At 32.8% G+C, this 60,948-nt stretch overlaps 3 protein-coding genes across 6 annotated transcripts; 2 read left to right on the forward strand and 1 right to left on the reverse strand.

Moving 5' to 3' along the window:
- Positions 1-30,520: 30,520 nt before the first annotated feature.
- LOC127708929 (uncharacterized) lies at positions 30,521-46,529 on the reverse strand. 4 transcript variants are annotated; one of them, XM_052214119.1, is made up of 10 exons: positions 46,515-46,529; positions 44,777-44,937; positions 36,969-37,189; positions 36,498-36,911; positions 34,996-35,111; positions 34,018-34,218; positions 33,274-33,411; positions 32,264-32,359; positions 31,471-31,699; positions 30,521-30,984 (listed from the first exon to the last, which is right to left on the reverse strand). In XM_052214119.1, the coding sequence occupies exons 4-10, from the start codon at positions 36,628-36,630 to the stop codon at positions 30,851-30,853; spliced, it is 1,047 nt and encodes a 348-aa protein (XP_052070079.1). In that variant the 5' UTR covers positions 36,631-36,911; positions 36,969-37,189; positions 44,777-44,937; positions 46,515-46,529; the 3' UTR covers positions 30,521-30,850. The 4 variants fall into 4 exon arrangements, with proteins under 4 accessions (XP_052070079.1, XP_052070077.1, XP_052070078.1 ...); XM_052214117.1 differs by having other exon boundaries at positions 36,498-37,189; XM_052214118.1 differs by lacking the exons at positions 44,777-44,937; positions 46,515-46,529 and having other exon boundaries at positions 36,498-37,349.
- A 789-nt stretch (positions 46,530-47,318) lies between these two features.
- LOC127708926 (zinc finger protein ZFP2-like) lies at positions 47,319-50,947 on the forward strand. Its single transcript, XM_052214112.1, has 2 exons — positions 47,319-47,424; positions 49,062-50,947. The coding sequence occupies exon 2, from the start codon at positions 49,258-49,260 to the stop codon at positions 50,893-50,895; it is 1,638 nt and encodes a 545-aa protein (XP_052070072.1). The 5' UTR covers positions 47,319-47,424; positions 49,062-49,257; the 3' UTR covers positions 50,896-50,947.
- Positions 50,948-58,105: 7,158 nt separating this feature from the next.
- Positions 58,106-59,098, forward strand: LOC127708356 (zinc finger protein 600-like). The gene has a single exon (XM_052213207.1). It carries the CDS (start codon positions 58,307-58,309, stop codon positions 59,096-59,098), a length of 792 nt encoding a protein of 263 aa, XP_052069167.1. The 5' UTR covers positions 58,106-58,306.
- Positions 59,099-60,948: the final 1,850 nt, after the last annotated feature.

The following is a 60,948-nucleotide window of genomic DNA, read 5'->3' on the forward strand; positions in this document are numbered from 1 at the left end:
TTCTTCAAGTAATTGAAATAGAGAAAACCCCCCCCCCCCAAAAAAAAAAGATAAATGATCACTGCTTAAATACATATGGAATATTTTAATTTGGACAGTTTGCTACAAAAAAATACAAACAAACAAACAAAAACAAAACAAAATAACTGAATGATAAAAGACAGCGTATGCATATAACATATGATAAGATTACCGACCTGGAAAGACCCAATCATTCTGCAATACACAGGTTCTCAGAAATCATACATGCGTCAGTTTATTTTATACCATTTTTTTTTTTAAATATATATTCGTCTTTCGCCGGATAAAACTATGTCTTCCGTTGTCTGAATTATTAATATACTAACAGAGATGTTAAACACAAAACTCCCCGGGAGATAAAATCATAGGTACCATTAAACTATAAACCGATGAGAAAACGACAAAATCATTTTTTTTCTAAATATATATTCGTCCTTCGCCGGATAAAACTATGTCTTCCGTTTTCTGAATTATTAGTATACTAATAGAGATGTTAAACACAAAACTCCACGGGAGATAAAATCATAGATACCATTAAACTATAAACCGATGAAAAAACTATAAAATCATAATCAAAAGGAAAACAGACGAAGAGATAAATAAAAGTCCTAAACGCGCTACACAAAAAGAAAAAGAATGAGCAACATGAGCCCCAACAAAATCCAAGTGTGAACTCCAAAAGGATCAGTAGAACAGGATCCATCTCCCGGTAGGGATAGGGAAGTTATATCCGATGATTAGATTGTCAAGGAATAATGTAAGCCGGTGATTAGGCAAGACTACTGATCATTATTCTCATATCTTATTGGCAGATCTCAGCTCTTTCATCTTGTCGATCAATTTTGCCTGACATGAATTACTTTTTTATTCTATCGTATAACTATATTTTTTCACTTAATACTATCGGAAATGTATTATTTGATGGCTAATTTTATGTGAAAAGTAATTATCATGGGTATAAGAATTAAGCATAGAGACATAAATTAGCAAGGCATTAATCATATCAGTCAGAAAACAGACGAAAACACCACGACAAAAATAAAAGAAAAGAAAAATACCAGTATAAAAACATAACAGACAAAACTAAAGACTGAGCCAAAAGAACTCCATACAAAATCGGAGAATTATCTCAGATGCTCTGGGAGGGTAGGCAAATCCTGCTCAACATTGTATAAGTTTTAACAAGATCAATTAGGATGATGTTGGGATTAAGAACAGCAATAACAGTGTTGTTCCTTTTGTTTTGTATAGTGCGTGTATGGATTTTGAATTGATATAACATCATACAATTGTAGTACTTAGTATGATTTGTATGATTTGCATATCTACAATACTTGAATGTAATTTGTCCGTTATCATTTTTATGCTTTTGTACTCGTCGATAGTCCATGTTGCCGAAACTGCTTCCGTTATCCATGTAGACACTGTGTCAATTTCAACGTGACACAAATGAAATACTCAAGTTCCAAAAAAAAGATAAAATTACAAAAAAATGATATTTTTATGCGCTGAGTACATTTATTTGAATACTTCCATTTTCCAACAGACTAACCTAAAGCACTAATGTATTTGTCATCCGGATGACTAATTTATCAATGTTTATGTGAAAATAGTTAAAATGAACACGTGTGACTTGTGTATACAAATCTTGTTTATGGGAAAACCAGTTTTGATCATAACCCCGGGAAATCTTAGAACATACTTTTATCATATAGACGACATAAATACAAGTATCGTGATATCAATGGATATACAATGTTGTCCTTTGTTTATACCTTACAAAAAAACATACATCAATTATTTCTTTTTAGAACATACTCACCTCTTCTGGTCCAATGAAAAGTCAGTTTTTTCCTTCTAATTTTCATAGTACATGACTTTCCATCACTATAAAATGCTATACATGAATGACTTTTCATTGTAGATTAATTATGAAAGTGAACTCTTAAAAACTGATTTAATGAGTTGTACAATTTCCTAAGGCAACTTCCAAAGGAAAAGAGCAAACAATCATGAGTACTGTTATTTGCCTAATTATTGTAAATGAAATCAGGAGAACATTATAAATGTTATTTAATGGTGAATATATAGACCCCTCAAATAAAAAGAAATGAAAAGGGGGCAAAGGTGTAGGTAAACTACATTTAGTATTTAATCTAATTTTTAAACAAGACCTGAAAACCAACGTTTAAGAATCAATGGCTGTTGATATAAAAGAAAGTTTTTGAAAAAAAACCTCAATATATTCATCAATAAAAAATAAGCATCTGATGTTGAAACGATTGTAAATCAAAATTGATTGATGCAGATTTTTCATTTTCAAAAATTATACAATTTAAGAAAAGAATATTTATATAACATTGTGTTCTTTTTGAAATGAAGGAATTCTAAATATATACGATTAAATTGTACCTGAAGCAGAAGACATCTCCATTTTTGAATAATTGATCCTTTTTTGTTATCACAAAACTATCTCATTGCTCTTTCATTCCATTAATCATGTTAATTAGAATGACCATTTAAATTATTTACATCCCTTTTACTAACCAAGACAATATTTAAAGTGATCTAATATCAAAATTTAATTATTACTATGACAGGCTCATTTTGTTATGTCACTCGAAGGTGTGAATATGTTCTAAATTGGTCAGACAATACTTGGTCATGTTTTATGAAGATTTAAAACCCTCGGCTATGCCTTGGGCTTTAAATCTTCATAAAACATGACCAAGTATTGTCTAACCTATAAGTAAAGAAAAATAACTCACCGAATTATTAAACATGCAATGTCAAAAGACTTCTTTAACAACTATATTATATTACTGGCAGATAAGGGAGATCACACAATGAGCTTAGTCATACTCAAATTTCATTTACTTCAGTTAGGAATGTGTTGTAACAATATTCTTTCACACCAACATATATGGCAAGTTGGACTTTTCACTAATTTGACCTTTTGAAAAAAATATAAGAATTTCAAAAAACTTGAACCTATCACTTCCTCGGAAAAATTAGACTGGATATATAGCAGTTTGACAAACATTAATTTTTATCATTGAGAAGCTTAATATTTCCTTAACAATACAACGTGATAAAAACGTTTAGCTGATTTACAGAGTTATCTCCCTGTAGTGTTAGGTACCACCTTAAAGTGAATCGTGAAATACTTGAATCATAATGCACGAATTATATTTTACAATGCGTATATTCTTCCGCATTTGGATTACTGTTGTTCAGTATGGGGAAACAGAAACAAGTTTTTAGTTGCCAGTTTACTAAAATTGCAAAAAAGGGCAGCCAGAATTTTTTGAAACGAACGCGATATTCGTAAACCATGATCTATTGAACTATTTAAGGATTCTGTAATTATTCCCTTTACTAAGAGAATACTTTACCACTAGTCATTATTAATGTATAAATCAAAACATGAACTGGCACCATTATATTTATTAAATCTTATTGTGCCTTCAAATAGTAAACAATCGTACAATAGTCGACTTTCATCATCAGATAATCAAAAACGGAAGTATACAAATCAAGTGTTTTCTCATTTAGTGGTCCAAAAGTGTGGAATTCACTATCCAGTAAAATTAAAATATTAAAAACTATATCTGCATTCAAATACTCTTACAAGTCATTATTTTTTTTAAAGTGTGAAATTTATAATTTAAGCCACAACGTATACTATATTTTTATTATTATTATTATTATTATTATTATTATTATAATTATTATAATTATTATTATTATTATTATTATTATCATTGTTATTATTATTATTATTTTATTTATTTAAACTGTACGACAAAAGAGATGATTTTAGCTTCTCATTTGTGAACTTTCCATTTCTATGTAGCAACATTTCAGCGGCGCCTACATACGGAGTATATATCTCACAATGTAAACGATATTCCCGGACTTGTATGTATTTCCTATCATGATTTCCTTAATAGACTGTTGCTGCTCACAAGACAGCTTTTACACCAAGAGTTCCAAATAGTTAAGTTGAAATTATCCCTTCGTAAGTTTTACGGACGCCTTCACGAGTTGTAGGTTGACCGTTATGGAATATCCATTTCACAAATGATATCAGGCATGTTTTTTATGTCGTTACTACAATCCCGTTCCCTTTTCACGAATGTGACCTACCGAATTCGACTATTTACCGGGTTTATCATAACATGATCATAACGACGGGTGCCACATGTGGAGCAGGATTTGTTTACCCTTCCGAAGCTAATTCTTTAGTTTTCTATGTTGTGTCTTGTGTACTATTATTTGTCTGTTTTTTTTTTTCTTTTTCTGTTTTAGCCATAACGTTGTCAGTTTATTATTGATCTATCAGTTTGAATATCCCTCTAGTATCTTTCTCCCCTCTTTTAAGATCTTTATATATGTAAAATATTAATCGACAAAAAAAAATTAAAATGAATAAACTGAAAATTTGCTTTCACTTATTTTAATGAGAGATAACAACAGAAATATAAATTTATAATATATAATATCCATACAGATATACATGATAAAAATAGCATTAACATTTGAGACCCCCGAAATGATAGAGTATCATTACACATAACTTACACAAAAATAGTTTTGCATTGTTTTTTTTAAAGATACTTAAAAAATAACACACCAGCATAAAATGAAAAAAAAAGATGTGTCATTGTGGATGTTTCCCGACCTATGTTTTTCTTCCAAAATCTTGTCCAGACATCATGTATAGACGGTCCTACAATTGAAAAAATATGAAATTGCAAACTATGATCATCACCGGCACGATATTACTTTGCACATCGTCATGTGCAGGTTTCCGGTCGTAATAATCAGCAGTGTTGTTGTGCTGGCTCGATCTAACTCTGATATGGAGACTTTATTTATTTGATGAATCTCTTGATAGTGTGAAAATGTAGTGTAGGGTGTGGCAAATCAATACTTATATACGTGAAGACTTTAAGAAGACATTTTATGTAATTATACCTGCCATGCAGTAATCTGTCAATATTATTATATATATATACATGTTTAAATATGAGAAAAATTACGACAGACGTTTTCAATCAGATATAAGCTGTCATGGTTAAACAGGACGAACATCACACTCCTTATTATACTTCGTCTGCATACAAACAATCCATAAATAAGTCTTTGTTGAATTGTTGAAGTTTTGCGTTTGCTTGTTCAACATGTCTAATTTATAAACCATAATGTTTTGCGGCAACATGATAAGTCATTTAACATGTTTAATTATATTTTGTAGGTTTTTGTATCAGATATTTCATGTTTTTGCATTTGGAAAAGTTTGATTTTGTATTGTATACATGTACTTGTAGTCATTTGCTTAGATGCTATAACAGTTTGATTTATCATTGTTGTCATTAGTTTTGCATAGAAACGAAGTGTTATTTTGCATTGCTAGGTAATTTGCCGAAAGACATCGACGTCAAGCAAGAGATTAATATTGCAAGCGGATAACACATAACTATAATAATTTTTACTTCCAGTTCTACTCAAATCATCATGATCATTTTATTGTGTCGTCTGCTAAAAAAGTTACAGTATGCGAGATATTGTCATTACCTATCCGGCAGCGGCGTAAAATTTTTGTTTAAAGTTTTATATTTCGGAAGATGGATGACATGACAGCTTTTTTTCTTGTATGCAGATACCTTATGTTACGAAGTCTCAGTCTATCATTGACCTCATTTTCATGGTTAAACGACTGCTTCACAAAAATCGATTTTAGTTGTCATGTCAATTTATCACTTACAATGTATCATTTCATTTAGTAATAGAATAATCATATTTGGTTTATGGGTTACTTGCAACGTCTACAAATCCGTCAGACAGGGTTTATCTGACCTCTGCCTCATTTCATGATCAAGCTTAAGGTTCAAATTACGTGAGTAGGTCTCAAATACTATAAGCAATATATAATAGGTCAGCTATAATATGTTGTGTATTGAATGACTGGATTGGTACATATCCGTCTTGCATGTTTCATTTGACCTTCACCTCAATTTCATGGTTTATTGATTAATGTTAAGTTTTTGTAATTTGTTTTCTCATGTACTATAATCAACATGTCAACTGTATTTTGTGTATGGAATGATTGTAAGGTGTAAATGTCTGTCTGGCAGTTATCATCTGACTTTGGCCTCATTTTCAAGGTTCATTGTTAAATTTTAAGTTTATGTGTTTTAGTCTGTTTTTTAAGTACATTAAGCAATGGGTCAACTCTTTATGGTGTATGTAATGGTTTTAAGTTGTATTAGTCTGTCTGGCAGGTATCATATGACCTTGACCTCATTTTCATGGTTCATTGGTCAATGTTATTTGGTATGTTTTTCAATCATCATAAATTATAGTTTGTGGATAAATAATTGTAAGGTGTATAATTATGTCTACCTGACAGCATTTATCTGACATGAATTTCTGTGAAGTTTTTTAATCAAATCTATATCTTTAAGACTTTCAACATAAAAGCAATGGTCGGTAGAGCAGGCGAGACATGTCAGCATGTGACTCTTGTTATTTATTACATGGCAGGCAATTAAAATAAAGAATACGAATATTAAAACCAGACAATAAATTATTCTGTCTAAGTAAAAACTGGACTGAAAACAAGAGAAAGTCAAGTAATAAGTAGTTAAGTGACACAGCCGCAGTTTTGTTTTCTGTTTACCAGATTAATGAGAACGTTCTCACAGCTGATACGCAGGAAGGTTGAACCAGAGGCAATTATACACATACCTGTATATGTGTCTTTGGTTGAAACTATATTTTGTATTCGTTTAATTTAAGGAAAGACTGCAATATTTATTTTTTGTGTGAAGAAATCCCATAAAAAATGTTGAGCACACTGAATAACCCACGAAAAAAGGTTGTATATTTTGAACACAAAACATGCAACTGAGACTGTGGAGTACTAGTATGTGGCAAATAGTTTAGTTACCATGGTAACTAAGAGTCATCAAGAGAACACACAAAGGAGATAAATGTGACGACTGCCGTGTATGTGCATGGCAAAATAATAAGTCACCATGTTAATTAACAGAGGCAGGTAACGTGAGAACACTGGTAGAGGATACACATCGCGACTGTGGTGAATTTGGCAAATTGTTTAGACTCCATGGTAATTTACAGAGTCATACGACAATACTGGCATGGGATAAACCTCACGACTGTGGTGATGTTGTTAAGTGATCATGATAACTTGTTAAGTCATACGATAGGTTTAGTTGTAGATCATTTGGTCAAACATGAGCAAATATACTTGAAACAAAGTGGATAAACATTATAAAGACATTGAGTGTGTTTTTGATGGAGGGTTCCTTATTTATTTTTTTAGACAATTGTTCTGTTTTTTTTTTTTTTTTTTCTTTTTTTAATGATTTTTGACCACTATTATTTGAGCACCCATTACTCTCAATTTATTTGTGTTTGTCCGTTATGCTGACTTTATTGCCCATCCTTCTTTATTATGCAAACCCAAAACGAGTATCATTAAGGTGAATAAATAAATAAAGAAGCACAAAAAGACATACTGGCGATAAACCTTTTGTTTAAATGAGAGAAATGAGGTAACCAATGTATTGGAAGTATTGTCATAAAAACCCGCACTGGAGCTAAACCTTGTATACTATGCTATTGGATATGTTTGAAAAGTTCAGTAAAATATTTTTTTTATATAAAGAAACAAGTTCAGGCGATGTAAGTACCCCCGAATTAGCTACTGATAATACTTCTGTAAAACGTATTAATTCAAAATGAAATGGACACTTCCAAACGTGAAAGACATCAATTTAAAAGTAACATAATTTATACCCACAAATAATTCGGTATTTTCTCACAGATTGAAACGTTTTCATCGGCAATTTGAAAATAAAAAGTGAAATTGCATGCCAAAGGATGAAACCGATAACCTCGTTTTCTTCATTGGACGGGTCTACTTTGTTTATGACACCGGTGGTAAAGTTTTATTTTCGTGTGACGTGTTAGCAAGTTTTATTTCACGTGTTTACATGTTTGGCGTCAAAAGCAAATGAGGAGCTGTTTTTGAACACTAAATCTCGGGATCTATAGGCAGCGCTCAAACCAATTGAGTAAAGAAGATCATTCCTTAATTAACTAGTTATACTTCCTTTATATTTCCAGGTCTACACACTCTTCCCCCTTTTCTTTTGAAGGGCTGCGTACCATCCATCTGAGTAATATTAATTCACAGGTCAACTACTGTACAACCTCGAGACTTTCACCCGGAAACCCCCTAGCCAGTTCTCTGTATGCATGTCACCTAGACATGTCTCAGTCATCCTATGACCTGGTCAACCCTGAAAACCATATCAAACTGCGAGACGCTTACATAAACTTGTGTGTACCAGTAGAAATTGCTCACAGCGCCAATGTTAGATTGGACCAGCGGGATTCGAATCCTCAATCTCTGGATCTAATAGCGGTTTAACTAATTGAGCCAAAAAAGATATGTCTTTACTCATCTAGTTAGACCACCTTTATATCTCCAGGTCTACAACACTATGTTCTGACAATCCATGAATGCTACGAACTGGATTCGAACCCTAAATCTCGGGATCTAAAGGCAGCGCTCTAACCAATTGAGCCAAAAAAAAATCTTCCCAAACTAAACTAGTTAGGCTACTTTTATGTCTCCTGGTCTACAACACGCTTACCCTTTTTCTTTTTCCGGGCTGTGAACCATCCATCCGAGCAGCTCACATGTCCACCACAACCCCGAGTCTTCCACTCGGGAACTCTCTTACCAGATCCGTGTATGTCACCTTGACATGTGACGATCATCTTTTGACATGGTCAAACCTCATATCCAACATCTAACTGCCAGGCAATTACATACACTCGTATGTACCAGTGGTAAAGGTTCGTAGCGCCAATGTTGTGAAAATCCATGGATGTTACGAGCGGGTTTAGAACCCTCTATATTGGGATCTTAAGGCATCGCTTTAACTATTGAACCAAAGAAGATCTTCCCTAACTCCATAGTTAGGCTATCTAATATCTTCAGGTCTAAAACAATGGTCACCTCCCTTTGAACAGTCACTTTATAGCAATGATAATTCATGTCAGCACAGAATTGCTGACTAATTGGATGGTGATACCATCGGGGAATGAAAACTTCACCAGCTTCGAACCAGTGGTTGTAAATCAACTCATCATAGATATCAAGATTGACATTTTGTATTTGCGCCAGACGCGCGTTTCGTTTACAAAAGACTCATCAGTGACGCTCGAATGAAAATATTTAAAAAGGTCAAATAAAGAACGAAGTTGAAAAGCATTGAGAACAAACAATTCCTAATAGTTTTGCCAAAATTTTATACAGCTAAGATTATCTATTCCTGAGGTAGAATATAAAAAATTCAACTTTTGTAAACCGTAAATTTTTAATTATGACCAAATATCAATGATAATGCATTTTAACACATGTTGACTGCTGTGCTGTATGTGGTGAAGAGTTGATTTAGTGACAAAGGTAACTGTCATAGACACGTGAGTATTCATACGAATGATTAACTTTACAGATGTGATTTATGTGGAAAAGAGTTTGGCAACAACAGTTATTTTGGACACATGCGAATTCATACTGGTAATCATTTCTGAAGAAATAGTTATTGATCCTGAATTTCCCAATAAGTATTGAAATATTTAATTGTAAGCTTGTGTGATTCTCAAAGCTGTTTTTTATCGTCAAATAAATGATGTTTGTGACAGATATTTGTTTATATGAATGAATAAAAATAGGTGAGGGGTTAACATCAATTATATAGAAACCAAAATGCAAAACAACCCCAATAAAAAATAGAAGGCAATTAATGTTTTGTTCATTTCCTCAGACACCTGTTAAATGTTACTGTTTTCTTTTATCTAACAACATGGACAAGCTTGGTGTTTTGTAAAACATTGATCATGATGGTTTCTTCATTGCAGTTTTACTATTTCTTTAGAACTCGCACTGAATTTTGACCAAAAACCGATATATATTACCCAATAACTATATTTTATTTGGTGTTATACTGCCTTTTATATATAATAAAGATGTTATGGTATATCATTTGAGATATAAGTCATTATTACTAAATGAAAGTACAATTTCACTTCAGGAATTCGACTTTTGTGTCTTGTTATAAGTTTCCTGTAACAATATGTCCGACGTAATATTTAAATGGTACATAAATAAAATTAAAAACATACAAGACTAACAAATGCAAAGGCTCCTGACTTGTGACAGGCACAAGTTGAGGCGGGATTTAGCATATTATTAGGAACAAATACGCTTTAGATCAAAGGTTGGAAAACCCTTAGATAACTTTGAAAAATTCGCACGACACATTTAATAGTAATTTTGATGCAATTTTTCAGACTTTTGAGATTAAAGGTTTTAAACAATATTGTAGGAAACACTTCTAATCCTTGTTACTTTAGGGGCAGGTGTTATTCATCATTAAGGGATACTGTGTAATATATCAGGAATACTTTTTGTGTTTTCGATACGCTATTATCTGATCGTATTTGTCATAAATGTTTTGATATTCTCTCACTGTAAAATGATTTCTTATTGATGTAAATTTAAAACTATTCTCCTCAAAGATCTGTTTTTTGTTTGTGTGCCTGTAGATCAATCATTTATCAGATTATTTGTTAACACATTTCACTAATTTTTGTGTAATGTGCGTAGCATCGTACATCCGCATTAGATGAATAATTTGTCAAAAGTTAATGAAATGTGTCACACATCATTTAATTTGATTGCGTTTCACTTATGTCTTTCACGTCAACATGGTCATGTTTGGTTTCTTCTTAATGATACGATTAATCGGCATTACCCGAAAAAATTAGCTCATGTTGTTAATTGTAATGGATGCATCATGAAACGGAATTCCTGCTGACAAATTTGCATACCAGTTTATGAATTCTCCTGTTCCTTCTTTGACATTGTTTTGAACAGTATGCAGATATTTTGCATCGGCTACATTTTTTAAGATCCTCTCTGCTACGCGCAAAACACTGAACGCAGAACTTGATGCATTTTGGTTTCTTTGCAAACCATGTCTTGTACAAACTAACCAAAGCGTGTATCTTTGCTGCATTGAATGGAAAGTGCTTCATTTTATCTGTTAGAATAACAAAACAAAAATCCTGATAATTCATTAATTGGCATGACATTTTCAAACAACGCAGCGCCATTACTGTTTTCCCATTAGAATTTAAACACCAAGCCAACAGGTTGCAAGCTACATCAACATGTCTGATATTTTGCTCACGATACAAGCTTATCATATTAGAAAAAGCATTCTCACATTCTTGAAATTTCCTTAGGTTTCTTTTTATTACAAATTTTAACAAAAACAAGTAAATACTGCTGTCAACAACAGCCCTTGCGTTCATTCGGCAAATCGTTGCCTCACGTTCGTTTTCATGCAAACAAGTATCGAAATTTCTGATCATTTCATACTGCATGGCGTCGAGGGTAATTGGAACTTCAGATGGTAAAAACCAAATACATGTAGACACATTTGACTGTGAAGTATTATTAATATTTTTTACTGTCGTCGTAATATCACTATTCATATATCTACAAATACACCATGCTGGATTACGTTTTATATATTCCTCGTTTAGTTGGTATAAGTACCATTCACTTTCTTTATACATCCCAACAGCGTATAATAAAGATACGAACTTCAGGTATCCTGTCAAACCACCTTTCATGAAATATGTATAAGCCCCGAATAAAAGGAAACCTCTAGCTTTTAGATATGGATGTTGGATAGCCATTGCCGATATATTACTAGCCAAACATGTGTATGTATGGGGTGTCAGTAAAGATAGAGAACTTTTTGTTTCGTCTACTGTATGTTCAGTAATGTTAGCAAATCGTTGAATATTAGTCAGTGTAAGCCAAACGTACTTTATGAAGATGAAGATGTCTTGTTTTGCTCGATAATAGTAAAGTTCAATTATGTGGCGATTGAATACAAAACATGTATCTCCGATAGTACCTAAGTGAATCATTATTAATGCGTTTTTTAAAAGTTCCTGACTCTGTCTTTGAAGCCATTGAAACCATTGTGCAGATCTTCGTAATTTCATATAGCAACATATATTGTCTGATTTTATGTTACTTAAACTATTAAATCCGACATTCAAAAGTTCCCCTAAAATCTTTTCTGGAATTATTCTACAATCATTTTTTATCTTTCCATCAAACAAATTGTCTCCAGGAATAAAGAAGTTGGGGCAAAACCCACATTTTACCCATATAATCTTTCTGTGTATACACAGTCTGACACAATAAAAAAGACGTTCCCTTTTCCACACATGTTTGCTATTCTCTTCTATAGTATAAAATAAACACGTCTTCCAATGGTATGAAGCAATGTAGTCTAATTTTATAATATCTCGATTTAACATTTTAAGAACCATGTAACATTTATGTTGGACATCTGTAAGACTGAACATAAGTTCTCGTTCTTGAAGAGAAAAAGATATTCTCCATTCTAAATCTATTTCTGATGAAAAAGGATGACCCTTTTTTATAACAAAGAATCCTAATGATTTCAGCTTTACCACCATATCTTCTGTAGGCCATTCATAATGTCCATGTCGGTCAAGCCATTCATCCGCCATTGAAGGCCATGTTTTGCATCTGTAACAAAAAACCAAATCAAAATTTCGTTGTATACATTTTGAAGCGGGTTTATTTCTAGATCTAGAAAACAAAAACATGTCATCGTAATTTGGCGGCAAATTAAACAAAACTACTCTTCCTGATCTATCAAGCGTGTAAATATCTGTTTTAAAAGGGTGAACTATCAAAGGCCAGTGTGAATCTGTGCATGGAATTCCTCTTTAAACAACCTGCAGTTTTAAGTAACCGGATAATGTATAGCATTCCGTAACGATTAACAAAGAAGAATAGTTTTGGTCAGCTTTTTCTATGTCTTCGATGACGAATCCTTTTTCTTCACACTGAAGAATATCAAGGTCATTTTGATGATCTGTAAATAAAATGTAAAAATGTAATGTGTTAATATATATGAAATGTATATTATACTTGTCAAATTTTAAAATCTTGTCAAAGTGATATTTGTCACTACGTCACTTATTTGATGGTCTACTTTACAAATGAGGTAGTATTTACACATTAAACAGTTTTAAACATTCTAAATGATTCACTTTAACTGTTTTGCGTTAAGGTGATTACAAATGACTTGCTTGATTATTCACGAGATTTATAATGGTTGTAGGCACAGCAGATGTATATACCTTTTCGGATCACCGGGACCATCCCTGGTTTTAGGTTTGTATCGCGTCGCTCAGTTTTATAGTGTATTATACGTGTCCTATGTACTGTTGTTCGTATGTTCGTATGTTCGTTGCTTTCAGGTTTTGCCATGACATTGCCAGTTTGTTTTCGTATGATAAAGTTCAATATAACTTTGGCTACTTTTGCATCTCTTTTACATTTACTTAGAAGATTACTTGATATTATTAATTTACTTAGTTTGCTTAAATCTTTAATTATAAATATCATCAACACAGAGCCTATTTCGGCTAACAGAGCAATATCACGAGATGATTGTGGCCTCACTAGTCATTATGTCAAGATGGCTGACCGTATTGATGATTTCAAATAAAACGAATCATCGACTACAGAAAAAAAAAACCATCACCAATATCTTGAATATTGTCTGCGTTGTAGTCCTAATGTTATGCTTTATATGATGTGTTTAATGTTTTAAAACATAATTTCATAATAACTGGTTTTATCCACAATAGCGCTTTGACAATACCTTGGTGACTGTGACAGGCACTGTTGATTAAAACGTAACTTAGCTTTCGAAACTATATCTTATCTAAACGGTAAATATATTGGTTAAAACTTATTAGGCAATACGTGTTTTCATGATGGTCCTGTTATATGTCATCGGTATGCTGTAATGACTTCGGCCACTGTAATATCAACGACGTTACTCCGAGCTACTAAAGACAAACTCGGCCCATTATTACAGATCTGGGACATATACCAAGACCGTTATCAACATATATGATATAACTTTATTTACGTTCAACATTTGTCAAGTTTAAGGTAGTATAGGTGACTTTTCCCGTCTTGGATTATAAATAACAGAAAACCTTAGATCGAAATTATCAAAATTTGATGAGCAATGCTAATAACTAATGTGATGTTGTAATACAACATTGCATAGGCAGTACAGCAGTCGATATTAGAGCATGAAATTACATGATTCTGTACCAAAAGCTTGTCTTCAGGGTATTGTTCTTTCGGTACATAAAATTATTGACTTATTTAGATATAAAAAATCGTGGTTTGAGTGCCAATGAGACAACTCTCCATCCAAGTCACAATTTGTAAAAGTAAACCATTATAGTTCAATGAACGCACAAAAATAAATAGCATTGGCTCACACCGAACAGCAAGCTATAAAGGTTCCTAAAAGTGACTAGTTTAAAACCATTTAAACAGGAAAACGTGTCTGTATTTTATCTCCAATGTAGAAGTGGGTGCAACCACATTGTTTGTCCGTCCTGATATGACAAATATTGTTTTCTTATATGAGAAACTACCTCACAGAAAGACTTAGTATTTGGTAAGCAGCTTAACATGAATGAGTTGTATGAGTCATATGAATATCAAGCACTATCCCTCCTGTTAGGGGTTTAGTATCATACCATCATAAAATATATGAGAAGAACATAACCCGGTTTATGCCAACAACTGGTTTTATAATAAATGTGTTATTTCCGATGCAAAGGCCCTATAAGTTAATCAATATTAGAGCCAAAATATGCCACATGTAATGACCTGACAACAATATCGTAACTATATCTCGTCTTCATAAGTCTGTTTAAAAGTTTGGTTAGCTGTTGAGGTGAATGCCGACATTTGTGTGCTTTGTAATGAATATTACCATAAACGATTGGATGTGAAATAGCTGAAGATACGATATTTTGATCAGGACAGTACATTGATATCTGAATTACTAATTGGGTTTTTTGTACAGTTGAGTTTCTGTCTCATCAACATATTACATATCTTTTATTCATTTCCTATGTGACATACAAAATTAACACAATTGTAAATGTGGATTTGATTTTGTCACATTTAAAGTTATTACTGTTGATCACTTCATTATTATTGAATAAACATTAAAAATCACGTGATATGGCCGATTTTCTTAGAAAGCACTTTTTCAAATTTGCGCAACAGGACTAATTACATCAGTGGATTATCCGCAAATGTGACTACATCTAAAGCGACGTCGCGACATGTAATTGTTCTTCTTAAAACATAGCAAACTGACAACGTTCTGATTAACAACGTCGCAAAAACAACACAAAAAGTTTTTAAACGTTGTTATCTGCCGCTGCTACTGTATTGCACGCCATTAAAGGGGCTATATTTTGTTGAACACATCAATATATTATATTCAAATGTTTCCATACAACTGAGCCTCGTATAAAGCTGGTTTCATCACCATAATTCAAACCCCTGCTGAAACGTGTAATATTTTCTAAAATGCACTAGAAAGTAAGATGTAGACTCGATTACACCACAAAGACAGTTTAAAGAATCTACCATATTTTGTCTGAATAGTGTTAACACTTAATCACTAAACGGTATCCTTCTTTTACATAACATACTAGTAAGTTTATACCTGGTGTATATGTACCTTCACTTTCACTTCCAACAATGTACACCGACAATGGGTTTTGGAAAGTTAAAAGAATCTCACTTAAAATGCATTTTCGTCGACAAATCTTTCTAAATTCGTCGTTAACTCCAGTAAAACAAAGAACGTCGTATAGCCATAAGCTATCATTTTTTTCGTCTGAAAACATTTTTCTTGTTACTGCTAAAAAATGAAAATACATATTAACATGTTTGCTTATATTTCTTAGAGTTACTAATATGACAATGTATGATATTTACATTTCTGGTAACGGTATTCAAGATAATTCAAACATAAAGCTTAACATTATTGATGTATTTGTTTCCAGGTGTTCTGTCGTGCAATCATCTGCTACTTTGACTGCGTAATCATTGGATATAAAAATGGTGCAGGCACAAATGGAATATCAATAATATACATTTACATATAACAATCGAAGAAAAGTCGGTGGTATCTCAGGACAATCTATTTTTTTTTTTTGCTATTTGATAAGGGACCTTCTGTTTTGAATTTCTTTGAGTTCAGTATCTTTTTTTTTGTTTTTACTTTTTGATAAAATAAACTAATCCTAGATACCAGGATCAAACTTTGTATTTCGTCAACAAAAGAGTCATCAGTGACGCTCGAATCCAAAAAAGTTAAAAAGGCCAAATAAAGTACGAAGTTGAAGAGCATTGAGGACCAAAATTCCTAAACGTTTTACCAAATACAGCTAAGGTAATCCATTCCTGAGGTAGAAAGCCTTAGTATTTCAAAAATTCGAAAGTTTTGTAAACAGTTAACTTATAACTATGACCATATCAATGATAATTCATGTCAGCGCAGAAATTCTGACTATTGGGCTGGTGATACCCTCGGGGAATTAAAACTCCACCAGCAGTGGCATCGAACCAGTGGTTGTAAATAAACTCATCATAGATACCAGGATTAAATTTTGTATTTACGCCAGACGCGCGTTTCGTCTACAAAAGACTCATCAGTGACGCTCGAATCCAACAAAGTTAAAAAGGCCAAATAAAGTACAAAGTTGAAGAGCATAGAGGACCAAAAATTCCAAAACGTTTTGCAAAATACAGCTAAGGTAATCTAATCCTGAGGTAGAAAAGCTTTAGTATTTAAAAAATTCGAAAGTTTTGTAAACAGTTAATTTATAAATATGACCATATCACTGATCATTCATGTCAGCACAGAAATACTGACTACTGGGCTGGTGATACCCTCGGGGAATTAATCAAGTTTGAATGAACTTTTGATTAAATCCTTGATTGATTGTTGGTTGATTAATGTCCTGTGACAAGTAGTCCATGCATGTTCAGGACGAGAACAAATGAACAAACAATACAATAGGTCTACTAATGGAGGTCAGCTGCGATTAAGGTCGGGGAAATGTGGAGTTTGATTGGAAAATAAAAAGTAAAATCACAAAAATACTGAACTCCGAGGAAAATTAAAATCGAAAAGTCCCTAATCAAATGGCAAAATCAAAAGCTCAAACACATCAAATGAATGGATAACAACTGTCATATATCTGACACGCTTTAGATATGCAGCATATTAACATTCCATTGTTTATTAAACAGGTGATACTTACATTGTACGAATAGCTCAAAATCAAAAGTTAAAAATTCCAAAATATCTGCAACAGTTATCGATAACTTTAAAACACAACTGGGTCCGTTCCAGACACTTTATTATATGACAAAACGATACGCGTTGTATGTCAACTACTTATCTGGCCGGGCAAATTGAGTTTGCATTATGGTTGTTCAACTTTTTAAATCATGCTTCGATTTATGTATTAGACAAGATCAGATAAAAAAAATGTTATTAATAGGACCGCTATATTCGACATAAGCATTTACTTAAACGAACTGGCAGGCATTAACCCTAACATAATACATTTAAAGTATTTCTATAGGACAGACTCAGCAATTAAAATACCAATCAGGCCATAAGAATGTTCCTGGCAAAATACGTCAACGTGATGTTGCTAGACAATTTCACGTCAGATTCCTCTCTTACAGTCACTACAACACCGGTACAGAAAAACGAGATTTCCAAATTTCCATCCATGACCAGTTCAACCAGTAAGAATAACACCACGTCAATAAAATGTCATAACGTAAGGCAATTTACATGAGAGGTTTACGACAGCAACATCAACTGCTATCCACATGTTCACACCCTGTTTGGTTTTTATCTATCTCAAGATTTCAGAACTTTCTTTCAATTGATTCTCTTTGTGAGCCAAGCGATCCTTTCTTTTGTTTATTCTTTACTTTTTCCAAAAACTAAGACACTTGGGAATAGCATATTGTGACTATTTGATAGCGAAAGATAAACATCCGCATTCAACTAGTGGAATCTACTCGATAAGTCGATATCATTATACTACAAAGGAGTCGGTTCTACTTTAAGACCTTAAAAAATCAATATCGTTCGTCGAATTGTGACCGTATTTAATGTTCGGTCATGTATAAATTGGTGCATATTCTACATGTATCTGTTCACTTAAAATAACTTGTAGGTTAAATTCATATATAATACTTTACCATCTAGTACATCCGGACACATCATATGTTGACACTTCTCCATACCAGATAGATTCGAAACAAAAACTCTGTGTACACATTTAGTTGTATATTTGTTACATTAATATTTCGTCATTTCCAACAGAAAGGTAAAATCTAGAACATGTATACAGGTAAAGATAACGAATTCACCAATATGTAAAGTGCATTTGAATATATGTATTGATTACTACTGTGTGTGATAAGATTGAGAGAGAAATTTGATGTGAACTTATTTGATTGAAATGTGCCATCGACAATTCAGAAACCTATACAAAAAAATATTACCCCTAACACTTATCTCAAAATATACTGGTCCTGATCATTGATACTGACGTAACTCGATTGGATAAGTTTGTATTGCTCCACCGTTATCTGTTCGCTTGAGTATATTCATTCTTTGTGTGTTATGTAAGAACGTGAACATTTAGAGCATACAAATAATTATTTAATATACGTCAGCCTAGTGAGGGACGGCAACTTTGAAGTAAAAGATTATTTAAGAAATAAATCAATTTCTTTTGTAAGTCGATTAACAATTACAAGTTTGATAATCTTCAGTTACAGTTCTTGCTACACTAGATACACAGGTGGAAACCATGCTAATGAATTTATTTTACACGTTGGTTCAATGCAAATACAACGTGCTTATAACTAACATGTCACAGATATAGGAAGATGTGGTATGAGTGCCAATGAGACAACTCTCCATCCAAGTAACAATTTATAAAAGTAAAACCATTATAGGTCAAGGTACGGCCTTCAGCATGGAGCCTTGGCTCACACCGAACACCAAGCTATAAAGGGCCCTAAAAATTACTAGTGTCAAACCATTCAAACGGGAAAACCAACGGTCTAATCTATATAAAAACGAGAAACGAGAAACAAGTATGAACTACATAAACAGACGACAACTACTGTACATCAGATTCCTGACTTAGGACAGGTGCAAACATTTGCAGCGGGATTAAACGTATTAATGGTACCAAACCTTCTCCCTTTTCTGAAACAATAGTATAACATCACAACATAGAAAGACAAACTATAAAATATCAATTGGAAGGCTTAACACACAATGGACGAATAAATTTGATCTGTGATACCTGAATGCAAATACATAGTTAATAAAAAATATACGGGATAAATAGTTAAGGTCAAAAGTAATTTAAAAAAAGTTAATAATTCATAATTTTCATTACTGTGTCTAATATAATTAACTGAAATGTTTCTTAAAAATTCAAAATAATTAGCTGGTGTAATACCACCATTTATTTCCCTTTTTAGTCAATGTTTAATTTGCACTTTTCAAAACCAAAATGTGCAGAATTTATCTATCTTTCAAATATAGAAATACTTGGCCTGAGTAAACTTTTATCTACTCAATATTTTAGACAAAATTTAACAAAACATTAGGGGCCAGCTGAAGAACGCCTCCGGGTGCGGGAGTTTCTCGCTGCATTGAAGACCCATTGGTGGCCTTCGGCTGTTGTCTGCTCTATGGTCGGGTTGTTTTCTCTTTGACACATTCCCCATTTCCATTCTCAATTTCATTGTGTATAAGATTATAACCATCCCTTGAGGTCAATCTATCAAATGTTCACCCCTTTTATCCAATTGTCGAGATTTAGTAAACATGTAACCTCAATTTCCTAAATATTTCATATAAACACCAAATAAAAAAAGAATTGTGCCAAAGATGTATGTTTATGACACTGAAATTTGTTACTACAATGAAATGTAGGATTAATTTCCTACAACTGTCCAATTCAAGGAAATATGTTTCGACTTTTTTTTTAATATGCAACCGGATGTGACGTACAATGATTTGGTGACTGTTCATGACGTCTTTACACCAAATCCATTGAATGTTGGATGTGTACTGATTGATAATTTAGACTTAGATGCATGTTTTATTTTATTGTTGTTATTGACCTTGAACTAGCTGTCAGTAACTGCGAGTACACTCAGATCTGTACATGTTATTTTTTTTTTTTTTTTTTTTGGTTGGGATATACAAATTCCTGGCCACCTCCACTCTGTATTTCTATTTGTATCCATTTGATGAGTTAAGCCTTTTTCAACTGATTTTTATAGTTCGTTCATATGTTGTACTGTTATACCACTCTCAAAGGTAAGGGAGCGGGTTGGGATCCGCTAACATGTTTAACCCCGCCACATTCTGTATGTATGTGGCTGTCCCAAGTCAGTGGTTGTCAGTTGTTGCTGTGTTACATATTTGTTTTCTGTTCACTTTTTTGTACATTACTTAGGCTGTTGGTTTTTTGTTTGAATTGTTTTACATTTGTGATATCGGGGACTTTTAAAGCTGACTATGTATAATATGCTTTGCTCATTGTTGAAGGCCATACGTTGATCTATAGCTTGTAATTTCTGTGTCATTTGGTCTCCTGTGAAGAGTTGTCTCATTGGCATTCATACATGTCCTACCACATTTTCTTTTCTTTTATTAGTCTTTGATTTAAAAGATTGATTGTATCTTTTAACTATATGACCCTCCATATTCAGTTTAGTTTATGTATAGATATATAAGTCTGTACGTGTATTATAAAGCAGCCATTACAAAGTTTATTGACTGCATATATAAAGATATAAACGGCTGAACAATTCCAATATATGTATAAGGTGCTTTTTACTATTTCATGTATTTAGAATGAATAGTTTTATTTCAATTTCTTCTTTTCAACTGGATCCAAATTTAATAAAAGTCTGATATTCCGTGATGATGTTGTGAGATAACACTACAAATGTTTGACGATGCGAGTATCTCTCGTTTGATGACATATTCTATCAATAAAAACAGTGACCACTTATGTATATTAAATGTAATAATATGAAAATAGGTGACAACTTGTCGTGCTATCAAATATTGTATTGTGTATTTTTTAGCAGGCGTTACATGAATACTTTAATTCATTTGTTATGGCCCTTTGATATTGTTTATTTATTTTCGTTTTGATGAGTATTTAGAGGCCCCTCATTGGGGTGTAAAAGTAACAACATATTTATAAATGGTTTGCCAATATAATCTCATAATCATTTATTACTGAAACGTCTTCCCCTCGACCTTCAAATTGGTATGTTCTTATTTTCCGTATCACTTGTTTTTATAGTGATTGTAAGACAATGTTGACTGTCCTACCCCTATTTTTGACATTTTTACCTATTATGTTTGTTTGTTTTGTTCACACATCGTTGTCGCTATAATGGAATTTTATCAGGTTTAATCCACCATTTTTTACGTAAGAAAATGCCTGTACCAAGTCAGGAATATGACAGTTGTTATCCATTCGTTAGATGTGTTTGAACTTTTCACTTTGCCATTTGATAAGGGAGTTTCCGTTTTGAATTTTCATCGGAGTTCAGTACTTTTGTGATTTTATTTCTGGCATTTAGGGGTAAGATCAAAGATATATTAGCAGACAGAAATATTAATGAAGCGCGGAGGTTACCAAAGTGCCATTCAAAGCGTTATTTCTTTACATGGCACACGAATGAGTTTTATCAAATTAAATAATAGTGTGAAATGAGTTCAGAACAGAAATATTTTTGTTTGATTTTCATGAAAAAAAAACTTTTATACATTTTATATACTTACAAGGATTTGTTTCCTCTAGATTTCAACTTGGCCACTGTAAGAACGATAAGATATATGTTGGTATGGCCATATAGACCTGGGAACAGTATATTTAACGAGAAATAAATCTGATAGGCTTTTCAATAGAAAAATTGATAAAATGCATAGTTTACGAGACTTCGCAAGATAAGTGGATTTTTGAAGCGTCTGACTATCGCAAAGACTATCGGAACTGCCTGCTCAATAAATAAACCTCATAATTTCAAACGTTCAACAAATACTATGAAGTTATCAGCTTTATCGTTAAGTAGATTAATTTTGATATATACACATGATAAAATGACCAACAGAAGTGTGATTTATTTAATGGGAAGTGTTTTATAATGATTGGTGAAATTCGCAGTAATTAACAGTGCCATCGATGCCATTTTATTTTATAACCCCGTTTGGAATAGATTACCTTAGCTGAATTTGGCAAAACTTTTAGGAATTTTGGTCCTCAATGCTCTTCAACTTCGTACTTTATTTGGCCTTTTTTAACACTTTTTTGATTCGAGCGTCACTGATGAGTCTTTTGTAGACGACACGCGCGTCTTGCGCAAATTCACAATTTCAATCCTGTTGTTAATGATTAATTTATTTGCATTATGTACCCCTCTGTGATGAAATGAATGCGGTAATGACAAATTTGAAATGACAGAGTACCAGTCCAATACACTGGCATCACTTATTACTTAGTTTGAATGACATTTTATTTATATTATCATAATTATTAAGATATTAGCAAGAGCGTATTTTACACATGCCCGTTTATATATAGTGTCATTTATTGACTTTGAATCGACGATAAAATCGGCAATAATTAGATAGTGCGAAGTCCCGTCAATGTATATGTTTCTGTGTAAACCCCAAAACAGACATTACAACATACTGTTTTGTCTTAATGTACTGTATTGTTTAAAGAGTTGTTTGGAAGAGGTACATTTTTTTTCTTATTTTACTATTTTCAAAGGAGTTCAGGATGGTTTTACAATTTGTTCGTATTCTTGTATCACAAATGATACTTTGTTCATGTGGATCTCCCGACACAGCACGAAAGAAAGCTCCAATACTTGGCAGGATTATTTGACAGCATATGTAGATTACCATTATATGATAATACTATACCAGCATTGTAATATGACCACGTTTTCGGAAGTTATTGTAGTTTTTGGACTGACCTTTAAATGCCCCCGCCTTAGTGGAGGGGACACTTAGTTTAAACCTTGTCCGTCTGTACGTCCGTTCGTACGTCCCGTTTCCGTTCTCCAACTTTAATTTGCCTCAAACAAATGGTATGAAACTTATACACTTTGTTGACATGAATTGTAATTGATATGGTCATACTTATAAATTATCTGTTTACAAATTTTTACATTTTTACACATACTAAGGCTTTTGTTCCTCAGGAATAGATTACCTTAGCTGTATTTGGCAAACTTTTAGGAATGTTTGGTCCTCAATGCTCTTCAATTGCCTACTTTATTTTGCCTTTGTCAGGTTTTAATGACATAATCATTATCATTCAGTGCCCCTCAAGCTCAAGGATTTTACTCTCTACTTTTTCTAACCCTCATTATGTTCTCTTCATAAGAATAACGATGGCAAAATTTACAAATATATGTCAATACACTTAGACAGTTTGGTATCAATTTAATTTAAAAAGTGTTTTATTCTTCATGTCTATTAAAAGAATAAGTTGGTACATATAAAGCTTTGTTGATTCATTTTTTTTTATCAGCCAAAGTTAAAGGACATAATAAAAAGGATCCGAAATACCAAGTCTTTCAAGTGAACAATTCATGATTCTTATTTTAACTGAGTATTAAAATGAGTATTAATAATTTTTTTACATTTTAGGAACCTCTATGTTTTATAAACACAAACTGGGTTGATGGGCCCTAAAGACACATATTGTCATTTAGTGACGTGTACATCATATTCATTGATAAATACTGCAAATAAAGATAACAACATATTATAACAAATTAACAAGTTATGGTAATGAAATAAAAATTCTTAATGTTGCCATGTTTAGTTTAATCTCTCCTTTTTTCAAGTAGCACCAGAAAAACCTTGTATTTACAAATAGCAGCAATCACGAAACTACAATTTTTTGAATAATTATTTCACATGCATCTTTAAATGATACAACAGTAGAGTGATTCCTTTATCATGGTCAGTAATAGTTAGTGATACTAGTTTATTGGCGGAAAAATATAAGTACTAATGTCATGAATGTGTTTAATTTAAATGGGTTAAGCAATAAAAAATTTATGAAAATAAATAAATATAAGCAATATTTTATAAATGTCATGCGTCCGAAGCACTTTTCTGGATTTACCTTTATCAGGAAACGCTCAAAGACAAATATTTAAAAGCCAAGGATATATTAGAGTGAGAGGTAAAGCTAGCTTTAAAACTAGGTTTAATCCACCATTTTCTACATGAGAAAACGCCTGTACCAAGTCAGGATTATGACAGTTGTTGTCCATTCGTTTGATGTGTTTGAGCTTTTGATTTTGCCATTTGATTGGGGACTTTCCGTTTTGAATTTTCCTCGGAATTCAGTATTTTTTGTGATTCTACTTTTTAGAACCAAAACGTTGTATAGCTATATGCCCAAAACGGGCCTACAACTAATAGCCATATTAGTCTAAGTAGATATAAGAATATGTGCCATTAGTGCAAATGAGTCAACTGTCCATCCAAGTCACAATTTGTAAATGTAAACTTTGCCTTATGGAGTTGAAACATGTGTAAAAAAAAGTATTTAGAGAAAAATTACTACAAACCAGTACTCCTGTGTTAATGCAAAAGTCATTCAAATCTGAACCTTTAAATTGTATAGGCGGGTCTATTCTTGATTTCTTATTATTTTGAAAAAACCTTATGCGGCATAACTACATACAATAAGATAAAATAAGTAAACGTACGAAGATCGAAAAAGTTTAATCTATGACAAAATATAAATACCATTTTACGTAGGTGCCTTTATCATAAACGTTACAGGTTGTATGTTATAATGATATTTTTCTTTCATTTATTATCTTATTTGAGTTATCCTTATACATGTTTACGACAAGATCTTGTTCACACCATCTTTTTCTTTTCTAGCAGAGCACATATTTCATTTTACATTTGTCACTTGGTTTCATCCTTACATTGGACAACATTTCTGTTTTAATCAAATGTTATTAAAGAGGTGCGAAAGATACCCGAAAGAAAAAACCAAACAGACAAATGATAGTACACAAGACACAACATAGAAAACTATAGACTAAGCAACACCAACCCCACCAACAACTGGGGATGATCTCAGGTGCTCCGGAAGGGTAAGCAGATCCTGTAAGCAGTATCAATTTTGGGCTATAACGATATATTTCAGTCTGTATAATCCCTTATTAGTATAATAACGCATGCACTTATATAACATTGGTAAATTGAGGTAAAATATTTAAAGAAATAAATTTTAATATTTCATATAAAACTAAGTGAATCTTCCATGTAATTGTAGAAAATAATTAATTCTTGTATAAAACTTTTTGTATAAAAAGATATAATTAGAAAGTCTATAATGTTATGTTACTTTTTATATATAAGTATTTGATGTGAAATTCGTCCTATTTAACACTTAGCGATATAAATAAGGTTTGACAGCTTAAACTCTTAGAAGTATTTCCTTTAGCAAATATATATAATTCTTTTCTATTGATCACCTAAAATTCTATCTAACCAAATAATCGGATTTCCCTTATGGTCGTAAAAACAAGGTATTTAGTAAATAAAAATAGTAACCCCAAATTATGTAAAAATGTGAATTTGCTAAAAGAGATTTAACCAATAGAAACTGTTCTTTTAAAATTAGTTATTCTAAAAAGCATTTTGATTGGTGAATAAAACAAGTCCAACCAGCACGTGTTCTTAGGGTTTAAAATAGGAAACCTTAAGGTACCAAACAAAGACTCTTATGGTTGGACTCGAAATAAATATATATTATTATATTTAAGCGCCCAGATATCTTTATTGAAAGTGTTGATAAAATAATCATTTAAATTGGAAGACTGTAAATGACAAATAAGATACTAAAATAATGATGACTGATGTAAAAGAAAATAAAGAAATATGAGATGATTAGTAACATATTTATAGTTTACATAATAGAAAATACAAAAAGTAACTTAGAGTTACTATATTGAAATGTAATATGTCTTAGAAGTTAACGTTCAGGCGGTTCAAATTCATTTAACATAAAATGATAGGAAGAAATATGCTTGTTTATATGAGAGCCGTAAAATAATGCCTTTAACTTTAACCTTCAAAAGATAAAAGTACAAAAAAAGTAAAATCTGTTAAGAAGAGGTTGGTTGTTAAAAGACTTAAAAACTTGATATTATGTGGTTTAAAATGTCCACATCAGAAAATGCCGAGGATAGGCACAGTGTCCTATAAGGAATAAATATAGATGAACAAATAAATAGTAATATTAAAGAGAAATGCACGTGTAACAATGAATAAATGTTGGTTGATTGTTGAAGTTTTTAATGGTTCTATAGCGATTACGATAAAATGTTGAGAGAAAAATGTTTTTCAAGGTTCCCGTATGTAAGAATTTAATGTTAGTTTAATCATAAGAATTAGTAGTGCGCGTATACTTATTAAATTAGTGCTAAATATGTTGACCTAGCTAGTCATCAAGTAAAACCTTGATTATAGCAAACATAATGTATTCTGGCATAGGCAAATCATTATCCATAATGTAAAATATTAACTGTAATCAAATGTTTTAGAAAACTATCCATTGTAAAACAAACAACAAATCCGTCTAAAGTAATATAATGGAAAATGAGGGTATGACTTGCGGTAGTTCTGGAGTCGGAGCAAAATACCCAGGAAAATGAGCATACTCCAGAGAGAGGAAATGACTCGGGTATGTTTGGAGTTCGAGCAGACTACCAAGAAAAGCAGGCTTACCACAAAAGTATAAGTAATAGAGAAACGATAGTATTAATGTTAAAAAGTATACACCAACGCTCCTTAAATAAGGAATAAAGAGATCTATAAATGTAAAATATTAAAGATAAAATTGTTTTATGGACAAGAAAACAAAATATAGATAAAATACTACATGTATATGGTCATATAAAGTCACGAATAAGAATAACTAAAACGCTTTAAGTCATCTTGGTCACAACAACTTGTCTAACCGTTATTATATAATATCAACTGATCATAAACCACAAAGTCATATAGCCAAATCCAGTTAAGAAAATATTTAAAAAAAAATCGTTTTTAAGATTAAAACAAGTTTTAGAAGAAATGAATTCAAATGTCAAATTGCGGAGCAATTTTTTCGAACAACAGGGACATATAATGATGGTAAATTGAGGTAAAATATTTAAAGAAATAAATTTTAATATTTCATATAAAACTAAGTGAATCTTCCATGTAATTGTAGAAAATAACTAATTCTTGTATAAAGCTTTTTGTATAAAAAGATATAATTAGAAAGTCTATAATGTTATGTAACTTTTTATATATAAGTATTTGATGTGAAATTCTTCCTATTTAACACTAAGCGATATAAATAAGGTTTGACAGCTTAAACTCTTAGAAGTATTTCCTTTAGCAAATATATATAATTCTTTTCTATTGATCACCTAAAATTCTATCTAACCAAATAATCGGATTTCCCTAATGGTCGTAAAAAACAAGGTATTTAGTAATTAAAAATAGTAACCCCAAATTATGTAAAAATGTGAATTTGCTAAAAGAGATTTAACCAATAGAAACTGTTCTTATAAAATTAGTTATTCTAAAAAGCATTTTGATTGGTGAATAAAACAAGTCCAACCAGCACGTGTTCTTAGGGTTTAAAATAGGAAACCTTAAGGTACCAAACAAAGACTCTTATGATTGGACTCGAAATAAACTTATATAGACATCTTTGTTTTATTCACCGGGAGGCCTCGAAAGAACGCGAACGACAGTCCCCCAAATTGTCGTAGTTAAAATAGTGAACACAGATATGCAAACCAAAGAGCGACAACATTAACTTTCAGCGGGAGAGGGGGGGCAACTGCCTTAATCTGTCCTTCCCCCTCTTTCCCGCATAATACTTATATGGCACTTCGAGAAATGATATATTATCAGTATAACCTTTCCCTGAACCATATTGATTTATACGGTTTATCATCTGTATGTATTCTCATGTGTCTCATTAAGTCGCAATTTTGTCTAAACCCACTACCACATATATCACATTTGAAAGGTCTTTCACCAGTGTGTGTTATTGTGTTGTTGTGTGGTTCTTCAAGTACCAACTGGTAGTAAACCCTTTACCACATACATCACAAATATACGGTTTACCACCAGTATGTATTCTCATGTGTCTCTGTAAGTCACAATTCTGAATAAACCCATTCCACATATTTCAGATTTGAAAGGTCTTTCACCAGTGTTTGATGTTGTGTGGATCTTCAAGCAACATTTGTTAGACATGTTAGAAAAACCCTTTACCACATACATCACATTTAAAAGATATATCACCTGTGTGTGTTCTCATGTGGCTCTGTATACTACAAAGCTTGCTACAACTTTTCCCACATACATCACATACATAAGGTTTTTCACCGGTATGTGTCCTCATATGATTTTGCTTGTAATTACTACAAGCAAATCTTCTACCACATACATCACATTTATAAGGTTTTTCACCAGTATGTGTTCTCATGTGGGTCTATAGATACCTATACTGACTAAACCCTTTTTCACATACATCACATGAATAAAACATTATGTTTATCTTCAGGGTGAGTTTTCAAGTGTGTCTTTAAGTCATCTTCGTTACAAAAACCAATACCACATTTATCACAGATATGACACCTAGCATGTGTCTTTAAAGGCATCTGTAACACACTATAAGTACGAAACTCTTTTTTACATATTTTATATTTGACAGCTTGATTTCCAGAATGAGTAGATGTTCCTCCAGATCTGCATTGCTACTCCACTCATTACCACACACTTTACATATATAATTAATTTCGGCTATGTCATGACAGCTAACAAAGAGATCCTTCATTAATGGACCGGAAGTCAAATCAAGGGAGGCAATCATAGAAGTAGCTGATGTTCCGTTGCACAATATTTCATTTGTTTCAGTACAGACGTCTTCACTTTTCATTTTTGTCAGTTGCTTGGAGTCTAACCAAAAGAAAATAATGATGAGAACAAGTTCAATAACTGCAAAATCAGCTTATTCAAAGATGAATTATTACAATTTGCATTTTATGTCCAATCTAAAGATGTATCTTTTTAGCTATGAAATCTTTTTTTCTATAACTTTTTTATCGCTTCCCAGGAAACAGGAAAATACCTCAAAAACACGAACAAAATCATGTCAAGTCCCATTGCACAAATCTTAGGAAAACAATGGTTCCAACAACTACAGATCAGTCTCTTTGATTGTCTTACAAAAATGCTTTATGCAACTCTAAATGAAAGACTTACTAAAATTGTGGATGATCAATTAGGTCAAAGACTTACTAAACTTGTGGATAACCAATTAAGTCACAGTCAATCTGTTTTCAGAGAAAAAAAAACAGAACTGTAGATAAAATTTCTAATAAATAAGTATTTACCTAAAAATAAAAATAAATATTATATAGATATAAATATTATGCATGTTGTAGATTTAAGAAGACATTTGACTCTGTATGGAGATATGCTCTTTTGTTCAAACATTAATACTTTTTTTAATATTACAAAAGGGGTAACGCAAGGTGACCACTGATTCCTATACTTTATTTAACTTACTAATTTCATTAATGATACGAAAGAGGTCTTGAATATAAATATCTCTGTTATCCTCTAAGACTCAAAACTGGGTTGCCTATTTTTTGTAGATGACTTATAAATATTATCCGAAACTTAAACTGGACTTCAACATGGTCTCAATAATTTAGCCATATAACATGTATACTCCGAAAAATAGCAGATAAAACTTCTGACTATTAAAAAGACAAAATTTATGATACTAAAATGGACTTAGTTTTTCTCTAGTTAACATTACATTCACTCTGTAGTTAAAAGTTTTAAAAATTTTAATAACATCCTAAAACTATCCTGAATGTGTACCAAACTTGGACAGAACCTTATTTGTGATCAAAAGCTGGCATCTTCCTGTATGAAATTTTACACCCGTCATTTAGGCGTAAATGAGACGTCATTTTATGAAAATTACAAGCGTAAAATATATATATAAGTAATATTGCTTTCCAGGGGTAAATGAGCAGTAATCCGGGCGTCAGTTAGACGGAATATGAGGCGAAATATGCAAATTAGTTACGCCCGTAAAATGCTTCTAGAAATTACGCCTACAAATATTACGCCTGGAAAAGACTTAATATGACGCCTGGAATAAAACTGACGCCAGAAAAAAAAATTATGCTTGGAATAAAAAAATTACGCCTGGAAAAAAAATTACGCCTGGAATAAAAAAAACTTACGCCTGGAAAAAAGTTATGCCTTGAATAGGAAAGAAAAAAAACCTGATTCACAAAAACAGTACCTTTTTTATTTTCAATAATGCCAGCTGATTTTCAAAAATAAATAATGAGATTTGAATGATGACAAATTAAATCATGATAATATACAAATTGTACAGATCATTGCCAGTTTTTCTTTAACAAAAGGGGTTAGTATACATTGGTCGTAAATATAAGATTTTTTCATGAATCAAAAATCCAAACATAACTACATACAAATGTCATAAAATATAAACAACAAATTTGAATTACAAATGTCATACAATAAAGGAATTATTAAATTTGAGTTTTTCCAACATTTTTGGACATATTTCAGATGAAAATGTCTCTTTTTGTCTAAATTATTTATCTCTTAAGTTTTTTGCTGGGTGTTTTAAGCTGTTTTCTGGCATAGCTTATCCTTTCTGTAATGGCATCGTTACGTAGTTGTTCTGTTGGTGTAGTATAGCTGTTTTTCTTGCACCAAACAATCACATAATCTGCAAAAAATAAATATTATTATTTGGTCTTTGTTTTATTCAAACCCAAGTATCAGTAAAAAAAATTTTGACCAAAAAAGTTATGACGTCTTATTCATAAAATTGCTTTTTGGCATTCATTATCAGCTTGATTACATTTAGCTAAGTCCTTGGCAAATCATGCAATTAAAGCATCAAATTGCATTTAAAAATTTAAAGAAAAAAAATCATGTTACCACCTTGTGAGATAAATATACTTAACATGTATGTGAATGTTTTATGGATTTTGCCACCAAGCTTTTTGTAAATTGAACCAGATCTCTGACACAAAACGCTGTTGTCTTATCTCATTAAAAAATGTCAAATACCCATTTCTCAAAAGGATTTTAAAATTCACTATATACAATGAATACATCAACAGTGCAATTTATCATGTTCAGATAATAGACAAAACAAAAAAATTAGAATCTTTTAGTTGAAAGCAATACTAATTATTTCGAGTCATACCTTTCAGTGTATTCACTGTTTTCCTTTTTAATGGCTGTCTGATGTCACCCTCCTTCTTTTTACCTATACCCTGTCCCCTGGAGTTTGCCATCTCTGGTACAGAAAACATGCTGGATAACAGCTTGTAACACAGTGTGTATCCCACCTTTTGAGACTTTTTGGCTGCGGATATGGCCTTTCTGAGTTCATCTTTATCAACCAGTATGTCATGGGATTCTAGTAATTTTACCTGTCAAAATAAGAGGTATATTTATGTTTTGTCAACCTTTTGACTGTAGTAAGATTAGGGAACAGATTAATACATGGCCTGTTCCATAGCGGCCCATACTGATTTTATAACACACCCCATATCAACTAGATCATATGAAGCCACATAGGGGTGATATTGATTTTCAGTCCGGTGTGAATTTATGGCTAGTTTATTTCCGCTCGTTACACTTGAGTAAAAACTGTCAAATTCATGCTAAGTATATGATGAAAAGTGATATATGCAGGCTATTCAATAGAAACATCTTAAATATCCTATAAACATATAATTATTCTCATTATAAAAGTAACTTGAGGAGATTATTTTAATTATTAAAACTTAAAAGGAACAAAAGCCTAATGTAAGCATTTCCTAGAAACTTTTATGGCAAACATATACCAAATAAACTCATGAAATCTTCATTTCTGCATAATTTTGAAATTATCAATAAGAGATAGCTCAACAAAAGTGTTTTTCCAATTGAAAGACCTTTCACAGGCAAAAAAGTGAAGAAAAAAAAAAGAACTTGGGTAAATTAAGACATACCATTTTCCCATCTTTGATTACATTCTCAGATAATTTTTCAGATCTCTGTGACACTGTTTCTGATGCAGTTGACTGGTGACTGTCAGAAATATCCATCTGGAAACACAGTAAATTAAAATTGTTATTTCTATTGTATATTGTAAGGACTTGAAGAGCGTATACTCTGAGTGAAACATAAAATATACATAATTAATAATGACCATACACATAATAATGTTTGTTTGATATATACCAGCAGCAAATTTAAATACATGTATATAAATACATTTGTACAAGTCTAAATTGAAAACAACTTTCAAACATATGAGTGCATTGGATAAAAACCACACACGTATAACAATTGTGGTTTTTATTCTACGCAATCATAGGTTTGAACAGTATTATCAATTTATACTAGTATATATATATATATTGATTTTCTGTCTTTCATATTTTTCTATGCAAAAATCAGGTTTTTTGGTTTTTTTTTTCTTGTTTACATGATTTTTTAAAAATTTTATCATGTTGGTCCCTTTTATAGCTTACTATACAGTACGGTTTAACTAAATCCTTAAGTCACAAGCTGATAATGTCTGTCTATAGAGACATTGGCAATAATACCACATCTTCTTTATTTATATATTGTGCATTTAATATGGTAATATGTTATATTAATTGTCAATCTACTGAAAGGTTTTAACCCCTTCCTATTTTTTGTCCATGCATATATTTCATTCCATTCATCTAAAACTATCAATATCTATGCTAAGATATTTTGCACATGAAAATGAAGTGAGTGCTTGACCAACACAATTGTACCATTAAATAATCTTAAACATTCTTTGTCCGATTGAAAAATTCAAAGTAAATCTATTTAAAGCATTACCAAAATTTGATATTATGCCACAAGCATCATTACAAAACCATGGGTAAAAAATGTGAGACTTATACTTGAAAAAAAATAATTGTCCACTTAAATTATCTAAGTGCAAAATGTATTCTTAAAAGAGAATTTTAAGTAAAAGACATACCTGTTGCCTGTCACTACTTTTCTTCTGTGTTACAGTTGTTATGTTGTTTTTTCTGGGAGATCTTCTCAGCGTCTCTGTTACTGTTGAAGTTGAAGGTTGACTTTCGTAACTACATGAAGCCGTTTCTATTGGGTATATCTGGAGAAATAAATTAACAAACACAATTGAATTTTATATACTCATGTTGCTGGTAATTGAACAATTTCTAAATTTGAATAAAAATTCTTTTCATACATTTTTGTTTATGCACAAACAAAATAAGGACTGAAACAAGAAAAAACAAGAGATTTTCAGGAGCTTTAATTTTTGAAAAGAAATATAATCTAGAAATACATTAATACTTCTGTCCCACTTAATGAAACAAAATCAATCTGAAAAATGAAAAGTGAGTACAGAATTATATTTTATACACTGTGATATACTGATATATAATCATGTATCTTTGGTGTACTGCATAGGTAAAGTTTCATTTGATTTACTCTATATGTTTAGGAAAAGTTGTGGTTACAGGTAAAACTGATTTAAATTAAAAAGAAATGTCAATTATCTCCCCTTATGAAGCATGGGACAAAATAACTTGTATATATTGACATATATGCACATCTCTTTAATGTAAGTTATAATTCAGACAAAAGATCATAGAAACAGAATAAACTGCTTTAAATGATAAAAATTCATTACTTTATGTAATATATTTAAATATTGAATTTTATAGTATTAGACTTGAACTTAACAAGTATTTACATTTTGTCTGTCTCCTTCTGTTGGTCTGTTGGGTTTTCTTGGAGAACGCCTTACTAACGGAGGAATATCTGATTCATTAAATGCACTAGTGTAATCATAGCTATCATCTATAAAGTTGCTAGCTGATGGTGAATCTTCCTGATGCATTATTTCTATGTTGTTTTGTCTGTCATCAACAGTACCAGTTAAGTTTATGTATTCCTATAAAATATTAAAACAACACAATGATTATGTTATCTTCATCTTGTATTTTCAGGAACATCTGGTCTTGCTGTCAAAATTTTTTTGAGTAAGATTATCATACTCAGAATTAAAATCAAATAATCAAAATACTAGATTATGTGTTTTGAGCACTGAGTTAAGTTTTAAGACTATAAGGCAATGTCTGTACAACATTTTTGAGAATTAAACTACTGGACACTGTAAAAAAAATCACTCTTGCTCACAGGTGTTGAGTGATTCACTGTAATTGCTGGTTATTTAGAGTGATTTAGTCTGGATTACAACTCTTTCATATACATTATTACCACTAAATATACAGAGTATATAGTACTGACTTTAATTGTTTAATTTTACAAAGTGTGACGTGGAGGGAGAGTCTCATTGGCAATCATACCACATCTTCTTATATCTTCATATCTTTCTCAATCACCAGCATGTGCTTGCTCATAAACATCCAGTAGATTTTCTTTTGCCCCCCCCCCCCTTTTCTAAATCATCTTATTTCCATAGAGATTTTGATTTCAAGCTGTCAATTCTTTAATTTTCCTGATGATTTTCACAAAATATAGCAAATAATGGAAATTTTAAGACTTTTTAAACTTGACACCTTTATATCTTCATATTTTAACCATAAATATCAGATATCAGAATCCAAATCTAATATATTACGATAACCAATAATTTTCATAGATATGACGATAAAAGAATCAGCAAATGTTTCTATACTAAAAGATTGTGTGATACATATACATGTACCTTCCTTTCGCTACATGGATGCTGTCTTGCAGACCAAGCTATCACTGCTTTCAGATAGTCCTGCACATCATTTCTTAACAAGCCTTTTATCACTGTTAAAACTTCAGCCGATGGCACTTTAATGAAATGGAAGCAGTGTATTGTATTAAATCGTTTCAGAATTTTTTTAAACCTTTATTGCATGTCATATAATTTTTTATTTTACTCCTAAAATAGCATATGTACAATACATCTGACTGATGTGTCAATCTATTTATTTTTTTTGATGCAATATTTCTTGTTTTAATGATGGTTTTGGTTGGACATTTTAATTGTTGAAATTTAAGAGTCAATATTCCACAACTGTCATGACTGTGGTTAGTAATGTATTGAGTCACTCAAATGTAAATGAAGATTTGAAAATAGTTCATCACTTTTATTGTTTTGGCATTTATAATAATAAGGGGTTAATAGACATTAGCACACATTAATGTATAATGTTAAGTTAAAAATTTGTCCATGCAAAATCTCAGGTTGAGATCTAATTATCATTATAAGTACATTTTGTAATGAAATAAATCATAGGTGGATCCAGGGGGGGGGGCATGGGGGGCCTGCCCCCCCCCCCCCCCTTTTGTGGGAAAATTTGGTTGATTATATATGGAATCACTGAAGCATGACTGGAGCAAGCCCCCCCCCCCCCCCCCACCCCCTTATTAAAAGTTCTGGGTCCGCCACTGTAAACTCAAATTAGTAGCAACTATCTCTTTAAATTAATAACTAAATTGTGTAATACAAATAATTCATAATAAAATGAATATGGGTAAATTATTAAGTTCACACATAGAAATTACATGCAGTATAGTTATAATTTTATCCCAAATTTATGTTTTAACTGTTTCGGTGGTGTCGAGTGGGGGAGTGCTTGGGTTCAAATACCAGCTTGTTCAAACCAAAGACTTTAAAAGTTGGTATTTGCTGCTTCTCCGCTAAGCACTTGGCATTAAGATGTAAGAGCAAGTACTGATTTTTTTTTTAAACATGAAAAATTCAATTGTTTTTAATATTAAATTTTAAATTTAAGAATTTTAAATTTATTTAAATCATTAAGATTAATTACCTGGGATTACACATGTATTTGTAACAGTTGCATCAGAAGATGCCACATGTGCAGGAATCTCATCACAAACAGCGTTCATGGCATTTGTACATACTTTCCATGTTGATGTTAAATTAACATGGACAGGCAGCATGATGTTTGGTTGAACATCCATATTGTTTTGACCCACGACGTCACTTGATAATGCTGTTGGTAAGTGTGGGAGTGCTTGGGTTCAAATACCAGCTTGTTCAAACCAAAGACTTTAAAAGTTGGTATTTGCTGCTTCTCCGCTAAGCACTTGGCATTAAGATGTAAGAGCAAGTACTGATTTTTTTTTTAAACATGAAAAATTCAATTGTTTTTAATATTAAATTTTAAATTTAAGAATTTTAAATTTATTTAAATCATTAAGATTAATTACCTGGGATTACACATGTATTTGTAACAGCTGCATCAGAAGATGCTACATGTGCAGGAATCTCATCACAAACAGCGTTCATGGCATTTGTACATACTTTCCATGTTGATGTTAAATCAACATGGACAGGCAGCATGATGTTTGGTTGAACATTCACATTGTTTTGACCCACGACGTCACTTGATAATGCTGTTGGTAAGTCTGGCACTTGTGTTGGTTCTTTCTCTGCTTCTTGGTTACTGTTGCTGTCATCCAGTCATCCACAGAAAACTGATGCAGCAAGTCAGAACCAGCTTCTTTCAGTATTAGCTGCCCAACTTGCTGCAGGGTGGCCGTTTCACTTTTTTTCTTTGTGGTTTTTTCAGAGACTGTTATTTTCTTTTTTGTCTGGTCCTTGTCTTTTTTTTCTTTTTCTACCTTATCCTTTTTCTTTTTCTTTTGACTTAATTCTTCATCCTGTTTTTCTTTTTCTACCTTATCCTTTTTCTTATTCTTGGGACTTAATTCCTCATCCTGTTTTTCACTTTGTACTACTTTGTCGGTTTTTGTTCTTTTCCTCTTTCCTTTGACATTGTCACCCGAGTCGAAAGTGAAAAGTTCTTCTGGTGGGCTCTGGTTGTCTCCTTGAACTGGCAATTTGCCTTTTATAATGGCAGTGTAGGCTTTATTAGCAAATGTGTCCAAATATGCTTTATCTGAATGTAAAAAAAGTTTATTTTTATCACTTAGTGCTAATAATTAGTTTATATGTTGTGTTTTTACAAGTATTTACAGCTTGACATGTTAATTGTATAAACACCTGTCTACTGTTAACAATGATTAAAAACCCAGTATATAATGCCCTCAAGATGGCACTTATTTTGTTGGTTTTTGTGTTGAACGATTGCTGTCTCATTGAAGTATATTCCACATCTTCATATTTCAATAATAGTTGCAAAGTCCCTTACATAACATTTCTCTCCTCAGCTCAACCCCCTACCCATGACGATCAATGCATATTAAAAACCAAAAAAAATAAAATAATAAAATGCTCCGCTGGGCGCAGCTTGATACGACTACAGAGGTCGAACCCTGAACAGTTGAGGCAAGTATGGACACAACATTCAAGCTTGATACAGCACTGAATTTGGATTGTGATTAAATATTTGACACAGCATAGGTTTCCGACACAGAATGAATGTGGTCTATATAAGAACTTAATTTTTTTAAATTTACCTATTCAAACCATATCATTATTATTTGCTTTTATATATAAATCAGAAATAACCAATTTAAAATGGAAAATTTTAAAGAAAAAAAAATCCCTCCCCCAAATTTTTTGAACCCCCTTATGATTCATCATCCCCAAACTCAATCCCAGCCCTCCCTTTGTGGTATGGTACCTTGCAGTAAAATTTCAGAGAGATCCATACACTCGAACACAAGTTATTGTCTGGAAACTAGAAAAATGCTTGTTTTTAGGCCCCTTTTTGGACCCAAATTCCTAAACGTTTAGGGCAATTACCCCCAAACTCAAACCCAGCTTTCCCTTTGTGATATGGAATCTTGTAGTACAATATCATAAAGGTCCATACACTAACACACAAGTTATCAATTGTCCTGAAACTAGAAAAATGCTTGTTTTTGCCCCTTTTTGGCCCCTAATTCCTAAAATTTTGAAGCAATTACCCCAAAAATCAATCCCGGCCTTCCCTTTGTGGTATGGTACATTGCAGTACAATTTCAGAGAGATCCATACACTTGAACATAAGTTATTGTCTGGAAACTAGAAAAAATGCTTATTTTTGGCCCCTTATTCCTAAACGTTTTGGGCAATTGTCCTAAAACTCAATTCCAGCTTTCCCTTTGTGATATGGAACCTTGTAGTACAATTTCAGAATGATCCATACACTTACACACAAGTTATTATCATGAAACTAGAAAAATGCTTGTTCTTTGCCCCTTTTTTGGCCCCTAATTCCTAAAATTTTGAGGCAATTACCCCGAAAATCAATCCCAGCATTCCCTTTGTGATATGGAACCTTGTGGTACAATGTCAGAGAGATCCATACACTAACACACAAGTTGTGTCTGGAAGTTACAAAAATGCTCATTTTTGGCCCCTAATTCCTTAACTGTTGCTACCATAACCCTAAAAATCAATCCCAACCTTCCTTTTGTGGTATTGAACCTTATGGTAAAATTTCATAGAGATCCATTCACTTAAACTAAAGTTAGAGTGCGAAAACCAATGTGTCTTCGGACGACGACGACGACGACGCCAACGTCATACCAATATACGACCGCAAAACCGCAAAATATTTTTTGCGGACGTATAAAAATGAAGTACAACAATGACATGTACAATGTAACAAAAAAGTGAATGTTTTTAGAATTATTCATGATATTATTAATGTGTGTATGTCTCTGATAAACCATAAGAGATTGTTCAGGGTAATTAATAAAAAAAAAAACTATCAAAATCCAAAAGACTTAACCATGTTAATTGTCGTAAATTACAGTTAAATGTATCAGGTTTAGAAAATCGATTTTGTTTGCCAAACCTCAGTAGCCAGTGCTGCGAGGTCATCATCATGATCAGAGAATTTAACTTGAACAAATTGTTCAAAGAATAATAAATATGCCGTTTTATATACAGGTATACGTATAATATATATAGAACAAAGTGTTCAAAGAATAAAAAAAAAATGCCGTTTTATACTCGGGTATACGTTTGATTTGTGACATAATATAGATCATATATGGACGATGTAACAATCCCAAGATCGATACAAAACCAAGTGGAGAAAATTTCGTATTTATGCATTGCTTGTTTAAACATGTTAAACGATCTTTCCTTTAGAGTCAATCATCCAAAAAATAATTTTTCATGTCCTATTTTTCAATTTACGCGAGATCTGACCATTCTGAAACCATTTTTAAAAACTATTAGGATCACTCTAACTCATAACCGTCAGCGGACTATACATGGTTTCCAACTCGACTTCGGTATTTCCTTCAAAATATAACTTTAAATTTCTTCTCAAACGATAAATGCAGCTTCCAAAGCAAAATTTTAATGGCGTGGGATATCAGATAACAAGCGACCTCTTCGGACGTGTGAGGTCCATTGAGGGTACAGCATCTGAGATTATTATTTTTATAATTTTATATGGTGTAAATTATAAATTGCTGACTGATAATTACATGAAAAATTTCAAACATGATAAATTTAAGAAATTAAATACATTTCAAAACAGAGTTTTCCATAGTTACATAGGGATAAACGTCTTTCAAAATACGAGTTTTTCGGCTTAAAATAAACTCTTTGGTACCTTGGTAAAAACAGGCGAAGAAGTCGATATATCATGCTGTGTCGGACTGTCCTAACAGTATCATTAATGTAAATATCAAAACAAACATGGCATCTAACAAAATCAAGAAAAAAAGAAAAAGGGGACCTTATAGGAAATACGATGTTTCAAATTTGTCATTTGAGGAAAATGCTGCAGTGGAAAATCTCGAGTTTCATCTGGAATATGATCAGAACAATGGTGATAATGCTAATTTAACTCTTAGTCTTGATGCTGATGTTTTTGTGGCTCCAGAGACCATGCAGAATAAACACGACAAAGAAGAAAAGGCAGAGGAAGTCCCTGAACTATACGTACATAAACAAAATGGCAACGAAAGATTTGAAATGGTGAGATAACTTTCTTTTAACTAAAATGTATTTAATACTTTACAGAATATTTTTTACTTTCAGACATTCAAAAGATTGAAATTCTATTGTTCAACAGATTTTTTTTTATATTACTTGCTGTCTCTGTCCACGAGCAAGTAATCTTTACCTCAATGTACACGATTTTTTAAAATCATATTTATACCCGGATATATTTCACCGCTACTGTTCCGAATATTGTATATGACCGGAAGTAAGAAATTGTTCGAAGATGTCAATCGGAACAACTCGGCCTTTCTGGTTGCACGAAGAAATTGTACTGCGTAGCGAGAATGGCCGAGTAGTTACGATTGCGAAGATGTTTGTCAACTTCCCCCCCCCCCCCCCCCCCCTGTTTGTAGGTCTGTAGTGACTCTGATGATGTTATCCAGGACTCTCATACAATTGAATTCCAAGAAGAGGATGTACTCACATCAGAGAGGGCATCTTGCGATCCAGAAGAGGATATGTCTGACCTGACATTAGACCAATCAAACAATGATTTTGATAATTTTATGAGCATCAATGATGAAGAAGAAATGCATCTTTATAGTGACGATTCTGACATTGAAATAGACAATACTATAGGTAATAATTCTTCTGAAAAATGGCAATAAAGAGAATTCAGATACTTTTGATGAAAATATGGAGCCGGAGCCTTTGTATCCTGGAGCATCTGCTACAGTTGGTGCATTTATGCTGCTGATTTTTTGCATGAAGCATAATCTTGTTGGAGATGGCATTTTACAGCTTCTAAATATAATAGCTTTCATTCTTCCCCCTGGACATCAACTTTGTACAAGTCTTATTTGAATACAAGAAGTATTTTCAGAATCTAAAAAATCCTATACGGAAACACTTTTATGGCAATCATTGTCTTGGAATGATCATAAACGAAAATGTGCTGGTTTGTCCTTATCCAGGATGCAACAAAACATTAACTAAAGATATGAAGCGCAAAATCTTTTTGCACAACAAGGATTCTATGACAAATTACAAAATCGATTTACTAGTTCGAAGACAACTGATGGTGCCACTTACAAAGACATATCAGATGGATATTTATATCAATTATACAGTGAAAATGATGGACCTTTAAGTCAGCCAGAAAATATTTCCTTTACCTTTAACACTGATGGTGCTCCAGTCTTTAAAAGTAGTAAAGTTTCTGTTTGGCCATTATTTTTGGTGATCAATGAACTTCCATACAAACTACGGATGATGAAAGAAAATATGATTTTAGCTGGTCTTTGGTTTGGTAACCAAAAACCATCCATGAGCACTTTCCTTTCACCTTTCATAGATTCATTCAAAAAGTTAAACAATGGTATTAATTGTTTCTCTCCAGAGCGAGGAAACTTTATAAGCAAAGCTTATTTACTATGTGGTACTGCTGACCTACCTGCAAGGTGTATGTTATGTAATGGTGTACAATACAATGGAAGTTATTCATGTTGGAAATGTATGCAGAAAGGTGAGACAGCAAAAAGTGGGAAAGGACATGCACATGTTTTTCCATTTATTCAAGACAATCCCAAAGGTCCACAAAGATGCAGAGAAAATGTCATTGAAGATTCAAGAAATGCTTTACAAAATATGGAAAACAAATCAAAAGTCATTGCAGTGAATGGAATTAAAGGTCCATCGTGGCTAACATTTTCCCCATTGTTTAATATAATAGATGGAATAGCTATAGATTATATGCACGGTGTATTATTAGGTGTAATGAAATTAATGCTAAAATTATGGTTTTCCCCACAACTCAAGAACAAGGTTTTCAGTATTCATAATCACATTGCTGATGTTGATAAAAAAAAAACTGCAAAGTATTCGCCCAACATTGAATATAACTCGTTTACCTAGGTCCATTGAAAATGATTTGAAATACTGGAAAGCTAATGAATATAGATCATTTGTATTGTATTATAGCCTTCCTGTTTTACATGGTACACTTGACAATACTAGGTTTAATCATTTTGCTCTTCTTGTAAATGCTTTACATATTCTTTTAAAGAATGGTTCAACTAAAAATGAAATTATGAGAGCCGAATCATTCTTGATGGAATTTAATTCTTATTTTGAGCAATTGTATGATATATGTTATATGACTTTAAATGTTCATCAGCTTGTTCATCTGGCAGATAGTGTTAAATGTCTAGGACCATTATATACTCATAGTTGTTTTTCCTTTGAAGATAAAAATGGTTACTTGTTAAAAATGATTCGTTGAACTCAAAATATTGACAATCAAATAATTACTGGTGTATCTTTTGTGCAAAAAATTCCTGAACTAAAGCTAAAATTCATTGTCGAGGGAACTGAATTGGACAAACTGTACAAATCAATTGAACTCCCAAATATCTTAAAAAGAGGGGAAATGATTACACAAGGAATTTATATTTTGGGAAGTATTAAAATGAGAACACTAACAAAACATGCATTTGATGCATTATGTAAATTTTTGGATTTTGCACCGCCAAATGATTATTTTGCACCCTTCAAACGAATTGAAATGAATGATAACTTAGTTTATGGTATGGAATATGCAAGAATGACTAAAAGAGATAATTCAGCCATTATGTTTAAACACAATGAAAAAGTATGTTTTGGAAGAGTGTGCTTTTTTGTTAGACTAGATTGTATAGAGCAGAGAGCAAACACAGTTGTAGCATATACTGAATGTTCAAAGTGTGCAAATTGTTCTGACCATAGTGGTATTTTGTCCGTCAAGAAGACTGAAATTACACAATGTGTACCTATTATGAACATTATTGAGAGTTGTATGTATGTATCATCAGAGGGTTCAAAAACATCTTATATTTGTCGCTTTCCAAATAGGCTAGAGTCTGACTGATATTTATTTAAATAATTATGTACACAGTCACATGACTTAGTCACTAATAATCACATACAGTACATTTTTATATTTGTTGTACATGTATGTACATGTTGGAAATTAAAAAATATTTTACATGTAAGATTTTTTGCATGATTTTTGATCGTGACCATGTAAATACTTTTGATCCTTTGTCTATTGGGGCTAAGCTAAGGCATAAAGTTAATACCCTCATTCATTTGTAGTGTTGAAAGTTCACATGAAAGAATTTTAGAGAAATACAAAATGTATATGATAACTTTATTTTTTTTTAATATTCAAATAGCAAGTTTATAATTAGTAATGAAGATGGTTAGTCTCCAATATTTGTCATGTACAAATGTAACATTTTAATTCAAAGTTGTTTTATCAAAGATAATAGATATAATAGATACATGTATAAACTCAGTAAGTTATAATATTTTAATATATTTCTTTTTGTTTGACAATAGAGATTACCTGGTGTACATGTTAGTTACATGTATAAGTTATACATATATATCCAAATGGTTAGCTTAGTTGTAAAACTAGTTACTAGTATTGTTATTATGGATTTAAATATATTAGTTATATATGCACGTGAAATCCTTTGGCGGTTTAAAGGGTGGGGTTCCGTTATTTTATATACAAAAATTGTTGAGGTTTCAGTTCATCAAAAGTGCTCACAGTAACTACAACGTACAGTTTATTGTCATATACATGGTTATGATTATGGATCATATAGAGTTTTAGTTCATTTATATATCTCCCCAACCGCCTCTGATCCATTGGGCACATGTTGGAGCGTAGAAACACAAATGTGATGAACACATACATGTGCCAATTAACATATTGCTTATATGCCTATAGCTAAAAACAGTAATGTGTAAACATGGTGTATGGCTGAAGTTACATGGAATTTAAAAAAATTAAAACTGCTATAATGGCACTAAAGAACCACTTTTATAACATTTGTAAAACATGCAAAAGGTTATAACAAGTGCGTGTTATCTTGTGTCTCTGAGAAAGTCGTTTCTACTTAATTAACTACACATATCAAACTATACAGTACTTTATTGTCAGTGCGTGTCTGCAGAGTCGAATACTGATCAAACCCTTTTCTGCATGTTATCATAAGTGTGTTTTTTTTATGTGTGTCTGTAAATTTGTATTCTGTCTAAAAAATGTATAACATGTATAATATTAATCACATTTAAAAGGTTTATCACAAGTATGTAATGTCATGTGTGTCTGTAAGTGACCGTTTTGACTAAACCCTTTACCACATACATCACATTTAAAAGGTTTTTCACCAGTATGTATTCTCATGTGTTTTTGTAAGTGACAATTCTGAATTAAAACTTTACCACATATATCACAGTTGAAAGGTCTTTCACCAGTGTGTGTTGTTGTGTGTCTCTTCAGGCACAAACTGGTAGTAAACCTTCTCACACATACATCACATTTATACGGTTTATCACCAGTATGTATTCTCATGTGAGTTGTTAAGTGCTGTTTCTTACTATACCTTTTCTCACATAAATCACATTTATACAGTTTATTGTCGTGACCAGTATGTATTCTCATATGTCTCATTATATCGCATTTTTTTCTAAACCCATTACCACATACATCACATTTGAAAGGTCTTTCACCAGTGTGTGTTGTTGTGTGGTTCTTCAAGTACCATTTGTTTACCACACACCCCACATTTATAAGATTTATCACCTGTATGTGTTCTCATGTGGCGCTGTATACTACTAAGCTGGCTACAACTTAAGTCCGATCAAGGGAGACAATCAAAGAAGTAGCTGATGTTCCGTTGCACGATCTTTCATTTGTTTCTGAACAGACGTCTTCCATTTTCATTTGTGTAAGTTACTTCGAGTCTGACAAATAGAAAATAATGATAAGAACAAGTTTAATAACTGTTAAATCAGCTTTATATTCAAAGGTGAATTATTACAATTAGCATTTTATGTCCAATTTAAAGAAAATACCCCAAAACACGAAGAAAGTCATATCAAGTCCCATTGCACAAATATTAGGAAAACAATAGTTCCAATAAGTACAGACCAGTCTCTCTGATTGTCTTGCAAACATGCTTAATGCTCTGAGGCATAATGCAACTTTAAATGAAAAACTTACTAAAACTGTGGATGACCAATTAGGTCAAAGACTTACTAAAATTGTGGATAATTAATTAAGTCACAGTGATCTGTTTTCAGAGAACAACAACCTAAAAAACCCGGTATTTTTGCGGTATAATTTTCAATTTCAAACAAAATAATGTTGTATATTTTATTAAAATAGTACAAATCACATGCAGGCATTTATAATTGACATAATTGTTTCTGATTGTATAATAATCTTCCAACTACGGACTCAGAGAGGGTGCGTAATGGCCTCGCTTTTACAGGAAAATATATCTTCTTTGCAAGAAATTTTTTATAACATATATATTAAATTTGAGTTAAATCCGCCACTGCAAAGAATTAACTGTTACCTGATTTATTTCTCAGACGTTCCATAGGTATCAATTTGTGCATATGGCAAAATTTGGGGTAATTTGCTAATTTGCATAGCGGCCATTTTGCCTTATCATGACGGCAGCCATTACAATAGGATTATATAAGCCCTTTTAATAAAAATGCCAATATGCAAATACCTATGTCGAATGAACAATTTGTTCGCATATAGGTGAATTGTACATGTTTTTAGGCTTCTGTCCGTGTACAAATGGACATTATCTACTCTGAAATCTTTCGGCCTTTTTAGTTTAAAAATCGGAAGCGTAACCATTGTGTAATTGCTATATAAGATCAAATAAAATGACGTAAAATCGTAAAATAGCAAGATTCAAAACAGAAATACACATGCAAGAAGATATTGTTCATGATTTGTTCGCATATAGGGAAACACCTTGTAGGTTGAATTTTAAAGTGAAATAACTTTTAACTTACCTGCTTTCTTAAGTTTTCGGCCAAATTCTTTTAAAAACATGATGATTTCAACCTTCCCATTTCGTAAAAAGTCAAATTTTAAGCTTTTTCCCTTAGAATTACACAGCATTTTTGTAAATATCCGCCAAAGGAAGTTTTTAAAGATACATTAGTTCTAGATACATGACGGAAAAGGACTGGATTATCCGCAAATCTATAATAAATTATATTTTCAATCTTAAGCTAAGGGAAGTAATTTGATCAAAAGGGACAAAGTCACGTGGTGCAAATGATTTAAATAAAGTACCTTTGATTTTGCCATATGGGTTATCGGCCTTTGCTACCATTAGTAGCAAAAGTTGTGAACTCGTTCGAAAAATTGCTTATTTTGAGGGTTTATTTATCTCTACATCAAGTAACTTGTAAGTCTATAATGTTATTTTAAAGGCATTATTTAAATCGATGTCAATATAGACACCTAGGCTATAATTATAGCAAGAATACTCAATAAATATGCGTGTTACCTGGATTGTGTCGTGTCTATCTATATAAATGTATGAAACGCAAGGGCTGTACGACAAAAGTAAAAATACATACAAATTGCCGAAAAAAACAGATCAGCGATATCGGCATCACTAGTCTTTTCTATGATTTTTAATATGTGTTTGTAAACACGTTTATTCTGTTTATTTGTTTAATTGTCTTCAATTAAAATAATATTTTTTTATGTTTTCAGATATCTACATGATCCCAGTGGCGGATCCAGAAATTTACATAAGTGGGGGCCCACTGACTGCCTAAGAGGGGGCCCACTCCGGTCATGCTTCAGTGATTCCCTATGTCAGTAACCAATTTTTCTCAGAAAAGGGGGGGCGGGCCCCTGGGCCCCCTCTCAATCCGCCTCTGCCTCCTACATATATGTGATACATGACCAGACTGTAAGGCGTACACGTCAATTAAAAAAAAAACAAAAACAAATGTCGAAATACAGACCTTCTTATGCAGGCAACATTTAAATGCAAGTCTCGAGGACGACCATGTTTTTGGCTGCTTTGTCTTAAGTTCCAATAAAGTGTCAATTATTTCATGTCAAAACTGTACCTTTATATCCTGACTTGTGCTGAAAAAAACAACATACCTTTAATTAAATATTAGAGCGTAGTAAGGCCTACTGGGTCCCGTTAAACCAACGGTATTTGTTGTTTTATATATATATTTGTATTTAAAGGGTTCTTTTTGAATCCGGTTAATTTGAGGTACGAATGAAGAACTTTTAAAAAATGTTCATAAAATTCTTTATATTGCATTCCAATGTTTTGTAATCATGCGTTCCATAGGTATATCTTTATTATCTCCCTTCGAAGTTTGTTTTGATAAGCATGAAAGTCAAATTAACTTATATAATTGCGTTTACCTTTACTAGTCTAACAAAAGGTAAGTTTTATATTTGTTGCATTTTGATATATCAATTTATATAAATCGCTGAACCGCGAATAATATTAATATTCAGAGTTCGCGAAAAGTGGTTGTCCTCAGTATTTTACCATCAAAATTTTGCATAGGACTGACACAATTTTAGTATTTTTCAATAGAATTAATGGTGAGGACCAGCAGATTTTCTTCCAGGACCACCAGGGAAAGAAAGATTTCAAGAACTCTAAAGATTGTGTATTATAAACCAAATTCACAGTCATTCTAATGTCTTTGTTAAATTGGAAAATGTATGGAAAGCATATTTAACATTGATAACATCACTATAAACTCTATGTACAATGACTATTTAAAATAAACAAAATTAAAGTGCATAAAATATTCGCACGTGGAATTTAAAGGGGTCTCTGAAATGTTTTATCTGTATACTTATACGGGTGTATTGTATTAATTAAAGGTATATATTTTTTTCGACGCTATCAATCAAATTATTTTTTTTTCAAAATTAAACACTTTATAAGGTATGGGACTAATCTGGATATATTTTTTTTTTCACTTGCATGGCCACAGTATTGCCAACTGGATTTTCAAAAGATGATTGTTTATTGAATTGGGTATGTAAGGCAGGCACGTGGGTCCATTGATCAATATGAAATCTCTTTGACATTGTTTTTTTTTTCAAATTCATATGTTTTCTTTGAATAAATGAAGGTCAAGTTCAATTTTCCCGATTTTGCTTTTCTTGTTGAGTTGTTGAACTTTCCAAAGAATTCAACTTTTTATGAAATACTTATTAATTATTTCTTCATCATTACTGTTCAAAGGGAAATAACTCAAATTCACATATACAAGTATAACTCTTGGCTATTGAAGGGATTCTCTTGTATTCTTATTCTAACAATGGACTTAGATTTTGAATATTGGACCATTATACATGTAATAATTATCTGTCCAATCGCAATTTGTTAAGTTCTTTACCACATTTATTTTGTGTCACAGACTGATGCTGTTTCAAATATTCAACCACACTCCAAATTCAGAGCTGTTTAATTAAGCTTACGTATTTTGTCCATACTTGCAGCTCAAGTGTTCATAGTTCCACCTCTGCAGGAAAACCTGGTATGCTGTGACTCTCACAGTCTTTTGGTTTTTTTCTTTATGAAATTAAGTTTCAGGATATATTTTTTTAGGATTAAAACATAACCCCCTTCTTCCTTAGATAATAAGAGTTCACATTGTTGATAAAAAAAGTAAAATCACCAAAAAAACTGAACTCTCAGTCTGCATGGTCTGAGGAAAATTCAAAACGGAAAGTCCCTAATCACATGCCAAAATCAAATGATAAAACACATCAAACGAATTGACAACATGTTCTATTCCTGACTTGGTACCGGATTTTCAAATGTTGAAAATATTGGATTGAATCTAGTTTTATACCGCTAAACCTCTCTCTTGTACGACAGTCGCATCAAATTCCATTATATTGACATCGATGCTTGAAAGGTGTCACAAATAGGGGTACAACAACAGCCAAAAACTGGGGATGATTTCCGGTGCTCCTGAGGATTTATAAAGCATTCTTTGATTAATATGTAGCTCGTTTTATTCATTGAGCAATAATTAAATTTTATCATTTTTAGATCATCTGGCCGAATTATGTTTTTAAAAGAGTGGACAAGAAGGCGCATAGCATAATTAAAAGGTTTAATCATCATGATCATGGAGATATAGCAGGCACCACTACAATCTCTAGTATTCTAACCAGACTAGACAATACAGATATTTTAGCAGTGGTCTCCCCTGAAAAACCTAGATACAGTTAAGAAATGTTACACGATGGCCATGGTGGACAGGAGAGGACAGGAACAGATACATTTTCAGAAACGGAAATATAAAGAGATTTTAACAGTTATCTCCCCTGAACAACCTATAGACAATTTAGGGATGTTACACGGTGGACAGGACAAGACAGAAACACATATGGTTTCTGATACCGAAATCTCCCCTGAACAACCAACAGACAATTTAGAGATGTTCAACGGCGGACAGGACAAGACTGAAACAAATATGGTTTCTAAAACCGAAATCTCCCCTGAACAACCAACCGACAATTTAGAGATGTTCCTCGTTGAACAGGACAAGACAGAAACAAATATGGTTTCTGATACCGAAATCTCCTCTGAACAACCTACAGACAAGTTAGATACGTTACACTGCGGACAGGACAAGACTGAAACAAATATGGTTTCTGATACCGAAAAGAAAGATAAACTGACATTCATTCGTCTTGATCAGACCAGAACAGACCAACTGATGGATAAGGCATTTCAGACTTGTACAGACCAACTTATGGATAAGGCATATCAGACTTGTACAGACCAACTGATGGATAAGGCATATCAGACTAGGGGGAAGTTTGATACTGGTACTGAATGTGGTAAAGAGTACCAGTGTAATGTTTGTGGTAAAGAATGTCAGGGTAAGGTTTGTGGTAATGAATGCCAGGGTAATGTTTGTGGTAATGAATGCCAGGGAAATGTTTGTGGTAAAGAGTGCAAAACTAGTGCATGTGGTAAACAGATCAAAGGAAAGGCATGTAACTTATGTAATAAAGGATTTCGTCAGACTGGGGACTTAAAGACTCGTATTATAAAACATGAAGGCTATAAACCTTACAAATGTGGAGTCTGTGAAGTAGATTTCAGTAGGAAGCAACACCTAGAAATGCACATGAGAACACATACTGGTGCTAAACCATACAAATGTGATTTATGTGATAATACTTTTAGACAGGGTCATCACTTACGGAATCATATGAGAACACATACTGGTGATAAACCATTCACATGTGATATATGTGATAAGACATTTAGTGAGCGTTCTCACATGCAGAAACACAGGAAAACGCATACAGGTGAAAACCTGAGTAAAATTTGTAAATGTGATGTATGTGAAAGGGAATTTAGTCTGCGTTCTGACTTAAAGAGACACATGAGAACACGTACGGGTGATAAACCTCATAAATGTGAGGTATGTGGTAAAGCTTTCTGTAGGAAGGAACACTTTCAATCACACATGAGAACACATACTGGTGATAAACCTAATCAATGCGAGGAATGTGGTAAAGCTTTCACTAGGAAGGAAGGCTTACGAGTACACATGAGAACACATACTGGCGAGAAACCGTTTGCATGTGATATTTGTGGTAGAGGTTTTACTTGTAACAACGACCTGCAAAGACATAAACGCAGACATTTAAGACGTGATGAACAAGGTGAAGGACCGTATAAATGTGATATGTGTGATAAAGATTTTATTCGGACATCAAACTTAAAAGTGCACATGAGATCACATTCTGGTGAAAGACCATATTTGTGCGAGATATGTGGTCTAACATTTAGCCTTTCAATTTCTTATGCTTCACACGTTACAAAACATAATGCTGAGAAGGCCAAATTACTCGAAACTCAATAAACTCGAAACAAATTAACTTTTTGTATTGACTTACGTTATTAATAAACGTTTGAAAAATATTGTTATTTAATTTAGAATTCTTGTTCTTCTAATTTGCGTCCTAAAACGAACTGTTATGTATATGCATTATGGCCTTTGTCCCAGATTGTCATTTTTGGGTAGATCTTTTAATTTGAGGCGGTCTTTTTTTGTACGGAGTACCAAGTCACCCTCGTGTCTTCTGCTGATCCAGAAACGAATACATGCAGATTGATACGGGTAGTACGGCTTTCTTATCTGAAACAAATATACTTATTTTCATCTTAATGTTCGGTTGCATTTCTTTCAGTGATATTCTCTAGCTAAAATTCAGACGGAATTTTGTTGTACTAAAACCATCTTTCCCATTCTACACGTCATGGTAAGCTTGAAGCACAGAGCAATCATGGCAAGCTTTGAAATTTTTGTCTGTGTAAAAGTATAATGTATATAGATATAGGAAGATGTGGTATGAGTGCCAATGAGACAACTCTCCATCCAAATAACAATTTATAAAAGTAAACCAGTAAAGGTCAAGGTACGGCCTTTAACATGGAGCCTTGGCTCACACCGAACAACAAGCTATAAAGGGCCCCAAAAATTACTAGTGTTAAACCGTATCCATCTTTGACAAAACATCAGGACATGCACAGCAAAATAAAAAACCACACTGAATATAGAATTTGCGGTATCTATCGACAAAATAAAGAAGAGGTCGGCAAGGAGAGACGCACAGTTCGTTCCCATAGGAATGCCGACATGTTTTTTTCAGAAAAACTCTACCTCCAAATTTAACAAATATATGTTGTCAATAAGAGATTCCAGCATACTGATCACTTGTTTCTCTGTGTAGCATTTTTCTTTTACTTTTTTGTTCATCATAAACAAAATATGCCGTATGGTATCCAAAAGTGATACATTTAACGTATGGGGGTTTTAACGACCTTGACTCGCTACAACCCCCTTACAAATTGTATGATGATGGAAGTTTTTAACGACCTTGACTGGTTATACACGCTGAGCCTTCGCACGGTCGACTAATAATTTTTGATATACTTCCAAATAACTGAGCCAGCCAATGAGAAGCGAAGTGGATGAGTTTACATATTAGGTGTTACATTTTGTAAAGAGGTGTGTAAAAGCAGAAATGTAGAATAAATAAACAACAGACATGTCAATGTTGTTTAAAAGATGAACACAAATATATATCTTTGAAGCGAGACAACTTGTATCACTCCAAAACGGAATATGATATATACTTGGGCATCACTGCAAGGAAAATTGCCACATTTGTTGAAACTGCCAGAGTTTCAGTTTCGTTTCGTTTCTTTTAGTTTCTATTTCGTTTCGCACTTTACAGGCACCCCAGTTAAAGCCCTGGTCAGAACGAACCCACGACACATCTATGCAGCGCCACGACATGAAATTTGGTCAAATCGCGGGTCATCTGTGATCGTCTTACGACAGTCGCACGATATTTCAGCATCGTGGCGCTGTCGTTTGTCGTGGGACGAAAATTGAACATGCACCTTATTTGCTCTTTGATTTTTTGTCGTGTCACTGTCTTGTGGCTGTCGTGAGATTGTCTTACCACATTCGTGCGATAAACACATTGTCGTGGGTAACAAAATAAACCATTTAAATAAAAACAATCGTACGATTGTCGCACGATTGTCATACGACAATCTCACGACTGTCGCAAGACACTCGTGATACAGTCGCACGATTGTCTCACCATTACCAAATTTCGTACGATGCTCGCACTGGCAACATTGAATGTATGTCGTACGGCAATGGTACGTTCGTCGTGCAACATATTTTCGTTTTATTTAGAAAAATACAATTCGGCGAGAATTCCGTAGACTTCCCCGTCAAAGTGACGACATTATCAGCAGGGTCGTCTCCAGCAGTTTCCGAATCGTTTAAGCTTGTGGTAAGGGTTCCCTCGTCTTGTCAACATCACCCACGTTTACTGATACTACCGTTCTTTTGTTAAATTTCCTCTTCGGGGGCATCCTGGTTTAAATTCGCTGAACAATTATAATATAAACTAATACGAAAAACGTCGTTTACTTGGACCGAACTTATAATGACACTGATCTATATTGAAAGCAAATGGCAAATGACACACAATTAATCGGGTCTTCTATATATATACTAGTAGTCTCGGAGTCAAACGTGCGAGTGACCCACGACTATTGTGCGACAGTTGTAAAACAGTCGTACGACAGTGGCAAGACAGTGACACGCGCATCCCATGACATGAAAACCTGAAAAATAGCCATAAACAACTCATGATTGTCGTACGACTGTCGCAGGACCGACTTGCGACAAACCCACGACAGTACAATTACATTTTTTATCTGTCGTGTACCTATGATATCGTGGAACAATCGTGGACATGTCGTAGCTGATGTGACCACTCGAAATATTTTTTTGACATTTTGCACGACAGTGCCACGACAACTATTTTATAGATCTTCCACGACAAAAAATCGTACGATCTGTTGTGACCGGGGCTTTAGGTTACGATGTCGGCAAATGTCCAAAGCATTATAATTTATTTTTTCTTATACGTACCTGTTAACTGAGAAGTAAACCGAATGCCTCGCAAGAAACAAAATGGCGTCACAACAGTACATGAAAGAATATTACCAATGATGCATAATATTCTGGAACTGTTACAGCATGTACAGTGAATTGCATACAACATATGACATATTCCATGGAAAAGTGCACAATGTTCCGTCAAAATATATATAAGACAAAATTTACCTATGACAATACATTGTCCTAAAACATTGATTCGTAGATAATTGTACTATGATAGCTTTATCAGAAAAATCATTACTGACAGCTATTTGTTCTACACAGAAGGAGCAATTTAATTTCAAACCCAAAATTTTGGAAAAATATTGACGGACGCAACTCCCGTAATAAAGGACCGGACTGAAGTACGTTCACTATTCACTTTTCACTATTCAAAATTCATGACTAGTGAACTGTGTTTTTTTGCACTATTCACTATTTAAGTCTATTAAATTGTCATGAATAACTGTAGTATCTACTTGTATATATAAAAATTAGAAAAAATTGGTATGATTGCCAATGACACAGACATAACAAGCTTTAGGTCACCGTACGGCCTTCAGCAATGTGCAAATCCCATAACGCATAAATCATAAATGTAAAAGGAATTCAAAAGAGAAAACTAACGGGATAATTGTTATTCTTCTAAACGAGTGCAAAAATATCCATGATTTTTTACTTATATTATATACATATATTTCTAACGACACAATATTTTCATATTATCAATCTATATCATAAAATAAAATATTTTTATGAGTAATCATTTAATAAATAAATATTATTTTGCAAACGATAATTTAGATAGGTTTGCTGTCAAAAACGAAAGTAACGTAAGTAGAAATCTCTATAGAATTATATAGTATTAAGGTATAAAGAGAAAAGATATTTGTTAGGCCTATCCCTTTTTAATACTTAGACTGAATCATTTATTTTTTACGTAACATTACATTTGATCATGCATCTAAAACCCACTTATGCATATATCTAGAAGTTTACGGTACAATTGTCGCACTCAGTTTGTTACGTATATTTCTAGGGGTGGGGTCTACTTTTAATCATAAAGCATTAAAGTGAGCATTCGTTTCAGACTCATTTCACTATCAAAATGTCCTCACTTGACTGAACGGTACACCTTGTGTCAGGGGAGTGAAAAAAAAATACGTCTTTGAGTGCCAATAATTCTCCAACAACGACGAACCGAACCTAAGAAAAAATACACCACAGATCACGTTACGATCGAGTTTTGAACCCCCGTATCCCCTAATTACAGGTATATCCTATATATCAAAAGAAAGGTAATAAAATGAGGAACAAAAGCTATATAGTGAATATGTGGCACAGATGCGATTTAAGGGGTAACGAGCGACCGAAAACCGAAAACGGCCGAACCTAAGAAAAAATACACCACAGATCACGTTCAAGATACGGGGGTTCAAAACTCGATCGTAACGTGATCTGTGGTGTATTTTTTCTTAGGTTCGGTTCGTCGTTGTTAGAGATGTTTTTGGTATTCGGGCGTAGTATAACATAGATCTCCTATTAGTGCTAGTATTAGATTTTTCTTTAGGGAAACACCCTAGTTTTTTATACGAAACTTTCATTACTTGTGCATATTGCCTCTTCTAGACTTTTCATATTGATAATATTTTTTATATATAAATGTATAATTTTTTGAGAATTTGAAAAGAATTATTGGCACTCAAAGACGTATTTTTTTTTCACTCCCCTGACACAAGGTGTACCGTTCAGTCGGTATGCATAAGTGGGTTTTAGATGCATGATCAAATGTAATGTTACGTAAAAAATAAATGATTCAGTCTAAGTATTAAAAAGGGATAGGCCTAACAAACATCTTTTCTCTTTATACCTTAATACTATATAATTCTATAGAGATTTCTACTTACGTTACTTTCGTTTTTGACTGCAAACCTATCTAAATTATCGTTTGCAAAATAATATTTATTTATTAAATGATTACTCATAAAAATATTTTATTTTATAATATAGATTGATAATATGAAAATATTGTGTCGTTAGAAATATATATATATAATATAAGTAAAAAATCATGGATATTGTTGCACTCGTTTAGAAGAATAACAATTATCCCGTTAGTTTTCTCTTTTGAATTCCTTTTACATTTATGATTTATGCGGTATGGGATTAGCACATTGCTGAAGGCCGTACGGTGACCTAAAGCTTGTAATGTCTGTGTCATTGGCAATCATACCAATTCTTTCTAATTTTTATATATACAAGTAGATACTACAGTTATTCATGACAATTTAATAAACTTGAATAGTGAATAGTGCAAAAAAACACAGTTCACTATTCATGAATTTTGAATAGTGAAAAGTGAATAGTGAATAGTGAATAGTGAACGTACTTCAGCCCGGTTAATAAAGGGAGCCTTTTTTTAAATGACAAAAAAAATCATTTATATTTCGAAAGGTATGTGTTTCATATGCAAATCGGAAAGTAAAAACAATACTATTAGTATTATAATCATTTCCAAGCAAGTTTGGCATATCATACTGCAAACAAATATAACAGAATGGTCGTTAAAAATACTGGCAATATTTACAAAATCAAAACCTTTATTGACATACTTTATTGTAATATTTGTCTTTTATGATCCTCAGGGCGATCAATTTTGGGAAACAGTTTAGAATAACAATATGCCATTATATTTTGAACGATTTCATACTTAGGACTGCTATATTTAATTGTGTTGCAATCCTCTAAAATTTTATTTAATTTATTTATAGGTTAAGAACAGAGCTTGGTTAACAGAAAATGTCTGCCGTTGTTTTTTGAAATAGAAATTAGGTCCGAAATATATGTATGGTTGTTCCGAAATTTTCTTTGATTACGATTTTTTCTGCGCCCATGAGAACGGTTTTTACGAACAGTTTTAGAAACAATATCCAAAATGTAAACAGAATCGGTTCTTGATATATTACCAAGCGATAAAAACCCGACCATAGAGCAGACAACAGCCGAAGGCCACCAATGGGTCTTCAATGTAGCGAGAAACTCCCGCACCCGGAGGCGTCCTTCAGCTGGCCCCTAAACAAATATGCATACTAGTTCAGTGATAATGGACGTCATACTAAACTCCGAATTATACACAAGAAACTAAAATTAAAAATCAAACCAGACTATTAAAGGCCAGAGGCTCCTGACTTGGGACAGGCGCAAAATTGCGGCGGGGTTAAACATGTTTTTTGAGATCTCAACCCTCACCCTATACCTCTAGCCAATGTAGAAAAACAAACACACAACAATACGCACAGTAAAACTCAGTTTAAGAGAAGTCCGATGTCAGAATATGAAACAAAAGAAAATAAACAAAATGACAATAATACATAAATAACAACAGACTACTAGCAGTTACTGACATGCCAGCTCCAGACCTCAATTAAACTGATTGAAAGATTATGTCTTCATCATATGAATATCAAGCACAATCCCTCCTGTTAGGGGTTTAGTATTATACCATCATGAAATATATGAGAAGAACATAACCCGTGTCATGCCAACATATATACATATATACAATTGTTATTACCACAAAACTCAGATCAAGTACAAATTTTGGTAGCATCCCTTTTTATCCTTACCGTTTTTCAATTATGTCCCTTTATAACTCTATATGATATACAGGCAAGGGCATCATCTGTGTCCCATGGACACATTCCCCATTTTTTATACGACCGCAAAAACAATATTTATTGGTATCACGTCGTCGTCGTCGTCCGAAGACATTTGGTTTTCGCACAATAACTTAAGTATAAGTAAATAGATATCTATGAAATTTATTCACAAGGTTTATGTCCACAAAAGGAAGGTTGGGATTAATTTTGGAAGTTTTGGTCCCAACAGATTAGGAAGTAAGGGCCAACAGGGGCCAAAATTAAACTTTGTTTGATTTCATCAAAAATTGAATTATTGTGGTTCTTTGATATGCCGAATCTAACCGTATATTTAGATTCTTAGTGTATTTAGATTTTGGATATTGGACCATAAAAGGTAAATGCCTAATTCATTTTGTATCAGAAACCTATCACTATGCTGTGTCAACTATTTAATCACAATCCAAATTCAGAGCTGTATCAAGCTTGAATAGTGTTTCCATACTTGCCCCAACTGTTCAGTGTTCGACCTCTGCGGTCGTATCTAGCTGCGCCCTGCGGAGCATCCTCTAATTTTCCAGCAGTTATCATAAACTCGATGAACAATAAATATTTAAAAGTACATACTTCCTGATATTTCGAAGACTTGTATTTTTTAGAAGAGATCAACCATTTAACTTCAAAAGTGGGGTGTATGTTTTTTTTTATGTCGGATTTAGAAAACCTTTTCGCTTCGAAAGCACGAACATTTTTTTTAACGTTATCAATCAATTTTTTTTTTTTTTAAATTTAAAAATTTAATTCTATAAGGCTTGGAGGAAAATCGAGATTCAGAATATTTTTTTTTTGTCAATACTTGATCACATGATATTTTTTTCTCCATCAAATTGGGGTTCAGAATATTTTTTTAATTTAAAATCCATTTTCGTAATACTTATATTTTATCATTTTTAGATAAACTGACCGAATTATGTTTCAAAGAGTGGACAAGAATATGTATAGCATTAGTAAAAGTTTTAATCATCATGATCATGGACTATTATTCTAACCTGGCTAGAAATATAGCAGGCACCACTATACAATCTCTGTTATTCTAACCTGGCTAGAAATGTAGCAGACACCACTATACAATCTCTGTTATTCTTACCTGACTTGATAGTTAAAAGATGTTTCGCAGTGGTCATGGGGAACAGGTAAGGACACTAAGAATAGATACATTTTCAGAAACGGAAAATAAGGAGATTTTAACAGTTATCTCCCCAGAACAACATACAGACAATTTAGAGACATTCCGCGGCGGACAGGACAAGACAGAAACAAATATGGTTTCTGATACTGAAAAGAAAGATAGACTAACAGTCATCCCACATGATCATACTAGTACAGACCAACTGACGCACAAGACATATCAGAGTAGGGAGAAGGTTGATGTTGGTAATTTAAGTGGTAAAGAATGTCATGGTAATGTTTGTGGTAAACATGGTAAAGAATGTCATGGTAATGTTTGTGGTAAACAGTGCCAGAGAAAGGCGTGTAACTTATGTAATAAAGTATTTCGTAAGACTCAGGTCTTAAAAAGTCGCATTATAAAACATAAAGGCTACAAACCTTTTAAATGTGGAGTGTGTGAAGTAGATTTCACTAGGAAGGAACACCCAGAAATGCACATGAGAACACATACTGGTGATAAACCATACAAATGTGATATGTGTGAAAATGCATATAGTCGGCAACATCACTTACGGAATCATATGAGAACACATACTGGCGCTAAACCATTCAAATGTGATCTATGTGATAAGGCATTTAGTCAGCGTTCTCACTTAAAGAGACACACGCAAACACATACAGGTGAAAAACCATATAAAATATGTAAATGTGATGTATGTGAAAAGGAATTTAGTCAGCGTCCTGACTTAAAGAGACACATGAGAATACATACTCAGTCTGGCGATTAGCCTTATAAATGTGGTGTGTGTGATAAAGCTTACTGTAGGAAGGAACACTTACAACTACACATGAGAACACATACTGACGATAAACCTTATAAATGTGAGGTATGTGATAAAGCTTTCAGTAGGAAGGAACGCTTACGACTACACATGAGAATACATACTGGCGATCAACCGTTTGCATGTGATGAATGAGGTAAAGGTTTTACTTGTAAAAACGACGTACAAAGACACAAACGAAGGCTTTTAGGACTTAAAAATTATGAAGGACCTTATAAATGTGATATTCGTGATAAAGATTTTATTCGGAAACTAAACTCAAAAGAACACATGAGAACACATACGGGTGAAAAAGCATATATGTGTGAGACATGTGGTGAAACATTTAGCATGTCAATTTCTTATGCTACACACGTGGCAAAACATAATGCCGAGAAGGTCAAATTACTTTAGACTAGTTTGAAATAAACAAAATAAGGAATTACTATTGCTGTCACCCCACCCTACATGTATATATATTTTTGAAGGAGGAAACTCTAAACAACTTAACTTTTTGTATGTCCTTACGTCATGTACGTTAATAATAGATATAATTGTTATGCCTTTTTTTTCTAATATGTGTGTGGATGATGATACGGCCAGGTTTTTTATGCCGACACCGTAGCGGAGGGGGCATTAAGTTTTGCCCTTTTCCGTCTGTACATTGTACGTACGTCCCAAAGTTGGTTTCCGTTCTCTAACCTTGGTTTGCCTCAACCAAATGTTATGAAACTTATACACAATGCTTATTACCACATAATACAGATCAAGTCCGAAAAATTTTAGGTGGCGTCACTTTTACCGTTCTTGAGTTATGCCCTTTCTAAACATAAAAATCGCTGATTTTTTCGTACCGTTCTCTAACGTTAGCTTTCCTCAAACAAATGTTATGAAACTTATACAGAATGCTAATTATCACACAATACAGATCAATTTCGAAATTGTGTGGCGTCAATTTTACCGCTTATGCCTATTTACAAATGGAAAATTTGCTGAATTTTTCGTTTCTGTTCTCTTACTTAATTTAGCCACAACCAAATGCTATATACCATGTATACACACTACTTAAGCTTATAACCACAAAACTTCGATCAAGTACAAATTTGAGTAGCAACACTTTTACTTTTCTTCAGTTATGTCCCTTTATAACTTCACTATGATATTCAAACGGGGGCATCATCTGTGTCCCACACATTCCCCATTAATTTTTATTTGTTTTTGTGCATACCTAAAATCCTGATCGGTCGGTCACTCGGTCGGTCGGAATAGCCTATACAAAGAAATAAATGTCTTCCATGTATATTTGTGTAAAAATAATTGTATACTTTAGCTTTATTGAAAAATAATTGTGGTCTCCTTTTTTGTTATTCTTCCTTAACTTGTAGTCGCAAATGTTTTTTCGCTGCTTGAAGCCCATGAATAGAAGTTGTGACTGTCAATATAACTATTTATTTATGCCCCAGGTAAGTGTGCGCCGATAGAAAACGGCGATTCATACCTGTAAAAGGAAATATATCTATATTGAACTAGGTTTGACCTTTCAGCTTCACGGGGATGATAGTTTTTATCGTGCTAGGCCTAGAGACTTGATCTTCAGACTTCTCTTGCTCAAGGAAAACTTTCGTACAGTGAAGTAAGTTGTACTATCAATTTCTATTATTCAGTTTCAACAGTCAAGGGTACTACTTAAACAAGTGATTTCATTATCACCTATTTCAGTGATTTGATAAATTCAGTAATCACCTATTTAAGTGATTTTGGTGTTTCCTTTGATCTTCAAATGCTAATTTCATTGATTTTCCATATTTTGACAAACT

The sequence above is a fragment of the Mytilus californianus genome, unplaced genomic scaffold (genome assembly GCF_021869535.1).
Source record: "Mytilus californianus isolate M0D057914Y unplaced genomic scaffold, xbMytCali1.0.p SCAF_7, whole genome shotgun sequence".
Taxonomy (NCBI): domain Eukaryota; kingdom Metazoa; phylum Mollusca; class Bivalvia; order Mytilida; family Mytilidae; genus Mytilus; species Mytilus californianus.

Bases quoted from the DNA above. Each gene is read 5' to 3' on its own strand.
- LOC127708929 (XM_052214116.1), bottom strand. From the start codon at position 36,248: ATGGATGTTCAACCAAACATCATGCTGCCTGTCCATGTTAATTTAACA. The intron at 35,112-36,094 runs GTAATTAATCTT...ATTTCATTAAAG, and splicing joins AAATACATGTGTAATCCCAG to TGCCATCGGCTGAAGTTTTA. The intron at 34,219-34,995 runs GTACATGTATAT...AATATTTTATAG, and splicing joins ATCCATGTAGCGAAAGGAAG to GAATACATAAACTTAACTGG.
- LOC127708926 (XM_052214112.1), top strand. From the start codon at position 49,258: ATGGCCATGGTGGACAGGAGAGGACAGGAACAGATACATTTTCAGAAA.
- LOC127708356 (XM_052213207.1), top strand. From the start codon at position 58,307: ATGTTTCGCAGTGGTCATGGGGAACAGGTAAGGACACTAAGAATAGAT.